We start from the raw sequence: 65,190 nt of genomic DNA, 5'->3' as shown, positions 1-65,190 counted from the left end.
GCAAAGCTGAAACAAAGATCCATAGTGAATGTTTTCAGAGTTTTAACGGGTACAAATGTGCTCATCTTCCTGTTTTAATTTTTTCATCTGATTGGTTTAGCGCCTATGCAATCAGTAAATGATATATTCTGATAGCTTAAAACACGGCTTTCAAACTCTGTTCATCGTGGGCTTGTGTACTGGTCCAGTGCACCTCAATAAAAGACTAAATTACTTCCTCAGCACCCTGTCTAGTCCTGATGAAGTCATAATTATTGGATTCAGGTTTATTGAAGCAGAAACAAATTGAAACATTACAGGCAAGAGGGCCTAAAAGACCGGAGTCTGAGATACTGCAGTTAAGCAAGTTTCTGTGATATTATCAACAAAAGTTCACTTATCTGCTGTGATAAGATTTGATTACGTTGTTAGTTTGTAGAAAAGTGAACACATATTTGGAGGAGTGAAAAGAAACTTTTCAGTCTAAGATTCAATTTATAAAACCTTTGAAAGTGCAGGTACATACCTTCTTTAAAGCAAAACTTACGCCAAATCAAAAACTGCACGTCCTTGTTTGCCTAACTGGAACGCACTGATGGATCAATGGTTCAGACAAAGAAGAAATCCAGTGCTATATCCAGTGTTAATCCAGTGTTATATATATATATATATATATATATATATATATATATATATATACACACTCACCGGCCACTTTATTAGGTACAGCTGTCCAACTGCTCGTTAACACTTAATTTTTAAGCAGCCAATCACATGGCGGCAACTCAGTGCCACTCCTTTCAGCTAAGAACAGGAAACTGAGGCTACAATTTGCACAAGCTCATCGAAATTGGACAATAGAAGATTGGAAAAACGTTGCCTGGTCTGATGAGTCTCGATTTCTGCTGCGACATTCGGATGGTAGGGTCAGAATTTGGCGTCTACAACATGAAAGCATGGCTCCATCCTGCCTTGTATCAACGGTTCAGGCTGGTGGTGGTGGTGTCATGGTGTGGGGAATATTTTCTTGGCACTCTTTGGGCCCCTTGGTACCAATTGAGCATCGTTGCAACGCCACAGCCTACCTGAGTATTGTTGCTGACCATGTCCATCCCTTTATGACCACAATGTACCCAACTTCTGATGGCTACTTTCAGCAGGATAATGCGCCATGTCATAAAGCTGGAATCATCTCAGACTGCTTTCTTGAACATGAAATTGAGTTCACTGTACTCAAATGGCCTCCACAGTCACCAGATCTCAATCCAATAGAGCATCTTTGGGATGTGGGTGAACGGGAGATTCGCATCATGGATGTGCAGCCGACAAATCTGCGGCAACTGTGTGATGCCATCATGTCAATATGGACCAAACTCCCTGAGGAATGCTTCCAGCACCTTGTTGAATCTATGCCACCAAGAATTGAGGCATTTAACCCATCCCTTTGGGAGCAGTGGGCAGCCATTGTACAGCACCCGGCGAGCAGTGTGGGGTAAGGGGTCTTACTCAGGGACCCAGAGTGTCAGTCTGTGGGAGTGGGGCTCAAACTCAGAACCTCAGGATTCCCAGCTCTTTGCCCTAACCACTAGGCCACCACTCCCCAACTGGTGTCAACCAGATTTCACTCAGATTTTTCTATGGAACTTTTAGCATCTATCTAGAAAGTGTTTGTCAGTTATGTCAACTCAAACCAGAGTAGCCTGTAGTTGGAGCACTGATGTGGTTATGCATCTAGTGGCCAATCCTCCAAAGAACATTCAAAATCAGGTGAAAATCAAAGACAGATCTATCATTTTGTGTTCTATTTTAATTATGATTTGACTGTTTGTGTAACTTCTTTGAAAAGAGATCCAGGACAGCATTAGTATGCCTATACATGGACAAGCTCACAGCGATGGTGTCTTTCTGCTACAGGTACAGTAGGTACAGTTCTGTAAAAATCAGAACTTACCCTTTAAATAGTCCCATGATTTCATGGTTTAGGGGCGCTGCATCCTGTCTCCCTCTCTTACTGCTGAGCAAAGAGATTCTCCTTCTCTCTGGTGCCGACTAAAATGATGGTTTAATTAGTCTTCTCATGATTTCACGTAGCTCAGTAGGAAAAGTTGTATTTAAAAATCACCTGGGGGGAATTTATTGAGCAGACAGTGTGGTTTGTATAATTTTACTTTATTACTGAAGATTATGGAATCTACTTCTTCACTGTTCTCTTCTTTTATGTGTTTTTTTCTCATATTCTCCTGAGACTCATGTAATGATCAGAAAAAATATGAAAAATACAATTTAAGTCCAGAAAAGTATACTTTTGTTTGGGTTTAATAACATGGTTAGTAGAAAACCCTAAAACAAAAAAGAGGGAAAAAACAAATCATGCCATTATTAAAAATTTTTCTTATGTTGATTTAAAGCAATATCTTATTATTTAATGTCTTTAGCTTACAGGTAAAAACTGAGGATCAAACTTCACCATCGATTCCTTTGAGCTCTCAACTAAAATTTAATTTGAATGAACAACAAGGCAAAACGAGTCTCAACAAACATCAAAGTGGCCTAAACCGTTCTCCTCTTTTGCATTAAATATTTTCCACATTTAGGATGTGATTTGTTATATTAGAACAAAAGGTGGGGTGCAGTGATGGACACTAAAAACGGGCCAAAAGGTTGGATACAACCTCATTGGGTAAGTTGTTGGTTCCATCCTAGCTTGCTCCTTTACCACATTGCTCTGATCAAGGCACCAAACTGTGTATGTATTAGTGAGTGTGATTTTAGCACACCTACTGTTTTCATTAACTAGTAAAATGTTCCCAAACCTTTGACTGGTACCTGGCCCAGCTGACACCTGCGTGTTTCTTCTTATTTACAGATATTCATGACACACAAACACATTTAATTGTCACCCACATGCCTTTCAAAAAGGGACATTAAAGTTCCTAAAAACACTTTCAAAGTAATTTTTTGCACAAATACTTTTTCTCTTACAGCCGAAAACGAATAAAATTGCACCCACTAATGGCTGGCATCATTGGAGACTAGAGGCTCCGACCTTTCCAACAAGGGGATGGAGGTCATTGTCTGGTCATATCTGGAGAAGCAGTCTGCTTGCATAGCACATGTTTCCGGGATGCAGTGTTATTTCTCTTCTTTGATGATAGTAAAATATCACAACAGTACAGAAGAAGAAATTTTGAGAATGTGAGGCTTAGGAGGACATTTTTGGACCAATATCTTCAGAAAACTGCTGGTTCTTTGATGCGGAAGATGAGGAAATTAAGCTTAAAGCTGCAGTCTGTAACATTGAGAAGAGAGCAGACTTCGACTGAAAATTTGAAGAAAAACAGGTTTCACGCCACTCCCCCACCCTCTCTGCTTTACTCATGCCCCACCTCCAAGCTCCACCCCTCTCACAGCATCTGCGCGGCTACCGCATGCGACCAGAAGCGTCCAAGCAGCGTACGCGGCATGGAGTGTGAACCGGTAAGAGCGATAACACTCACCTCCAAGCAGCTAGATATAAGATGCTGGTTATACCGAAGTTTGCCGTGTAAGCAGTTGTCGGCAGGGGCAGTAAGGGCAGTTTTGCTGGAGGCTGTCGCTCCGCCATGACTTCCATGCGCGTCCTCCTGACTGCGGCAGCCGGGCGGCAGCGGCAGGTTAAGCGGTGTTGGGGGGGGATTCAGCGTGTGTGAGCTGTGATTGACACTCCATCAGACGCTCCTCTGGCTGTGATTGGTTGTTTTGTCTCGTCCCGAAATATTCTTTCCAGATTGAAATACAGGCAGTATGCGGGACCAATTGAAGCAGTTTTTTTCACAGGTTACATATCACATGTACTGCTGTCTGGGCATAGGGACAGTTTTAGCCAATATGACAAAAAAGTGATTTTTAAAAACTTTCCCTTTCTCTTTAAAAAGGGAGTTTTCCTCTCCACTGTCGCAACATGCATGCTCAATGTAAGAGATTGCAGAGAGTCAACGACTCCTCACAATCAGCTGGTTTTCCTTGTATAGAGAAATTTTGAAGAATATGATTGCGTTACCTTTATAATAAATTTAATATTTTCTAATTACAACTTTTCTTTGTGTGAGTCTCTCCAGGTTGAAATTATACATAGAGAGCAGCTCTGTGAGTATGTTTCTCTATTTACAATAGCTTACAGTATATGTCTGTTATTTCAAAAATAGGTCACATAAATAGGGTAGGAAATAATTGTGGTGAGATAATGCAAAATGTAATTAATCCTTTTTCCTCTCCAAGCCTCTTTAGAGGCTGATGATTTAGAGATTTGATTCTGATGTGGGAGATGGGAAAATGATCCATGGACCTGTTGCATCAATACATTCTGCTGTATCTTGCTGTTAGAGCAGAAAAACACATATTTCATTTCTTTGTGTTCTTTTCTGGCTATTTAGAGTACTGAAAAGAAAAGCCAGCTTGCATTTTGACGCTAAAGATGAGGAAGCGCACCTGATGCATATAAAATCTGCTGGAAAGTTTAATTTTCAGCTCATCTACAGTAGATGTCTGCTATTTCAAAAAGTTTGAAAATAATACTAACCGGGCAATAAAAACGTTGCAACTAATCACGTTTCCCCCATCCTCATTGCAACAGTTAATATTCTAAAACTGAGATGATGAAGTGACTCGCAGATATCTGCTTTACTGATTGATTGAAAGACTTAATTGATTTCACAGTGGAGAAATGTACTCGTTACATCAGCTCAAATAGTCAAACAAGAAGAAGGTGCCAAAGGAAGAAAAAGGTACATGGGATATATACAGTCTATACTGTATATAAACTGTATTGATACAGTGAAATGACTTTTTGAATATGTCCCACTCTGCAGAATCTGTTAGTTCAATCTCTAAAGTTATCCTGTCTCTGCTTTTTCTCATAGTAGCTTTGCCTTGTCTGTTCGTGTTTGGCTGTGACTCCATCCTGGAGAGAAATATCAGCTGTGCTGCTGCCATCAACACCTTTGTTTATAGGTGTTTGAGCTCAGCCTGTTTTTCAGTGTAGTCCTGTTTCTCTGACTGTGACTAATTGGATATGCTCTCTTCATCCTTTGACATGGGAGCTGGCTCGGAGCTCGTCTGCCTGGCTGTGTGTTTCGCCTTTTATACAGGTAGTTGCCTTTTATAGTTGCCTTTTGTATCTCTGCTTCTGTCTCCTTGAACCCCAGTCGGCCTCGGCAGATGGCCACTCACACTGAGCCTGGTTCTGCTTGAGGTTTGTTCTTGTTAAAAGGGAGTTTTTCCTCTCCACTGTCGCTACAAGCATGCTTAGTGTGAGGGATTGCCTTCAAGTAAATGAGTGCAATCATCTGGTTTTCCTTTGATAGAAACTTTGAATAGATCTGACTGTATGATCTAGTAAACTGTAAAGTGCCTTGAGATGACGTGTTGTGAATTGGCACTATATAAATAAACTGAATTGAACTGAAGTTTTACTTATATTTTCTGCTTGTTTACTTAAGTGTCTGTCATTTCAAAAAGTGAACACACAAATAGAGTAGGAAATAATGCTGAACCAGTAATAAAGACACGTTTCTATGCAGTGGCAGCTGGCCAATAAGGCAAAATAAATAAATAAATAAAATTATAAAATTAAAATATTTCAAAATATACTATTATATTTTTCAGATGTGTAAGATAAATATTCAAGCTTTAATGACAAACTGTTGTTGTCTGATTGGTGACGTATTTCCACCCTGGAAGCAGGAAGCAAAAAGCAAAAACCACATGCCACTCTTCCTGTAAATGAACTACATACTAGTTTATTTTACTGTAACCTGATCTGCAATTTATAACACATGTGAATGATCTGATCACTGACTGTTGATTATAGCAATCAATGCCACTGGCAACAAATAAAACGACTGAAAATCAAATTTTGTTTAGTGCCCAATGGAGGCTTAGGCTGACCTTGTCATAACCAATCATCTTTTTCACATTTCATCACATGACAACCACAATACTCTGAAAAGGGAGGCATGTAGTGATATATAGCCCCTATTGCTTCAATATCTCTAAATGTCACAGGTGGACTCTTGTAACCTAATAGCTTACAAGAGTTCACCCGTGTTAAATTTAATCATGGATAAAATAAGCTACTCTATGACGGCCTCAGATGTCAGGGTCAAAAAGAAAGCCAATAATGACAGAAAGACAAGTCCTATGGGCCAGTTGCTTTAGGCCATGTTCAATATGTGACAGAGGTCCCCCCACTAAAAGGCCACCACCCTGCAGAAAGTGGATTAAGAAAACAGGTGCTCCGCTCAGATGTGAGAAACTTTTTGGAGGCCAAAAGGATGAGGATGCTTGTTGATGGGAATATACATAGAGCTACATACAGGATCATATTGATACTGAAAGAAGCCCTGCTGGAGGGTTTTTATTTCTTAAAGGAGCATAGTCTCGTAATAAGACACTTTTAAAGTGTATATCAGTGTCTCAAAGTTTCTATGAAAGATTATTGTGTCCTACTGCTGTATTTTCTGTATTTTATGTTTTGTTTTTGCTTAATTTGATGGTAAATTAAGTCCTTTGTGTTTATTTACGATAACAACAGGGTTATGATACTGGCATGTGCACGGTGGGTAAATAAGGAAATAATGAGGCTGAACCAGTTAGCACTTCCAAGCAGAGTTGTTAAAATACACAAAAAAACATTAGATTCAAAAAGCATTGGGAATACAACATGAATGGTGGTGTTCATTGAAACTGCATGAGCTGCAGATATATGTAGATTTGGCTGCTTAGTCATGGATGTGTGAGTAAATGTAATAATCAATACTGCTAGTGATAGCAATGCTATTCTTGGTGTCTAAGTGTAAGTTTAATGATATTATAAAAAATATAGATGGATTAATGGCCTATTACCTTGATGCTTTGTCCCTGTTTACATTTGCTGGGAAACCAAATTTTCTTTTACATTATTATTTGTTCGGAGAACTCATGAGAACTTAAAGTTGTTTAGTTGTTTTTTTAGTTTCAGTTTTTTAGAGATACGTTTATTGGATTACTAGAGGTTTGTCCTTCAACATGCTGACCTGCCGCCTTACTGAGAGGCATCACAGGACAGTCGGGCTCTATTAAAGCTACAGTGTATAATTTATAGCAATATCTAATAGCCAGACTGTAGAATGCAGGCAGCATAAACTGCTCCCCCCACTTTTTCTCATCTCCAACAATACGGAGGCCATCATGGTGCAAAATGGCTTCTGTAACGTGTATATCAGCTGTCTTGTAGAGTCATGACAATGTTTTTTTACATAGGTAATGTTATGCTACGTTCAGACCGGACGCTGCAAAAGCAGCAAAATCGCGTCTGCTGCTTCATTTTTGCTGCTTGTACCAGTTAGTTCTGACGCGCGGCTGAAGCAGCTTTGCTGCTCTGGCTGCACGGTGCAAAGGTGGCTCTGACGCGCGTTGGGCGGAGCTTCACTATCCTTTCTCTGCCTTGCAGCTATATTTGCTGTGATCAGTGGGAATAAAGTAGTTTTAATATGTTTTTAAGTTAGAAAATACACCTGAAAACTTAATCAGTGCAGTCAGTTCATCCAGATTACAATCCTGTCTCCCAATGTTATTTCTGTTGGAGCCGCTCAGACCCCCACATACCGGCGGTGCGCCGACAGAAAGAATCCCTTCAACAGTAGCCTCTGGACGGGTCGCCTCCTCGCAGTTTACCGCGGCGGCTGGTAGGTGTTTTTCATCTAAATAATCCGATCTGCAGGCACCAGAATAATAAAAGCCAACATATTCTGCCGGCAGATGTATATATTTTAAGTTAATTATGCGTTAATAAACTGTTTAAGAGGAGTAATCAGAGCGGCCTGTGTCATCAGCGCTGTGTCTCTCTCCCAGCCAGCTCCCAGATCAGCTTCTCTATGCCTTGTCCTTTCTGCTCTTGTCTCTATATTCACAACTTGATTGATCATAAATTACTGGATGAGAGCAAACAGCAATGATCAATTTTTCTTCCATTTTCGCAAATTCCCGGGTTTTCTCCGTCTTTCCCTCCAGTCTGAAAACACAGCCACGTCATTTGGCGGAGCTTCTCTCTGATTGGTTGACGCGGCGCGTCGAGCAGCAAAAATTCAATTTTTCCATCTCGAGCAGCAGCGCGTTTGCGGCGCGTCACGCGCGTCAGATGCCAAAACGCGCCCGTCGCGCTGCTTCAGCTGCTCAGACGCGCTGCGCTTGCTGCTCGAAACGCGCCGCGGGATCTTTTGCTGCGCCTTGACGCGCGTCAACCATTGACTTTGCATGTAAACTCGCTGCTTCTGTCGCGCCAGCTGCCCCCGGTGTGAACGCAGCATTATAGCTGCTTAGCATAGTGATACAAACAGACTAAGTAATTTTATTTGTTTAGTTTGATAGCGAGATTACGTTGGTTGGAAGCGTATACGTTCGGCATTTACAGAGAACTACCAACTTTCTGGTAGTTCTGTGGTACTGCCAGCAGTACCACTGGAATTCTATTTAGACTAAAAGGAAATAAATGAAAATACTACAGAATGGACACTTGGTGAGTAAAACATTATTTTATTATTACAAATGTTTTTTGGTCTTTTTGAGTCAGCATATAATGTGACTATGGGGAAGGCTGGGGAGGAAGCTCACCTCTCAGCATAGCAACCCTTGAGATCCAGCCAGAGCTACAATAGAGTGATCAGGATCAGAAGACATGTATATGGTACCATGATCCAGTCTACACCCAAGTCCAGTTGAGAGTCTTGGGAAAAATGTTCACATATACTCTGACTGAGGAGTTACTGCAGACAAAAAAGGCCTGAAATGACAGTCTACAGATGCTGAAAGTTTATAGAGACATATCTGAGAAGTTATGTGGCAGTGACTGCAGTAAAAGATTGATTTACAAGGTGCTGACTTGTTAAAGAAAACATAGAGCATGCATCATTATGCACTGCTTTCTGTTTCTCTGCCACATAAAATGGAAATACCATAAATTCAAGTCGGTGGTTATATCGTGACAAAATGTCTCAAAGTTTAAGAAATATGATATCATTGCAAGGCAATGTTCCCAGAAAAGTTATTAAAAAAACATGCAGAACCTAACATCTGAAACCAGATTAACAGAAATATTTACTCGGTAAATTGAAAACAAGCATCTCCTTAAGCTCATAAGATCCCCATTTTAATGATTAATGAAGCTGATTGTTTTCATATTCAGGGTACATTTTTATAAGGCAACTGCATATCAAACAGAAACATTTAATTTATTTTTAAATCTCATCACAAATTAGAAAGAAATGCTTTGATGAAGAACAGACATAAAAATGAAAGAGAGGTTTTTGTGCTTGGTCTGCTAGTAATAAAAGTATGTACTTTGCAGATAATTTCAAACAATAAAAATAAAAGCATGAAAATCAGTTCTACAGTAAAGTTAAGATTTTGCACATTAATAAAGGCATACAGCTTTAAAAAAGAGCAGTCTAATATTATACTTCCCATCTCATTTGCTTACATGGAAGACTCATATTGCAGATTTTTTACATCCGTGTGTTTGGTTCATCTTCTGAGAACGAAGTGTTATAAACACCATCACATCCATTTTCCACAGTTTTAACCCTTGTCTCTTCATCGTCGTCCTGGTCATCTCCCTTCTGCTTCCTCTTACTAGAATAAAATCCAAAAAAGTCAGTCTTAGCTATCACACATATTAATGAAGCTCAGGATTATGTATCCACAGCAGCTCACCGTTTGTTTTGGACCACTGTTGACACGAGCACAAAGACGATGCCGGCACTGACCAGACTCATCATCACCCCAAACACAATTAGCCATGGAGGGGTGGCAGGTTCCACAGGGGAGGCCAGGGTGGGCAGGACTCCAACAAACTCCAGCGTTTCATCAGAGAGCAGGAAAGCATTGTTGATTCTGTTCCTGAACTTTCTTTTGGACAAATAAAAACATTCAGATTTCAAAGATTTTTTCTCCAAAGAAAGTAATAATTTAATTTTTTTTCCCCATTCTGATACAATGATATCCATTCAGTCAAAGAAAAACAAAGCATATTTTAGACATTAGCAGCCTTTACATCTGAAAAAAGGACTACTATACTGGTACTCTCCTACTACTGAGTAGAAGAGGACCGGTAGTTTGGCTGGTTTAGGTCCTTTTTTATGGATAATGTGGCATAGGGCCGTGTCCTTAGAAGTATCCTGTGAAGGATAACATGACTATGGGTAATTAGGTTGCTTTTAAGGACTGTCCAATTGTGAGTCCCAGGACTAAAGATGTACCCACATTCTCAAATTTAATTAATAATTAATATATTAATATTATGTTTTAAGGGCATCCTTGAGCCATAACCTTCAAGTTGGACTCAAGCAAATGACAGGTAGGGTTAACGTAGCCAGAATGAGTGTCAGTTCTAGTTGTTGTAGTTTGTTTTTTGTTTAGTTTCTTAGCAATGGAAGGATGGTGTCACGCAGCCTGCCTGTTTAGATGTTTTATGGCTGGTTGGCTAATTGCCACTCCTATGCTCCACTCCAAATGTAACAGATCACCTGTCTCCCTCTTAATCATCTTCATTCTTCCCCATGTTATTATACCTATCTAGCTCCAGCCTGCTCTGCATACCTAGAACCAGAACTAAACATGGAGAAGCAGCATTTAGTTCCTATGCTCCATTTTCTGGAACAAACTTCCAGAAAACTGCAGAATTGCAGAAAGCCTGAGTTCCTTTAAATCAAGACTAAAAACACATTTCTTTAGGATTGCCTTCAACTGTTCTAGTTAAACAGTTCAACTGAAACATCATTGGTTCAACATTTTTATTTTCTTTAGTCCAACTGTTTTTGCCAGAAAGTCTACTTACATGCTTGAGGTCAGTTCCAGTGGTTGTTTGCACCGCCTGCATTCCTGTGCTCCCCCTATCTTTACTGGATACTCATTGGCTTCAGACTGACTCACATCCTGGACTGCCTATGCTTGTGACCAGTCTATTCTACCTGCCTCCAGCCTCATCAGCTACTCAGCCTGTTCAACCGTCAGCCAACTGCTCAAAGCTAGTCATCAGCCTTTTCAGCCATCATTTCCCTTCTTAAGTTAGCCCCCAGCCTGTTCAGCCTGAATGTGGAGAAGACGAAGGAGATTATTGTTGACTTCAGGAAGAACAAGCCTAACCACACTCCTCTGCTCATCAACAGCTCAGCTGTAGAGGTGGTCAGCAGCACCAAATTCCAGTGGGTGTACATCACAGACAACCTCACCTGAACTGTAAACACCACCTCACTGTTCAAAAGGGCACAGAAGCACTTGTACTTCCCAGGGAGGATGAGGAGAGCGCACCTGCCCTCACCCATCTGCACAACCTTCTACAGAAGCACCATAGAGAGCGTTCTGACCAGCTGTCTCACTGTATGAGACAGCTGGTCGAGTTATCAGCAACTCCTCACATCCCCACCGTGGACGGTTCTCCCTGCTGACCACTGTAAAGATGGCCTCGCAGAATTCAATTCAGGTCCAGCAGATTTTGTAACAGCCATCAGACTGCTGAATGGTTGAACAAACTCTAAATCAAGTCACAAATCAAGACTCTGCATCACTATGATAACATAATACCTAATAGAACTAAACTCAAATGTTCTACTGCATTCTTTGCACCATATATATCTGTTTTTGCACTGCTCTGAACTTCCACATCAATACCTTTTGGCACCATGTCTCTCCCACACTGTTAACATTTGATCACTGCTGCACTTTATCAATAAAAATTTTCAATTTCACTGCTAAGCTGCTGCTCATTCACTGTCTGAAAGCTGTTTTAACTAAATTTCGTTTGTATACACTCTGTGTATACAAAATTACAATAAAGTTGTAAAATAAAGTCTAAGTCAAGTCAAGTTAAGTCATCAGCCAACTTTTCAAAGCCAGTCATCAGCCTGTTCAGCCGTCCTTAACCTTATTAAGCTGGCTACCAGCCTGTTCAGCTGTCAGCCAATGGCTCCAAGCCAGTCATCAACTTGTTCAGCCACCTTCATGCTTCTAAAGCCTACTACCAGCCTGTTCATCCATCTTCCACCTGCCTAAAGCCAGTCATCAGCCTGTTCAGCCACCTTCGGGCTTCTAAAGCCTACTACCAGCCTGTTCATCCATCTTCCACCTGCTTAAAGCTAGTCATGAGCCTGTTCAGCCATCATCTGCCTGCCCAATGCCAGTCAATCAGTTGATTTGGCCATGATCTGCCCTCTTAAGCTGGATAATAGTCGCCTTACCTACATCTCCAGTTAAACGTCAAAAACTGTAACTAAAACTCTTAGGCCAAACACCATGTCTGGCATATTATCCTGTTTCCCGAAGCTTTTTTTTCTTTTGACAGAGTAAAGCTGAAATATAGCTACAGTATTGGGTCCCTATCTGTGCTTATGCCAGTAGTGATTCAGTCCTTTCTAGTGAAAAAAAAAACAGTTAGCCTTGAAAATACCTAAGCTTAATTTGTCTGCATTTCAAACAAAATGAATCTATGGTCATAAGATGTGGAATTATACCTAAGAGAACAACACCTTGCAAGCAAGCAGCGGGTATTACAACTAGCTTATTGTATTACTTGTTCTGTTGTCGAAAGAGTAGAGAAGTTGCTCTTCTGCATTAAAGGCGTTTCGGAACATTTCCATCACTGAGTGAGACCATGAACCTGCTAGAGGGTGTTGTGTGATCCGCAGGAGAACGGGATGTCGAACACTGGACAGATGGCCAGATGGAGAATTTGTGAAAAGAACTAAAAAGGCGTGTGAGACCACCAGGACTGGTACTGGAACCTCAATGCCACCAAACCTGTGCTGGAAATCTGTCACATTCGTGACAGATCTGGTTAATCATGTGATAACTAAATAAAGGTCAGGTGTTTTCCTATGTCTTCTGTAAATATATAAAGGTTAAAACAGCTACTGCCTTGACTCGTGTGGTTGTGTAAATACCTGACAGCCAGCTCCACAACTCCTTTACTCATAAGCTGTGATAGATTGGCAGGTGACGTGACCACAAACCAAAAGGACACCCTGGGAGTCTCATCACACACTAGGATGTTTGACACTCTAGATAAAAGTTCAAAACAAACAAAATGTCACCCTTACAAACCATGACTCACAGATTATGAAGATTAAATAAAACCCAAAAGCAATCTTACTTGAATTCTTGTCCCGTGTATTGACTCATGGCGAAAGCAATGGTTGCTTGGAAAAGGAACTTTTCATTTCTATTCCACTCATACTGTAATATAAAAAAAAAAACAAAAAAAAATAAACGTCTTTTTATTACAGACACAAAGGTTTATGGGTAACAGCATGAATGATTATTTTAAATGACTTTTGCATTTTTTTTTATTAAAGTTAGTCAAAAGAATAACTTGATATTCAAATGAACTGTAATTCAAGAAAGGCACAAAGACATTTTTTTTTCTGAGCTAGGAAACCTAGAGATTTAGGAAGTCCTTTAAAAAATATCCTTATGTTGACTTTTATACCAGCAAAAACAGGTGAAGCTGTTCTACATCATTTGCTCTCCCAATAAAACTCGGAACACTGGGGTCTTTAAAGAAGATATCTATCTTTTACTGAGAAGTGTACTTTCACTACAGAAGATTGCAGTTTTTTAACAGCTCAGTATTTCCTGTGACATTCTCGTTCTCACTTTCTTCTGCTTCAGTGCTCCCATTAGTCCTAACACATGTTCCTATAACGTTATTATGTTCATGTTGTGTTTATAGCTTCATATTGCTCAGCTTTAATGATGCGTACACAAGTGTGCAAATTAACCACGCCATGCACACATTACATTTACTTGTTGTTTTCCTTGCTTACTTTTACAAATTACTCCAAAGAGTGAGAAACTCAAAACAAGCATAAGGTATAATTTATTAGAAACATATTCAGTATTCCTCCAACTCTTGGGCTGCCTTCACCGAGTGATTTTTCTCACTTATGTAATCGGATCCTAGCTCTGATGCTGGATTTTGAACTCTATGCAAATAACTGGACAGATGGTTCCTTTCCAGATGAATGCACCTGCTGTGATTAGCTAAAAGATTTTTGATTCACTGACCTCACTACAGTTTTTATTAGGTAAGCATTCTCAGCCCAAACAACCCTCTCTGTGTATGGCTAAAACATGAAATGACCATCTATGCAGACCGTGAAAAACAAAGACTGTTTTCCTCTGATTCAACAAGAGGGAAATACTCCAACAGAAACAACAATGTCTTCTTAAAAACATTCTTTAAGATTGCCACTTCTATCAATACACTGGGGTTTAAAAGTATACTGCTCAAAAAATTATGGGAACATGTAAACAACACAATTTGACTTCAATCAAATCAAACTTCTGTGAAATCAAACCATCCATTTTGGAAGCAACATGTATTGAGAATCAATTTGACATGTTGTTGTGCAAATGGAATAGACAACAGTGGAAATTATTGGCAATTAGTAAGACACACTCAATAAAGGAGTGGTTCTGCAGGTGGGGACCACAGACCACTTCTCAGTACTTATCAGCCTTTCTGGCTGATGTTTTGGTCACTTCTGAATGTTGGTGGTCCTTTCAAACTCGTGGTAGCTTGAGATGGACTCTACAACACACATACGTGGCTCAGCTGGTCCAGGATGGTACATCAATGTGAGCTGTGGCAAGAAGGTGTGCTGTGAGGAACACTGCCAGAGCTCACCAAAAGGACCTCCAGCAGGCCACAAATTTGCATGTGTCTGCACAAATGCTTAGAAACTGACTCCATGAGAATGGTATGAGGGCCGGATGTCCACAGATGGGGATTGTACACACAGCCCAACACCATGCAGGACGCTTGGCATTTGCTAGGGAACTCTAAATTTTGGCAAATATGCCACTGGCCATCTGTGCTCTTCACAGATGAAAGAAGGTTCACACTGAGCAGATGTGACAGAGTACATCTGCGTTTTTTCCAAGATCTCCTACAGCACCTTTAACAATAGCCACTTTGGTTCAGTGAACTTGTTTTGACAAACCTGCAAATATCTGAGGCTGATATTGGCAAACTATTAAACACCCATCAGTGGAGACTTTGTGCTGCTCTTGCTACCAGATATTGATTCTTAGAGGTTCCTGAAGGTCTCATTACTCCAATCTGACTCCCTATGAAAAATTCCGTCTTCCAAAATGACCACATTATTTGCAACGCTTTTATTTTTAGAAATTTTGCACCAAAATAAGCATTGATAAAATATATTGGCAAAAAAAAATATATAAAAGAAACAACAATAATGCACTGCAAAATAAAAAATACTAATTCTGAGACTGAAAAGCTATAAACAGTACAATCAGCTCCTAAAGTGAAATAAGAAACAAGCTTTCACTTGACAACATTAATGGAAGTTTAGATGCAGGGGGGCAATCATATGGAACTACCTGTCCTGACTTTATTTCAAATTATTCTAAATCTGAAATTAGAGTTTATGTGGACACAACTATTTGGCAAAAGTTTTAGAGTTAAATAAAAACAATCACTGACCAACCTGAAATACCTAAAATAAATAGGAAAAAAAGGGGTCCATGAACACAGTGATGTGAGGAGAGTGGTTAAGGTATGCACCATCCTGCTGCCTGCATCAGAATAGTGGGTATTCTCCTGATGAAATCATGCAAATGCCTCAAGATTCTTCTTTTATATCAGGATGTAAGATAGAAGAACTAAACTTCATGGAATCACTTTGTTTATGACTGAATTTATATATTTTTGATGGAATCAGTAAAGTAGGAGTTTCTGATGATGGTAAAATGAAGATATGTACGTACAGCTTCACTGTCCAGAGCAGTTTTGATGCTGAGTCGCACTTTTAGGCCATCTGGAGCATCTAGAATAAAAAAATAAAAGGAAAAATATTTTTTATTGGATGTTTTAACGTGTTGCTGTTGTTTGGTATTAACTTCTCAGCCTCAGTGAATCACACTTACCATTATTCACCATAATTTCACAAACCTGCTCAGTCTTAATTTGTCCCACAATGCCACTATGAACTAATGCAGGGTTTGCTATCATTGTATATATGTAATGTAAATGTTGACTATGAGGAAAAACATCTGAGTTATGTCGCTAATCTAACATTGTTCCAGTAAAGAGAGATTAGAAGCTGAATTCCCTGCTGACTGGAGGGAAAAACAGGGTGATAAAGTGGTTTATTTCATAAAGTATGCTTGTCTTATTTTAGTTATGAGTAGATTTAAATATAGATTAGTTAACCAAGAGTTAGCATTAACTAATCACTTACTTGGTTTACAGAGCTGTTCAGCCAAAACAGATGGCAAGCAGAGGAAGAGGACAATCTTGTAGAACATTTTCCAAACCTCGAGGGATCGGTGACTCAGAGAGGACCGCAGGATAACGTTTGTGTTTATTTGTTAATCCAGAATCCACCTGATCTGATCTGTAATGCTCAGAGGAAAAGGCAGCCTCTGCACTGTCCTACCTGCCTGCAGTGGAGTGGATTCCTGTTTTCTCAGACTTCCTGAGGGAGCAACAGAGAGCCTGCTAATAATGTGAGGGAGGGAGAAAACACCACACTGTGTCAGTTTACTTAGCACAGCTCAGTGTGTGACCCAGAGTCCCAGAACTTTTCATACAAAGTAACTATATCCATTGTGGAAAATCAGGTCCTTCTCAGATAAAGGAAAAACTACTGAAGCATCAAAGAAAAACTGCTGCCAATGTATCATTAAAACAAAACCTGCCTGCGTTTGTTCAGACCTAAAATATTGGTTTGGATACAACTCCCTGCAGCACATCAATGGTTTTTGTGAGTTAAACTCAGCTCTTTAATTTTTTTCCAGAAACAAGTTGTACTGTTCAGGTTGCTCTGATCTTGATTTATTGTTCCATTCAAAGCTCTCGTCTCAAAGATTCCTGCGGGCTCTGCAGGTTCAAACAAAATAACTAAAACTAGAGACAGCAGGAAATCTGAGTGAATCATTGAAATCTCCTAGACTAGATGTAATGTATTTAAAGTTAATCATCTATCTCACCCTGACAGCTTTTTGGTTAATTTTCTAACTATTTTACAGTAAGTCCTGTTTATAGGCCATTAAAAAGACACTGTGCTGACAAAGGGATCCAAGTTTTGCCTTACAGGTTACATTCCAGTGATATCAAACTGTATCCTTGGTGTAAAATCCAAACCACAGTTAAACAACTAACTGTGAAGCTACAAAATATGATCTTTGCTCTTATGAAATGTTTTACAGAAAACACCCAGAATGACGACTCAGCGTGATCCATATTCATACATCTGAAATATTTTTCATTCTTTGTCACATTCTTTCAACCCTCATTTCCTGTAATTATATATGATCAATCACTTAAAGGTTGCACTGCAAAAACAATCTAGAAATGAGCAAAAATGTCTTAAATTAAGTGTATTTACCATTCAACTGAGTAGGTTAATGAGATGATCTGCCAATGGAAGGAGCATTTTTATTCTTAAAATAAGATATTTAGATAAAATGCACTTGAAATAAGACAATGCTATTGTGTTTTCTTATTTTAAATGTAAATCGTCTTGTTCTATTGGCAAAGAGTCTCTTTTACCTCCTCAAATCAAGAACAAATGCATTTATTTTAAGAAAAAATGACTTATCTAGATTTAGATTTTTTTCAAGTGTAAGAGGAAAATTCAGTCGGATTTGATGAACAGAGCAGTTTTCTTCTTAGATCTTCTCATAAATCTGGTCTTTGACTAGACCATTCTAAGCTATAATTATTTTCTGAACTAAACTATGGTACTTCTGGCTTTGTGTTGTCTGACTGTAAACCTCTATCCAGTCAGGAGTTAATTCATTTAAATTCTCTACATCAGAGGAGCCCAAACTTTCTTACAGGGGTCAAACGTGCCCTAAAAGGGAATTATTGCAGTATTGGAAATATATTTATAAAAATATACTCTTCTTATATATTTTTTTATTTTTAACCTGTCAAAGTACGCAGTCAATATGCAATATTTTAATAAAAAAAAAAAAAGTACTTAAATTTCTTTTTAAAAAAACGGGGCTCGAAACCTTAAAAAATATCTTTCAAAGGAGGCCTGTTTAAAATAAAAGACAAATAATTCATCTGAAAGTTGTTTTTTCTTCATCAAGATTACTTTTAAGTATAATATCAGCAGTAGGATAGGGGTTATTCTTTCTTTTTTTAAAGTATTTATTTTTCTAGCCTACTTTAAGAAGTTAAGGAAAAAATCTAATTATTGGGTAAAAATTGCCAATTTTGGGTCTTATTAACATTCAGGTTAAACTGAAAGCAGAAAATGTGGTTTGAAAAGATAAAACGTTTGTTTTTTTCCTTTTTAAAAGAATTTTAACTGGTGTGCATCTCTTATAAGTCATGTTTTTCCTTTAAAGTTTATCAGTACTAACCGCCACATCCGATATGTGTCACACTGGAGACTCAAACAGGTTTTCTTCCCTGATTGTTCTGATTAGCTTCCAGGTCAGTGGTAAAGATGATCCCCATAGCATGATCATGCCATTACCATGTTTCATGATTGAGATGGATTTAGTTTATTTTTTTCCTGAGATTACATACAAATACACACTATTTACCAGTTAAACCTCTGTGGATAGTTTTGAACATGAGATACTATTAAGATGTATCAAAGGAGAGGAGGATATTTCAAAAGCACATCACATGTTTTAACTTTCTATTTGTCAAGAAGCTGTTGGAAATCATTGAGTTCTTAGTTTTGTAATTCAAAGTATCTAAAAAGTCCAAGAATTTCTGTGCCAGTAATGAACCGTTTCTCTACATATTGATGATTAAAACATTAAATTACAGGAACTAGATTTTTCTTTCCTCCCAAATTTAATCTGTAGCTATTTCTCCCTAAGAAAAAGAAATGTTTTATCTGTCTCATTTGTAATTTCCTTGAGGAATTACTTTTTTTAGCTACATTAGGGTCAACATTTTACTTTTTTTCTTGTCTTATCTTGGCTTCTATCGGTCCCAAAGGATAAAATGATAAACAGGACAAAGGGGAAGAAGAAAACAGGCTGATGACAAAAAGAGAGGATATGACTGAGTGAGGTGAGTTAATGAGGAGAGGAGACGGATGAGGAAGAGCAGGGAGCTAAGACACTGAAGGGAACAGAATTGTAAATCAGTAACAAATATTACACAATACAGAAATATAAGCACAAATTCACAGAGACTCTAAACCAGGGGTCACCAACCTTTTTAAGGCTGTTGGCTACTTCATGGCTACCGAGTCATAGGAAGGGCTACCAATGCTGACCTATGAACTGGAGGGATCAGTGTTCACCTACAGTAAATCTCATCCATAAAAACTCATTTTTATACTTATTTTATTCTTTTATTCATTTCTAATTTTCTTTTTAATTTTGAAACCACTGAAATATGATGAAAAAGTTAACATGATGAAATAATACATAAATGATTAAAAAGAAGAGCAACAGAATTAAAAAAAATTAAACTTAACCCACTGAGTGAGTTCTTCTGTTTTCAGAAGATGAAGAGGGCCCCCCCATGTGGTCCTTGAGGGCCCCTTGGTGCCCGCGGGCACCGCGTTGGTGACCCCTGCTCTAAACCCTACAGACTGTCATTGCAAAGGTTATTAGATTGCTTCTCTAGGGTCCTGTTCCAGGTCCATCAAAGTAACTAGAGCTGTCATGATAATTTCATTTTTTTTATTATTTTATTCATGGATAGTCTAAGCTTGTTTTCTGTACATTTTACACTCGGGTGTTTACAGAAAAAAATTTTTCTTTCTTTTTTAAATGTATTGACCACTTAGATATTGTTTACACAACAGTACACAATCAACCATCACTACATGTGCAGCTGATGCAGCATGCTACTGCCAGCATCCTCACTAAAACTAAAAAAGTTGGGCACATCAGCCCAATATATATATATATATATATATATATATATATATATATATATATATATATATATATATATATATATATATATATATATATATATATATATATATATATATATATGTATATATATATATATATATATATATATGTATATCAAACAACTTATATGGGAAATTGATAAATAAAACAAATGGGTTCGAGCAGGAATATGACTTTTTAATCCAGGGTCTATGATGAAACAAGGCCAGTGTCAGGTATTGTATACCTGTGTATGTTCCTGGCATTTGGTAGCCTGACGTAGTCCGACTCAATTCTAGTCAGAATATGAGTCTGATACTGCTCCATAGAGCTGTGATTATGGGGCGTGTTTTGAACGAACCAGGAAAAAAAAATGCCTCTGCACTCAATTGGATAGACCTACAACCAATAAGAGCAACGGAGTGCGTGACGTATGTTAAGCCAGGCATAGTTGTTGTCCACAAAAATCAAAGCGTGCAGTTTCACGCCTAGAATAAGAAGATGAGACTTGATCTGGTTTCTCTGTTCCTCTTTTAAAATTAATTTGCTGTCGATATCTTCTAGAACAGACCTAATAGCAGAATCTACACACCTCAACTCTCCAGCGGCAGCCATTATTGTTGTCACCCAAGCGCGCTTTGGTCACGTGGTTGATAACGTTACTCTTGATCATCTGTCCATCATCGTATAAAGCCCGCCCTGACAATTTGATTGGATCGCCTGACAGTGGGCTTTAATACTCGCGCTACTATGGAGCAGAGCCAGACCGAACTTCCCCGAACTCAAACCTTGTGGGCGGGACTAAGTTCGGACTGGCACCCAGGCTAGACATTTGGCACTCTGAGCGGCAATGAAAACTGACAAAATAAACGTGGATCTTTGATGATGAAAACATGACTAGTCATGGGTTTGAGTTTTCGTCAATGAGACCAAATAAAAATGTTTAAAATGCATCATTGTCTAATCTGTTACACAAGCTAAGCAGTATCAGCCATGCTGCTGCTGTGCATGACCAAAGATGGATTATGGCAGCAGCAGCAGGGGAGAAAACAACCCGGAATGGTCCAGTACTGCACGCTCAACTCCGAAAAACTCTGCTCTTCCAGCTGTGCTTGTGCAGAAGTGCGTATTTGCGCACACTTAGCTCAGAGTCTGCTCTTCACGCTCCACTCTGATGGTTCACTCTCAGCAGCATGGCTGTTCCTGCTCTCCCTTCCTAATAAACTATGTGACTGATCATCCTCTACCAAGCGTAAAAAAATCCCTTTGTCTAATGCTGCGTTCACACCGGACGCAGCAGGAGTTTACATGCAAAGTCAATGGTTGACACGCGTCAAGGCGCAGCAAAAGGTCCTGCAGTGCGTTTTGAGCAGGCGCGTTTAAGCATCTGACGCGCGTGACGCGCTGCTGCTCGAGATGGAAAAATTTTACTTTTGCTGCTTGACGCGCCGCGTCAACCAATCAGAGAAGCTGATCTGGGAGCTGGCAGAGAGACAGACACATCACTGATGATCAGAGCGCTGTGATCACTCCTCTGAAACAGTTTATTGACACTTAAAATGCAGAAATCTACCGACAGAATATGTTGGCTTTTATTATCCTGGTGCCTGCAGTTTAGATTATTTAGATGAAAAACACCTACCAGCCGCCGAGGTGAACCGCGAGGAGGCGACCCGGCCAGAGGCTGCTGTTGAATGGGATCCTACTGACAGCCCACCGCTGGTATGTGGGGGTCTGAGCAGCTCCGACAGAAATAATATTGGAAGGCAGGATTATAATCTAGATGAACTGACTGCACTGATTAAGTTTTCAGGTGGATTTTCTCACTTTAAAACATATTAAAACTACTTTATTCCCACTGTTCACAGCAAATATAGCTGCAAGGCAAAGAAAGGATAGAGTAGCTCCGCCCAACACGCGTCAGACACACTTTTGCACCGCGCAGCCAGAGCAGCAAAGCTGCTTCAGCCGCGCATCAGAACTAACTGGTACAAGCAGCAAAAAGGAAGCAGCAGACGAGATTTTGCTGCTTTGGCTGCGTCCGGTGTTAACGTAGCATAACTATCAAGATTTAATTTCTTCCAGTTCACAAGAGGTTATACTAAACATTCTTTCATTTCTATCAAAAGGAATCCTTAAGTTATATCCAAGGAAAATATTTCATTGCATACTTTTTATTTTTGGATAAAGAAACAGGTGAAAAGGTACATAGATTACTGAATATTTATCTCTAATTTTTCTCATTTCTATCTATTTAAATATGATGTAAATGTTTCCTTATATTGTCATTAACAATTTTTTTATGTTTCCTTTGAATATGTCAACATTTTAGTTAGCATATTCATTCTGTTTAGGTCTGAATTGCCATGGTATTACAAGGATATTATGTAGGTTCTCTCTGTATTTTTTTTTTATATCAAAATCCTGTCAAATTTAAATCTATTTAGACCCCTGAGCAGAGGTAACAAAAAGAGAAATTCTCAGAAATCCAGCCAAAACTGCCAAAGCGGAAAGAAGAATGTTTTTGTTCTTTGCTTTTTTTAGAGCAATGAAGATTTTATGGATCTGTGTGTAATGCATGATTCATGGTAGATCAGGAAGTGTTTGCTTTATGATGGAAACCTTGTATTTCTAAAACCATTCCTTTATTGTACACTTCTTTAACTTATCTGTCTGCTATATTAACCAGCATGATGTGCTGAACTATCTGCTATTTTCACAGCTTTTGTGAGACACTTTTCTATAAGTTGGGCATTTATTCACAAAAAAGTTTATTTGAATTCTATAAATCAAAGTTTTATGCTCAACAGCAATGATGAACTGCACTGCAGCAACTTTTTTTTGCTAAATAAAACTAGACTAAAACCTTTTTAAATTTTAGTCGACTTAAACCGAATAAAACTATCACATATTGTAATGACTAATATGTGACTAAGACTAATCATAGTTTTCGTCCTGAAGACTTAAGAGTAACTCTATATTTATAAGATTAATTATAATCATAAGACTAAATCTAAGATGGCTGTCAAAAACAACGCTGAGGAAACAGGCAAAGATGGATTTCTGTCATCAGCAGACATACTCTGATTACGCTGCTGTCCATTTTATGAGAGATGGGGAAAAAGCTGAGTAGAGGGTTCCATGTTGTGGAAAAAATCTCCTCCTGAATGTGAATAAAACAACAGAGATGATTGTAAGTTTGCAAAGAAACAGGAACTGGTTAAACACTATATTACCATCATGAAGAGGATGTTGCTGTGGTGGATAACTGTAAATAACTTGGTTAGATGCTACTAAACTGGGATCTAAGTGATATTATTGTGGAAAGTGATCTCTTCTGCCATCATCAGGAGTGGTAAAACCATCAGAACAAATGGTTCTGTTCTGGGAAACCCCTGTAGAACTAGAGATGATTTAACAAATAAGATTTTTCACAAAGTAAAGAACATGGTGGACATCCCTCAGTGTCTCATTAAGAAGCTTCTTTAGATCCGCTGTAAAACAGACCAAAATAGGATCATCTTCCTACCTACTCCCATTAATTTCTGCAACAACTCTTTGATAAAACTTATATAATATAAATAACACTAATATTTATTTTCCTTTTGGGATTAAGAAAGTACTTCTGAATTAAACTGATGTGAAATAATACTGTTCTCCAGCAGAGGGGGCTGCAGGACAACATGTGGCAGCAGATTCCTCTTGTTCCTCCAGCAGTTCTTTCATTACTACGCATTAAACACAGCAGCAGTCTGGTCTGAACAGCAGTACAGATGTTAACTTTTTCCCTGCTGCCTTTATTTCTCAGAGGTAATATTCCACGACCTGATAACTCATTTGTTTTTATAGATCTGTTCATTAGTCATCTATAGTAAAATATATTTATATTTTTACTTTACACAGCAGTCAGACTATATTCTTTATGTTAAAGTTAACGTCCTATTTTTTGTATATATAATGTAATTGCAGTGAAGGTGGTAAACTCAGCTTGTTCACTTCTGTGCTAAATCTTGCAAACAAGACAAACAGAAAGCAGCAGCTCAGCTCACCAGTCAGAAACACTGCATCTTGAAAAAGAAAAAAAAGTTGAAAGCATGCAAAGATATTTACCTGGTTATATTTCAATTTTACATGTTTTTTCTTAGGTGGGGTCTTTTTAAAATACAAATATTCAACATGCCTCACAGAAATTTTGGTCTTTTCCAAACTGAGGTAGCAGTAAACACCAATTTTAAGGTTTTCATGTTTGTTTAGCGCTGAGGAATTTCTGCCCTACATCACACATAAAGCAGAGAACCCAGTGAATGAAATAAATACTACACAAGGAAGACTACTTTAGGAAGATTGTTCTCTGTGATGTTTGCAAACCAGATCAAATCCAGACATTTAAATCCAGTGCTGTAAATCCACCAGCAATGAAAACACTCAGGGACATTTATAAAGACCTTATTCTTTTTTAATTTTAGCAGCAATAATTTGTTTCAGTGACCTTTTACAGGAAAGGTTTGTTATAAATGTAAGACATGTAGAAAAAAAGGCAAGAAAGTAATTTCAGGTAACTACTCAATAGCAACATCCTTTACTATCCTTGTTGGTATTTATATGTATGGTGCACTGCATGTCACTGATTGTTACTTTGGGATCACTCTGCCTCTTTAATTTATCTTAAGTTTAAGGATTTAACATTATTTTACCTAAAATGTATATTTTCAGGATCGGAATAGATAAAAAAAAAAAAAAAGAAATTAAATAAATAAAATGCTTTATGATCTAGTACAGAAAAAAAATGCAGGTAGATAAACCTAGCCAATACAAGCATGTTCTAGAAAAAATTTACCAGTTGGGCCAGGGTTGGGTCGGCATTTTTTTTTTTTTTTTTTTTTTTTTTAATGGAGGCACGGAAAAAGAATAATAAACACGAAAAAACATAAAACCGAGGTTGCAGAGCATGTGAAAATAGTGACCCTATTTAAATATGGCAGCTTGAAGCTGACTGTGATTTCTTAAAAAATGTTGAAATAATAAACTGGTTATAGGGATGAATCAGTTACATTCTCTTCTGTTGGTTTATATGACATTGATTTGGAATTACACAGCAAAGACTGATCTAAATATGTAAAAATTGTATCAAAAAATTGTATTGTGCACTTGCCTTTAATTCAAGATAACATGATCCATCAAATGAATAAATACTTTTGCTCATAAAATGATTTAGTAATGATGCACTTGATAAGAATATTGGAGTTCTTATTTTGAACATGGATCATTTTATTCAATTGGTAAAACAAATCAAGGGAAAATACATTTATTTCAAGAAAATTAATTTAGATGAACATTTTTGTTCTATTTGTTTTAATAGAACAAAAATAGCAGGACTATGGAGGACTGAAACACAGCCCTTCCTCATTTGCATAATGAGGCAGAAATGCAGACAGAAATGTAAACACGACAGGCAGAAATAAATAGCATTGAAAAAATGAATAGGGTAAAAAAAAAAATACAAAGGAAGAGTAAAACAGACAAAAATATAACAAAAACATAACAGATAAAAGCACATAAATAAACACTTAAAAATAGGTAATTAATCATTAAAGTTGAAGATTATAACCATCAATAAATAAATACGGTACTTATTAGAAAGGCAAATAATTAAAGAAGCTAATTAAAAGGGATGTGTTCTGTATAATTTCATTTCTACCTACATTTATCTGTTTATTGTATGGGGGGGCAATTAATTGTATGCTGATTTATTTTTGGAGCATTTATTTATTTCTGTATTTATTTTTAAATATGGCAGAGTTGGTCCTCCATACAGGACCTGAAGGGACGTTGGCCCCTGATTGCTCCTATTGCGCTATTGGTAAATAATAAAGAAAAAAAAGCACAAGAGCAGCAGCATTTAAACAAAACAAAAAAAAAGAGGGGATTGTTATTTCATGTGATCTGTCGCCCCCATCAGGCGGAAAGCGGTAGTGCTACAATCGGCCACAATAGGCGGTGGGAGTGGACAAACCTGAGCCGGTGTGACTTCACCGCGATCAGTCTGCTTTGGGCTGATACCGTCCTCTGTCCGCCACACCGAGCTGAACCCGGAGCCGCTCTCCGGAGGAAGGATGTATTGATCCGTCCGGCTGCAGAGAGCTTCTCCAGCTGATCCCTCCATGCGTCAGCTGTGGGAATGGATCAGGAATCCGCTGCGGCCAGTTTGATCTCTCTGACTGAACATGAGCAGAGGTTTTTCTCAGGTCTCCTCGCTCTGTGCCAGGCTGACGCTCCGGGAAAACTGTCGCCCAGCAAAGTGGCGGAGCTGTTCAAGGCGTCTCAGCTGCCTGCAGAATCCCTGCATAAAGTGAGTGATCACATGTTTCTGATGAGGTGAGAGAGGCTGCGGCTGCAGCCTGCGCCCCAAAGCTGACCTCCTCTATTATAAGACAACAAACATCAATGTTTTATAGGTAACGCTCCTGCTAACATGCATCATGTTATCATATCTATCTGGTTGGACGCCTCCTTACAATCATCAGCATCTCCTCTGAGTAGCAGTCAGGTGTTCAGGCCCTTTTATTTGCTTTTATCTGTGATGATTAGAGGATTTCCAGCTCGTGTGAAGCTCTGGAGTAAAGATGCTTTTGTCATCAGCTGTTGATAAAAGACCAAATGTTGGAGGATCCATCACTTCCTGCTGTTTGCTGACCTGCAGTTGTGTTAACATCTACTTCTGTTAAGGTGAAGTGAACCATCACGATGATCATCAGGCATGATTATCATTTTTTCAGTCGTGTTGTTATTTATGATTGACAGGAATCACTAGACTGATGTTCACAGTGATAAATTAAACCAAAATAAAGATTTAAACATGTTACATAGGGGTTAGATTCATTTTCAAAGCTTGTGTCTCCTTCCAAGCACCAACCTTAGTGTATTTTAGAGCAATCGTTAGGTCAGTTATAGCTAAAAGCTTGACGCCTTTGACTATTTTATCCTTAAATGTAGTAGAAAGGTTGGATCTGAGTTACTTTCTTTATTCTTGCCACAGATTCTTTATTTGATATTGGTCTGGGCTTTGACTAGGCCATTCTGACATATGAATACGATCATATATGAACCACTGTCCAACTGGAAAGGGAAAGTATGCCCAAGTCTATTCTGCCTCTAACGGTTGTTTTCCTATCAACTCTGACCAGCTGGTCCCTACTTGAAAGATGATCCCCACAGCATGACGCTGCCAAGCTGTGTTTAGACAGATAGTGTTTTCACTTGTTTTGTTCTCATCTGAGACCAGCATGTTTACTGTGTCCTATATGAGATGGAGCGGTCAGGTCTTCTTATGGCTTTATCTAAAACGATGAGACCGTAGGAATGCTGCTGCAACCTACTGTCTCATCAGTTCTAGGCTTTATTTTTATTTCTTTAAAAAAAAAAAAAGAGAGAAAAACTTGCTCTGAGAAGTACGGAAGAGGATTAGGGCCACTGGAAAAAAAAAAAAAAAGTAAACTGATTTTTAAATTTTATTTCAGTTTAACATGGGAAAAAAGTCAGAATTCTGACATTAAAGTCAGAATTCTGAGAAAAAAGTCAGAATTCTAAGAAAAAAGTCAGAATTCTGACTTTAATCTCAGAATTCTTAGAAAAAAGTCAGAATTCTGACTTTAATCTCAGAATTCTTAGAAAAAAGTCAGAATTATGAGAAAAAAGTCAGAATTCTGAGAATAAAGTCAGAATTCTGAGAAAAAAGTCAGAATTCTGAATTTTTTCTCAGAATTCTGACTTTTTTCTCAGAATTCTGAGATTAAAGTCAGAATTCTGACTTTTTTCTAAGAATTCTGAGATTAAAGTCAGAATTCTGACTTTTTTCTTAGAATTCTGACTTCTTTCTCAGAATTCTGAGATTAAAGTCAGAATTCTGACTTTTTTCTCAGAATTCTGAGATTAAAGTCAGAATTCTGAGAAAAAAGTCAGAATTCTGTCTTTCTGACATTCTGACAATTCTGACATTAAAGTCAGAATTCTGAATTTTTTCTCAGAATTCTGACTTTTTTCTCAGAATTCTGACTTTTTTCTCAGAATTCTGAGATTAAAGTCAGAATTCTGACTTTTTTCTCAGAATTCTGAGATTAAAGTCAGAATTCTGAGAAAAAAGTCAGAATTCTGACTTTAATCTCAGAATTCTTAGAAAAAAGTCAGAATTCTGACTTTAATCTCAGAATTCTTAGAAAAAAGTCAGAATTCTGACTTTAATCTCAGAATTCTTAGAAAAAAGTCAGAATTCTGACTTTAATCTCAGAATTCTGAGAATAAAGTCAGAATTCTGAGATTAAAGTCAGAATTCTGAGAAAAAAGTCTGAATTCTGACATTAAAGTCAGAATTCTGACTTTTTTTCCCATACTATACTGAAATAAAATAAAAAAAAAATCAGTTAACTTTTTTTTTTTTTTTTCCAGTGGCCCTAATCCTCTTCCGTAGAGAAGAGATTCTAACCACCTGAGCTGTGGATTTCTGTACCATGAGCCACCTGGCTGCTTCTGTCACTCTTTTCAGCCTGAGGTGTTGATTGGATAATCATATATTGGGAGGTTTATAGTTTTTCCAACTCTTGGTCCAAGATCTGTTAAAAAAGTTTGGATATTATTTTGAAACCAAATCTTTTTCAGGTTTTCCCCTCCAGTTTTTGCCTGACCTGCCTGCTGTGTTTTATGGAAGCTGTTCATTCTGTAATGTTCTCTAACAAACATTTGAGGCCTTTACAGAGCAGCTGGACTTTTATCGGTGCTAAATTGCAAATTGGTTTTATTTACTTATTAGTTGTCTTTTAAAGTAGGGCTGCAACTAGCGATTATTTTGCAAATCGATTAATCTGTTTTTATTTTCGATTAATAATCGGATAACCAAATGTTCCTTAAAGAAGACTTTTTGCTAAATTAAACCAGGTGAAAACAAAACGTTTCAACTTGAGGAATTCTGAATAGAGCATTTTGACTGACAAAATGTTTAAAAAAATTTTTTTCTTTCACAATTTTGGTTAAATCACTGCCCTAATGCAGAGGTCTTCGACAGGAGGTCCGCAACCCCTAGGCGGTCCACGGAGGTACTACATGGGGGTCGTGAAAGTTTTGGTTAAGTCTTTATTTTTTTTTTTTTCATATTTCCCCCCTGCAATTTTTTCCACTAATTAAAATGTTTTTAAATCCACATTAACATGAATTCAACACACTGAAGTAAACAGATAAATGGAGGCAGAAGATGTCTTTCAGTCATCAATGCACACATTCAGAGACACACAGGAGCTCTTTCAAGCTGGACACCGTTTCATTCACAACACCTGTCCCATCAACCAGGAATCACAATCAGAAATACTTTAAAGGAGAATTCCGGTTTTTAACACTTTTAGCCCATTTTCTGTAGTGTCCAGGATCAAATCGAATGATCGACACCAAAATTTTGACAATTGGTCCTGTCTCTGCTTTTTGGCTCATGCAGAATCCCCCCCTGGCTGCTTCAGAATGGCTTCCATAGTGCATGTCCGATAATGTCCTTAAAACAACCTTAAACGTTCTTTTTTTAAAATATGCTACTCAGAAGAAGAAAAACCGTTCCTGTCTTGTTTTATTTAGCATTTTGTAAATCCCAGAACTATTTTTTCCGATACATCACAACCGCTTATAAACTTCCGCTTCCTGTTCAAATCTGAAGCGTTGCACACTCCAGACCACTAGTTGGCAAACGTCTCTATACACTCCTCCTCAGTATATTCCGGTTCAAAACGGTATCCTCTACCGTCAAACTCAAAGTCCAATATGTCCTCCTCAAGAATCCACCTTTCGTATTCCATTTTCAGAGTTTTTTAAAGTGTTTAACAGAGACGTTAGCACCTCGACGTCGGAGTACACAGAGTGAAGCGAAAAGACTACAACTATGCGTAAACAGGCCCCATTTCCGTTTCCGGTGGCGGAGGGATATTGACTATTCCAACAGAACTCAATGGGATTTACAAAATGCTAAATAAAACACTACAGGAACGTTTTTTCTTTACGAAACTTTTTTTGGAACGTCATTGAACAGCGCTGACGACCCGGTGAGTAGCATATTTTAAAAAAAGAACGTTTAAGGTTGTTTTAAGGACATTATCGGACATGCACTATGGAAGCCATTCTGAAGCAGCCAGGGGGGGATTCTGCATGAGCCAAAAAGCAGAGACAGGACCAATTGTCAAAATTTTGGTGTTGATCATTCGATTTCATCCTGGACACTACAGAAAATGGGCTAAAAGTGTTAAAAACCGGAATTCTCCTTTAATAATCCCAGGGAGGAATTACTTCGTTACATTACTCCATATGTAATAGAGTGACTAAAGGACCAGTTTGATAGAACACAATTTCATACAATATATATAATTAGGGGGTTCCTGCTCCATCTCACCATCAGTTTGGGGGTCCTTGGTCTGGAAAACCTTGAAGACCCCTGCTGTAATGGATTGCTCTGTCAGCTATAGACAAGTTTTACAGTCTCTATTATTCCAATAATCAGTTAATCACGATTAATTAGATTAATGTTTCAGCCCTAGTTTGGAAGCAGTTGGTTGCCCTGAAGTTTATTTTTGTGGTATTGGAGTATAGGGGGTATAATATGAATGCATGCAACACTCAACACATTTATAAATAACCTTTTTCTGTCATGTGAAATCCCCAAAAATACTTTCAAGTTGAGAGTTGTAGCATTTTGCGTTAAAAGTCACCACCCATTAAAGAGCTGAAAATGCCTATGATTATACAGTATTTAAATAAATGGCTATCGTCTCAGTAGCGAGTATATTAGAGAAGGATCTCATAGTTAACCTTCTGATTTTCGCTGACACATTACAGAAAGAGAAAAACATTTCCCTCAGCCCTGATGATCCGCGCAGCACGTTGCTGCCGTTTCATGACACACTCTGTCCCAAAAGAGCCGGCACTCCTATTGTGCGTCTGTGTGGGTGTCAGGAAGTTTGGCACCGAGCTGCTTTCGCTTCCTTCCTGTCCGGCCTGGAAAGCCGCCACCTCTTGGGGGTGATTGACACAGAGGCCTGTGAGCCGCTGCTCAGCGCTGCTCCAGGATGCCTGCAGGATCAGGATCATCGCTGCTTTCTCAATTCTCATCAAACATCATCAGAGGAATAGTTTTTTTGTTGTTTTTTTTTTCCTGCCTTTAGCAGATTATTATGCATTACTGTTAATATACTCTAATGTCATAAAAGAATATCTAATTTGCTTGCTTACAAGGATACAAGGATCCTTCTGTCTAACTTCTGTTTACTGCTGATAAGTAGAAAGGTCTGACACTTCCTCCTGCTGCAGAGGAACAAGGCGGAACATGATGATGCAGATGGACTTTGGGTCAGGCTTCTGTTCACTGAGATAACTTCATTATTTTCACCTCCGATCCAACAGAGGCTCCCCGAAACCTTTTATCAGGGGACCATGATAACATTCCCAGCAGGCAGTGTTTGTGCTCAGAGGTATGCTCAGCTACCAAGGGCTGCCAAACCGGTCCGGCCGAAGAATATCTGAGCTCCATTCTTGTGGTGTTGTCATTTCCAGCTCCGGCATTGCATGTGTTAGCTCAAGAACTCAGATCCTTTACTTTTTGTTTAATGAATGTGTGACAGTTTCCAGCCAAACTTGGGCCTCAGCAAACGGTCTAAAGATAAAACTGAGGGTGGATTCTGTTTTAGGTGCTATGTGAGTAGAGAAATACATGAAACTGAAAATGTTTTTGGATTTTTCTTATAGGTTAAGGATAGTGTGTTGCCATTTAGTTAATCCCAGAACTATCACACTACTGTTAGATTTAGGATTATTCTCATTCAACAAAGATACCATTCCATATCCGTTCCAATGGAAATTAGAAAATTATATTCAGCGGCATTAAAACAACATCAAACCCTTCTTATAATTTGAGATTATAACCAGATTGTTGTTTTCTCCCACTTTTATTTATTCTATTTTTTTTTCTCCTCGTGATGAGCTCAACCTCTTTGCCATCACCCCAATCTGTCGCTCAGATTCTCCATCTCCCAAATCTGTCGCAGTTATTTATCTGACACACCTGAGCCAATAAAGGCTTATAATATCATAAATGAGAAGCAGAGTATGTTTTAAAGTGAACGATTTGGCTAAAACGATGGATTAAATGGAAGTAATTATACCCGAGCAGCGGGCTAATGATGAAAAGATGAATTCATACAGCTGCAGATGAACACTTGATGATACCAAAGTGGTATCACAGTCTGCATGCTGGTGAACACCTGCTCTATCTGCTTCAAATCAGAACTCTCTGGGCCGCCTTAATCAAATAATTTCATTGAACAAGCTAGGAGATTTTTCAACCTGCAGAAGTGACAATAATGCATTACCTACACAGGAGATGCCAGCTGAAGTTGAGATGTTTAGTTTTATATTCTGCACTGTATGCTGTTTTATACGCTCTTTATGGTTACCCATGCTTAATATGAAAGGTACGGTGGCTGGGAGGTGCAAATCAACTAATTTAAAATCGAAAAAACTTTTACAAGTTCCAAAACAAATTATCAGAAAACAAATTTACATAAACCCTTTTACAAGTTCCAAATGATAATTTGTTTTGGAAACTGTAAAAGTGTTTTTTAAAATTAAATTTTTTTTCTGAAATTATCATTTCTTTTGGAACTTGTAAAAGTGTTTTTTTTTTAAATGGAAATTTGTTTTCTGAAATGATAATTTGTTTTGGAACTTGTAAAAGTTTTTTAGATTTTGTAATGTTGGTTTGCACCTCCCAGCCACCATGAAAAGGTGATTTAGGAATACAAATGCATCCTTCTGGGATTTTGTGGAAAAAAGAGGCAATACAGCATATCTCTGGCAACTAACAACTAGGGATGCACGATATAATCGGCTCCCTATCGGTATCGGCCTTAAAACTGAATATCGGACATCGGCCACCCCACCGATATTTAACCCTATATTTGATCAGCTTCTGAGTTTCTAAAGTCTAAAGTCTTCCTCAAAAACGTCTTTTTTACAGACTTAAAAACTTCTAAAGACGAGGGAAAAAATATTGATACATTAAAATATCCCAATATCTTCATATGCTGATATATTGCCATTTAAAAACACCATATCAATCTCTTTTACTAATGAAATATTGCTATATGTCATCGTTATGCTACGAAATCCCCCGAAAATTCACGAAATTTTGCCATATTTTTATGTTGATATATTGACGCGGTATCGATCTATTTTACTAACAAAATCTCACAAGAATTTGCAAAATATCACGAGAGTTTGTAACAGAACGATGAAATTTAACGAGATTTTGAAACTTAAATAGATTGTTTTTAAAAATCAATTTGATATCAGCATATGAAAATATATTTGAGTATATTATTTTTCAAAGTGTCAGAAATGGATAACAAAGCTGCTATTTTCAATGACTACTTATTTTTGTCCAGCTTTAACATCGGCATCGATATCGGTTATCGGCTACATGAGTTTTAAAATATCGCAATATCGGATATCGGGCAAAGTCCCAATACTATGGGGACATCCCTACTAACAACATTTCCTCAACAAAATCTAATAAAAAAATAAAATAAAAATATACTTTTGTTTCTACTCATGGGGTGAGAATTCAGGCTGTGGTTTAGGTTTAGGTCTCCTAACCAAAGCAAAGTAAGCAGCCCTTTGTTGTTAGATTTCCTATATTGATGGACCTTGCAGTAGACCATAAGTCAACTTCAATTAATTTACCATTAATATAGTAGTCATAGCATGTGTGAGACGTCTCTTTGGCATGTATCAATAAACAAATTTATTGTACGAATCATTTTGTGGCAGACAGCTCTAGTTTATAACCAAAACGGTCATGTGCACAGCTTCGACAACTGCTATGTTGGGAAATGCGAAAGGTTAGTAAATGGCAAGCACAAGTCTAAGGAACAGTAAGTTTGTTCAGGTCTCTAAAGTATGTTTTGGAATTTATCAGAATAAAAGGTGAGGGATCTTCTGGACAGGGCAGATTTAGTTTACTGTTTAAATTCTATATTTTTCTAAATATTCCCTGATGTTGTAGGGGTCAGGGTTTAGTGCTCTATGAAAGTAGGTCGAGCTGCCTTCGGTTGGAGCCGCTCAGAGCTTTCATCTTGTGTTAATCTTCATCTGTGCAGACAGAGGTTTTGCATAGTGAAGTATGAGATTAGGTAAAGCTATTACTGCCTCATTGTTGGATCATGTTATAACCGTTGTCCGATGAACTGCCCAAAAATGGATTTGGATCAGGCAATATTCAGCCTGATCGGCTCTCTCCAGGGGCTAGCTGGTTGGAAACTCAAAAATAAGTTTGTCAGATCAGGCTCCTCTCATGTGGCACCAACTACCAGTTTTAGTCCATGAGGCAGACACACTGTCTACTTTAAGGGTCGGCTTAAAACTTTCCTTTTTGATAAAGCTTATAGTTAGAGTGGCTCAGGTTATTCTATCTCTATAGTTATGCTGCTATAGGCTAAGACTTCCGGAGGACATAGGGACCCCCATTTCATCATTCTGCTTAATTCCATCTCTATTCTCCCACTCTGCAGAATCTGTTAGTTCAATCTCTAACATTATGCTCTCTCTCCATCCTGGAGAGAAATATCAGCTGTTCTGCTGCCATCAACACCTTTGTTTATAGATGTTGGAGATCGGCCTGTTTTCCAGTGTAGTCCTGTTTCTCTGACCGTGACTGGCTGGATGTGCTCTCTTCGTCCTCTGGCATGGGAGTTGGCTCAGAGCTCGTCTGCCTGGCTGTGTTTCCTGGATGGGGCCGCCTTTTAGAGTTGCTTTTTGTATCTCTGCTTCTGTCTCCTGTAACCCAAGTCAGCTTCAGCAGATGGCCGATTCTGCTGGAGGTTTCTTCCTGTTAAAAGGGAGTTTTTCCTCTCCACTGTCGCTACAAGCATGCTTAGTGTGAGGGATTGCATTCAAGTCAATGGGTCGATGCAATCAACTGGTTTTCCTTAGATAGAAAAATTTAAATCAATTTACTGGATGATCTGGTGAACTGTAAAGCACATTGAGATGGCTCTTGTTGTGAATTGGCGCTATAGAAATAAATTGAATTGAAATTCAACGCTGATCAGTTTGGACTGGATGAAACATTCTCTGATACAGAAGTTGTTACTACAAAAGGTTACTTTTCCTCTGTTTTACTGAGGTGTTTGAAAGCAAAGCCAGAGGACCTGCTCCTAGAGATATCCAGGCATGTCTGAGGTCATTGAGCCAGCAGGAGATAGCAGGGCTTTCTGCTGAGGAAAAGTACAGCAAAGTTGTTCTGATTAAATGTTTGGGGCTTTTAACGTCTTGGCGGTCAAGGAACATTCTGGGTTTTAAAATGTTTGTAGACTTGTAGGAATCTCTGAATTAAAGTAAAGGATTTTCCTTCTTAATGAAATTCAGTGACTGTTTTAGCATTTCTAACCCTGTTCATTTCTAATTTAAGGTACCGAAGAAAAGCTTAGAATATGTGTTATCTAACCTCTTACACCCTAAGGGGGTATAAATAAATTTCTGCCTGACAAAAACACACAAAAGTAAATAACTTATAGCCTCAAAGCTATTAGATTTAAGAAGAAACTTTTGGTACGTCTGTAAAGGTAAGATGTCATAGAATGGTTTTCTGGTGTCAGCACCATTGTAGCTTTGACCCTGCCTGAAATATTAGGGACAAAATACAAAATATTATGCATTTTTTTAACCTCGCCAAAATTTTCTTTGAAATAAACATTGCAAAACACTACCAAAATATTATTTATAGCACAAAAAAGTAGTACAGACTTTCAAATCTAAATGTTGTGTAAAAATATACCAAATTTGGACTCAATCAGATGAATCATATTTATTTTAGAATGGTATTAGTGAGAAATTTCTTAGGCGGAGAGGGCATTTTGGCACATTTATCCAAAAATTTCACCAAACTGTGCCAAATGTGTTTTTTACATCAATACTGGGGGTTTGGTAAAATTACGAGGTCACGTAGCAGCTGGACCCGCCGGTGGGTCCGTAGGGTTCAAGGGGCTAATCTTTATGTCTTTGTTTTAAAATAGCATAAATCATCACTGTTGCTCACTAAAATATGTTTTAAATGTTCATAATCATCCAAATTAAGTGGGTCAAACACAAGCAGATGCAGGATAGTGTTATGAGGATGTAAGCAACTCTTTCTATGTAACTCCCAACAATACAGAAAGTAACTGCTGTGGTGGAGATACTTTATCTACGCTAACATGTTGGCATTTTTCCATCGGTAATGAACACATCTACCTCCTCAGGACAGATAGTCAACTTGTCAGGCCGGTTTGTCAAGGTCTTTGTCGTTGTGCCAGGAATAATTTCCTCCTCATCAGTCACAAACACCGCAGACCTGACCTCCACTGTGCACTCTTATCTCTGGCTTGTTTTGGATGTCCTCTCATAATTAAAGCTGCTGTATGACTACAATGCAGGTCAGACAGTGAATCTCTTTTAAGGCAGTCGGAGATTCATGATCCCGGACAGCCACATTCAACTTCACTAGATGGGGACATAAACAGTCGCTGGGAAATAAATTTTGTGAAGGGCTTGTGTTCTAGAAAGAATTTTGGCAAAGTTAGTCATCTTTAATGTCAAAGGTTGCATGACAGGAGATAATCTGTTGTTGCCAAAAGAAAAGAGAAGCTCTGGAATTTGCCTCTTTGTTTTGGTGTTAAAAGTCAGTTTTATTTTGCAAAGCTGATAGGGATGATTGAAACATTTTTAATACAGAATTCATTTACTTGTTATTTTTTGAACAACCATTTGATTACGGATGATATTTTTATTAGATCAGACACTCACACCAGTGTGTGAGAATACTCTGCCTTGAAACAGCAAGACACCCAGCTTCTTTCTCATTAACTTACCTGCCTAAAAGTGGCTGATCTACTAAAATTATTTCTAGAAAACCCAACAACTAACCCACAAAAGAATCCAAAAAAATCTAAACCTCAGAGATAAAAGGACTCTTTACCAGCCAATACAACTTGGTGGCAGCTTTTCTACTATGCAGGGCTTAAACAATCGTATTAATCAATTATTGAAATAATTGTCAACTAATTTAGTTATCGATTAAACGAGCCCCAGCTGCTTGGCTACACTGGCGCCACGGGGCCGTCTGACCATCATCAGTAGACAATGCGAGTGAAGTGTCTTTCCCAAGGACACAAAGACAATGTAAACTGGAGCCTCAGACAATGAGTAATCATTACCTGGAGTATAGAGACTGTAAAATATGCCTTTAGCTGACAGAGTGACTCATTTAGAGCAATAATTATATCAAAATACTAAAAAAAATATATAAATTTGTTGCATATATTTAAAAAAACAAAAACTTTTCTATCTGTCAATATGCTCTATCCAGAGCTCCTCAAGTGGAAAAGTTTTAGTTTAACCTGGTTAAATTTTGTTTAAAAAAAATCTCCTTTTGCCATCCGATTATTAGTTGAAAAAAGAATCAACAGATGAATATATTAGCAAAATAATTAGTTAGTTGCTGTCGTACTTCGTAGTAGTACAGCCGAACCAGCAATATTTACAAAGCCTTTAAATGATCTGATAGGATCTGATCTGCAGAGCTAAGCACCATGCCCAAAAACTGTACCCAAGTAAGAGCGGCACCAATTCAATGGTTTTTTTTTTTTACTCAAATAAATGTAAAAGGTAGCTATCCACGAAATGACTTAAGAATAAAATAGTATTTGGTTAATAAGGCTACTCAGGTGGTGAGTAACCAGTCTACTTACTACTGAAGCTCAAAGCATTTTAAATCTGATTTATGGAGGAGGCGACGAAAAAGGAAATCTTTCTGTACAGCTTCAAATATTTAAGAGACAAAAACATTTTGTGCTTGAATCTAAAATGTCACACAAGCAGAAATCTCTAAATAGAATCAAATGCGACTGGAGCAGATATGGGAAGCCAAAACTGCCATATATTCAATAAATTAAAAAGTGGCAGGATTGTTATCTGCAAATGTACAAATTTCAATGTTACTTGTGATGCATGCATTAAACTAATATTTCATTATACTAAATCAATAAATAATTAAATTATCTTATTTAGTTAATGAACTAGTAATTTTATGTTTTCTTGCTTCCAGAAAAAGAAATTCTGAACTGTTCCAGGTGCAGCCAAGGCTGTCAGCTAACCTGCTCTATATAAGTAGAATGCCAAGAAATTGTACTCATTTTTTCTTAAGTAAAAGTATAATACAGTGAAATAAGTCTTTAAAAGTATTTTATTCCCTTCAAAAAGATACTCAGTTAAATATTACTAGTTACGACCCACCTCTGCTGTTTGCTTTGTGTCTTTTTCCTTTACTGAATCACATCATATTTCTCCAGTTTGAATTTTTATCCAGGTTATCTTTTTCTGAGATTAACAGAAAAAAGCCAAACCTAAAGAAATCAGCAGTTTTATTGTGTTTGTAAATCAGTTTTCTTCAATGGCCTACATAAACCCTAATCTTCTTTGCTCCCCTCAAAGCAGCCATTGTCCCTGGAATCATGAGTGCAGCATAAATTAATCCCCCTGTCCCTAAAAAACAATATTTGCTCTACAGTACTCCCCCGGTTTTTAACTGCATCTTAACCTGATTGGGAAATAAAATAACCTCTTGTCTTAGCAAACTCTGGTCCTGCTGAGTCATTATTTCAGCATCTCCTTCAGATCATCTTTGCCAAAGTTTTTAACCTTCATGTAGATCCATTTGACTTTAGTTTTGAAATGTCTCGTATTTGTCTTTTCCAGGTGACCGAGGTGTGTGGAGCGAAGCACCTGGGTTACTTTGGTACAACCCAGTTCTACATTGCTCTGAAGCTGCTAGCAGCTGCCCAGTCTGGTCTGCCCATCCGCCTGGAGAGTGTAACCGGCAGTAAGTCTTTTCCTCAGAGCGAAGGCGTCTTATGAGAGCAAAAGGGGATCAGGAGATTATCTTAACATGGCGGGATTTGGTCTAATCTGGATGAAAGGGGAGTTGCGTGGTAAGAGCTAAGTGGGTTTGCCCTCATTAAAGTAGTGCATAATCAGTCGCACCCCGACCAGAGAGGAAATCTGTTTTACCCCACAATGGATTAAAAGGGGAAGCGAATTCAGAAGCTCCTATATATGGTGGTCTGTAGCAGAGCTGTTAAGATGCTCACCCTGATTATTCCCCTCATTTAATGACTAATGCATGTATTATATAACATATCTTTATTTAAAAAGTGGGAACGAAACACTTATTTATAATTTTTTACACTTTTTGTCCACAGATCTACCTCTGCCCCGATTCGCTGGGCTTAAGAATGATCCGGAGATGCGACACACAGCTATTGCCCCCGGCTCTGACCCTCAAGGGGCCACAGCTGGTTCCGTCACCTGGAACCCTGCAGACAGGAGCACTTTCAGACACCTGGAGGCCAACGCTGAGGGGAAAGGAAGACCTGTAAGGAAATACTGCTGATAGCCTTTCCTCTATTGTGTTTTCACTCTGAGAAAACATTTTTCCAAGCAGAGATAAAGTTACAATCAACCAACAGCATTAATATCTTTATTGCATCTCATGAATTAATTAGTTTTTTACGATCCTGGTGAGAAATTAGTCATTTAATCCTGCAGATGTTCTTTAGGTGACAGAAGAAGAAGTCCGGTCAGCAAGGAATAATCCATTGATCATTATCTATACCTGAAACTAATACGTTTGCGGTAATTTAATGGATTTAGCCTTAATCAGTAAAAAGATAAAATAATTATTTTTCGCCGTGATCACTGAGACTTGCAGCGGCCATTTTCGCCCAAATATAGTAACACCTCACTCCTAACGTCTTCCGGCAGTGACATCACGGTGCGGTGAGCCTAGCGCCATTCTCCCCGCTTTACAGGCTAAATCAATGGGAACTACTAGACACATCTGCAATCAACAACAATTATTAAAAATTTCCAGAGGACTTCACCATTGAAATTCACCAGAGCTATAGTGAAACTGACAATGCCCACGTGCATGGCAGCTGGATGTTTTAATACATCAGGTAAAAGTGAAACCTTTCTGATTCACGATCCACCACGGACGGGTTACTGCGGTCCTGGTTGTTGGATTGCCAACTTGAAGAGGGAGGATTTAACATCGAACTTCTGGCTGGAGAAAAAAAACACGTCATATATAGCCAACATTTGGAAGAAGAATGTTTTCAAGATAATAGTGTGTTGTGACAAACACCAGATACAGCACTGGGACTTGCTCAACAGCCGATACCGCACTGTGACGTCACAAACCAGTAGGTGGCAGTAGTGTTCTTTGACAAACATGGATGTATACGGCAAAACGCAGTGTTTTTAATTAAAAACATTTCTCATTTATTGAACAGTACATAATAATTTTGTATTTAAAGTACTTTCAGAAGTTTGAATTCTGAATATGACTGGAATTTTTCCATTAACGTCTTAATGAGCATCTGAAGGTTTAGGTCTGAGTTCATCACTATATCCAGATTTAGAGCCTGATTGGTGGTTTGTACCTAAGTTTACTGAAGCTACATTCTAATTTCTAAACACTTTTTTTTTGTTTAGGCCCAAAACCTTTCACTTCAGCTGTTAGCACGTCAATGCATCGATTTTATAATTTATATTCTATGCGTTTACACATAGCTGGGTTAATGTGTTCACAATCACCTGGTGACATGCTAATGTACAGCTGTGTGTCGTCTGCATAGTTATTTTAACTTGCCTTGTTTACTAAGAGCTAGGGTTAGGGAGAGCGGATTGATATTGAATTAAAGGGGCCCTAAGATGAGCCTTGGGAAACACCACACGTGATTTTATTTTCTGTTTTCTGATTTAAAGTTCCCTATCTCTGTCCTTTAAGTAGGATTTAAACTAGTCCAGTCTGTTCCAGAAAGGCCCAAAAAATGAGTTGCATGGTGCACAATGCTACAATAATACCAGCACTGTGGTCCTTCCACAGTCTGCATGCCGTTGAACACCTTGATTAGGGCAATCTCTGTGCTGTGTTGAGCCAGAAGCAGGTGGTCATCATTCAGAAGGTGTTTAACTCTTGAAACAGCTTTTTAATGAACCGCTTCTGGTAAACAAGAGGTTTGAGACGGGCTTGTAGTTCCTCAGTAACAGCTTCTTCAAGTTGCTTTTATCTAAACATTAAACAGCTGATTATTTGATGGAGAAGAAGACCCTAAAGTTGTATAGTTAACACCATCTGGTGTTAATTTAGGGCTGCATTGATTCATCTGAACTGTTCTTTTTTATGTCTTGATTGATCATCCAGGAAAGTTTCTTAAAGCAAAGTTTAGATGTTCTTTAATCCACACAAGGTCAGAATTATTACATATAATCACTAAAATGTGCAAACACGTTTCAAAATTAAAAAAAGAAAATCACAAAGCTTTTCTGTGAAATTCTATTTACAATTTTAATGAAATTGGAACATTGTGTAAAACGTAGAAATTATTTTGACATAATACAATTATTTGCTCATTGTTTTCCATCTATATGCAAAAGGAGTGAATATTTGCAAAATACCATCAAAGTTTATTCGTTTAAACATGAATTATCTTGACTTTTTTGTGTGGTACATTTAACGTGAGTTATACAGTAATTGTAAGTCACTGTATTCTGCATTTCTTTGCTTTTTAAATGGCAAATGCTCTATACTTATTATTCTAATGAGCCTAAAACACTTTGCACTACATTCAGTCATTCAACCATCCATGCTTTCATTTACATGCTGAAGCAGGAAACTACATTTTACTCAAATTCTCGACAGTTTTCCATTCAGATGAAACAAACATTATAGCGTTCCAAGAGTCGAGGTGAGGCTTCCAGACCAGTGAGCACTAAACCAGCTGTTAAACACAGCAGTGATAGCATCATACTGAGGGTTATTTAGGGTTACTTGAAAAAAGATGGAACTTCAAATTTCCCCCAGCTTTAACTTCTGGACGGTTGATGACACCAACTTCTTCTTCTGGTTCTAAAGGAGCCGTGGTCTCCTCCTCGGTCTCCATCCAGCTCACCGCCTCGCTCTCCTCTGACTTATCGCGGCTACTCGTATGCAAAGCAGAGAAACGGTATGGACACGCAGATCAGTAAGACAGCTTTTCATTTTTTTCTCTTTCCCTCTGACACATTAACTGAATTTTAGCTCGTTGGTAAACGTTTCTCCTCCACCAGCTCTGTCTTTCTCCTCTCTGCTGCAGCCTATGAGAAGCACTCCTCTGGATCCATGGTTCAGCCGGAGCAGCACTCCTCACCCAGCCATTACGTGAACAAACCCACTGTGGAGCATCCAGCCATGGCTCAGGTACACTCAGCGTTTTAGTTTAGCCTTTTTCCTAAAAAGCAGCATTATAATATACACTTCTGCTTATAGGCTTCCTCTATAGAGAGACTCAATCAGCAGTCTGCAGTGACCTATACAGATGATGACCCCTGGAGGATCACAGTGGAACAGCTGGAGTATTACACCAACCAGTTTAAAACCCTCCAGCCTGACCTAGGGGCTCTAATCCTGGGTAAGGAACCTCCAACTATTGCTTGTGGGTAAAAAAAAGAACCTGTTTAATGTCTAACATCTCTGTTTGCTGCTTCCAGGAGCTATAGCAAAGAACTTCTTCACTAAATCCAAGCTGCCCATACCAGAGCTCTCCCACATTTGGTGAGTGCTGACTCAGTGTGAGTTTGTCCTCGTTCTGCTCGGAGGTCACGTTGCTGTTTTTCAGCTGCATGCTGCCTCTGAGGCCCACAGAGTCCTTACTTTAAAGGGAAAGGACCTGGACTGCACCTATCCTCCTCAAACTAGCAATAGTATCTTGCAAATCTCCCTGCAGCGCTTGAAGGTTCTCACATTTTGTTACAATAATGCTTCAGTGAATTCACTGAGATTTTATGTTTTGATAGATTTTAACCTTGGCTTTTTAGATTTTTTTAACATTGGAGAATAATCTGTGTCATAAAGACCATGGAAGATAGCAAAGATAACATCGGAAAGCACTTAAAGCAATGCTTGAGCAATTATTCAGAAATGATCTGTGAAAAGAAATCTGTTTCCTAAAGATAAATCTTTATTATATTCCTCTACCTGGAAATCCCATTTTGATTGACATATATTAATGACATAAGATAATCAGAAGTGTTCTTTATCTTTTCAATTCTGTTCTGTGTTTCCTTAAGGGAGCTGAGTGATGTGGACCGGGACGGAGCGCTGACCTTCTCCGAGTTTTGCATAGCCTTTCACCTGATTGTGGCTCGGAAGAACGGATTCCCCCTCCCAGAGAGCCTTCCTCCGACGCTGCAGCCAGGGTTCGCGCAGCGTGGTGAGGAGCATGTGTCTCAGGTAGAGAGGGTTCCTGTAACTTTTGGTTTTCATGCTGCATTTAATTCTTCATCCTGAATGAAGCTTTTTAATTTTCCCTTTGTTTGCAGAGACTGGAGCCTTTAATTTTCTTTGAGGACGCAAAATCGAGGCCCTGTCAGGTGGTAAGCTCGATCCCCAGATGCTCTTTAATCATGCTAGTTTTCAATATGGCCTGTAGGGGGCAGCAGCAAGCTAAAGATAAGAGACTCGGAATTCAGGCTGCAGAAAGTTGGTCCTAAAGAGAAACCATTAGTTCCTCAAATGGACTGCAGAAGAAAATGAATGCATCAGTGTTACCAGTCAGTTCTGCTGGCATGTCTGCCCTGTTCTCTGTTTAGGACCCAAGCAGCTCTGGGAGGCTGGAGCCAAGCTTGGCTGCAAGGAAACAAGATTTACCAGAGGAATCCCTCCAACAAGGTAAATCAGATAATGAAATGGTCCACTTTACTCAATGAATCAAGCGCTCTTTAAAAGCAGAAACACAGTTTTACTTTTCCTTCATTAGATTTTTCTTTAATGGTAAAGATTTCTAAGAGAAATTTTAAAAAAGCAGAAGCAATAAACAACATTCTTATAGGTCTGTGGGGCTCTATGCAGAATCTGAGCGCTCACTTATTACAACCAGGTTTAAATGCTGACATGGATGTCATATTAAGTTTGCAATTAAATGAAGCATTAACTTTTCTTTTTCCAGGTTTGATTGATATTTTCTGCACCAAGTTAGATTTTTTTCTGTGTCATATAGTCAGAATTATTCATACAAGCTAAATTCCTCACAGCCTGCCTTCTGATATTTAGTTCCAGATGTTTGGGTCTTCTTCTTTAACCTAAAACCTACTTTTACCCAAACTCAGATAACAAAACATGAATGATTCCATAAATGTCACTCAGCAAGTTGTAGAGAGGAACAAAGACTAAATGAAGCATTCAGCAATTGGAAGTTTAGGTCAGTAGTGTTCAACTTATCGCATTCAAAGAGCCATTTTGTTCTGAGTCCGGCCAACTCATTGGGTATTTTTAGCTTTTAAAATTAGAGAAAACAGAATAAAACATATTGCTGGTGCTTTTAATGTAATTCTGTGATGAAAACTCAAGTTAAAATTTCCTTTATAAAACCACTAAAGGACCTTAGACTGCTGTTTGTTATTATATTGCATTAGTTAGTTCTGTGTATAATTTGACAGGGTTTCCGCGGGTCATTACAAATCATTAAAAGTCATGAAATTATAATTTTTTTAATTAAGGCCTTAATTGGCATTAAAATTCATTAAATTTATTTATTGTGGTATTTAAAATGCTTTATCAAAAAAAAAAGAAATGTTTATAAAAAAAAATTTTGAGACATATTATATCACGATATATTTGCGTGGAACTGCTTCCGGTTAAATTTCAATAAAAGTGGTTGAAAAACGAGGAATTCGGGACATGGCTCCAGCCTGTCCACGGGTACCTGTTGGTGGCATTAAAATTATTTATAAGAGCATTAAAAAGCATTAAATTTGTGGAAGAAATTCATTCTATGTTAAAGAAAAGTGGGAACAAGAATTCAACATTACATTAACTGGGAGTGACTGGTCCTCCATGTGTAAAACACAACAATCTTCAACCAGCTCAAGAAGATGGCAAGAATTTGGATGGAAAAATCTAATTCGTTTTTTTATCACCCCATATATAAAATCAAAACAACTTAGTCAACAACAGAAATGCTGGAGAGGGTGTGGACATGTAGATCCCAATCACTCCCATATCTTTTGGTCATGCATTAAACTGCAGTTATTCTGGAACAGTGTCATTCAGACAGTAGAGGAAATTTTATGCTTATCTATACCCCGAGATCCGAGCTTTGTATATCTAGGACTTATGCCATATAAAGTCATTGGAAAAAAAGACATTTACCTCTGCAAAATATTACTGATTGCTGCCAAAAAGGTATTGACAAGGAATTGGTTGAAACGTGACCCACCTGGGCATGGACAATGGCTGAATATTGTAGATGAACTATACACCATGGAAAATTTGACTTTTCGTCTGAGCCTTAAAGAAGGTGACTTTGAGAAAAAATGGCAGAAGTGGTCAATGTTCAAGGCCAAAACCCAACCATAAGAGGGAAAAAAAAAAAAAAAACTTTGGTAAATATGGTAATGGATGCTCCCCCCAGCTTGTTTTTTGTTTTTTCTTCTTGTTTTTTCTTTTGTTTTTGTATTATGAAAAAGACTAAATAAAGAGTTGAAAAAAAAAAGCATTAAATTTGAGTTATTCATTTCTGTATAAACCCTGTTTTAGCCACTGAAGCCAATGTAGAGGGTCCGAAGAGCCACATGTGGCTTTGGAGCTACAGGTTGTAGACCCCTGGTTTAGGTGAATAACTGACTGAAATAATTATCCTAAACAGTTATTTTTTTAAGATTAGGGACACTATGAGCAACATCATGCTTGGACGCTGCATGTGGTGTCAATCAATTTTCTTGCTTGTCAATTTTCTTGTTTAAACGTTGTCCTTCTCTAACATGCGAGAGGAGTCCAGGTTAAAAAAGGGCATTGGTTAAAATGTGCAGAAACAATCCAGGAACCATAAAAACTAGAGAGATGCTTGAATATTCATCACGAGAAAGAAGAGTAGCAAGAACAGGAATCATCATGGAAGAACCAGCCCCTGCACTGCATGGACCATCAGCTGAGTTGAAACGGACCTGCCAGTGGCTGGTTCATTCAACTATGCAATCCAGTTATATTAGGGAGATAAAAGCAATGAGTGAAAACTTTTCCAAAGTAGGTAAATGCTAAATCGGCACCCATAAATCAATATATATGTAAAGGGGAATTGAAAGGAAATTGAATTTTCTGACAACACTGGACTAGGGGTGTGGGGAATAATCGTTTTGGCGATATATCGTGATATTCGGCTGCCCAATATAATATCGATCTTTCACTTCTTAGTATTGATTTTCAAAAAAAAAAAAATGGTTACATAAAACATTGATGGGAAAACGGGCTACCTCTGCACCACCACTCTGGCAGAAAGCGCTGTGGAGCCCTTTAACTGTGCGTGCAGCACCAGATCTGTATTTGAGGCAGTCACAGTGGAAGAAAATCCCAAACAACATGGATAATAATACCTAATCAATATTTTCTGATGAAAATATACAGCACTTGCTGTTTTATCTCATCATTTGACTTTGATAGCTGGGAAAAAAAATATGGCAATATATAGTGATACTGCAATATCGTGATAATATCGTATCGTGACCCATGTATCGCGACACTCATGCCAATACTCACCTCTACACTGGACAAAGACAACACAACAAAACGAGATCTTTGAAAAACTGTTTACATTTTTTTTTTTTATCTGTTCCAATGAGTGAAAATTATTCCACAGTGTTGATGATAAAAGGTCGTAGAACGTACCGCTGCGTCCTGTTAGGACTGATTAAGGTTGGTTTGTCTCTCTGTTGCCTGCAGATACCAGTGGGAAACGTTTGGTTTCATCTCGACAGAAACCCAATCTCCAGCTGGGAGCTTTTCCTGACAGAGCAGGTAATAATGACAGGCCTTTAACACGAGGGTAGAGCTCTTTCTCCTCCTGGTCTCCACATGTTGGATGTTTAAGCATGCAGACCGACTCACTGTGTAACAAAAAGAATCAACCGCTCTCACAGCTTCGACTTGACCCTGATTTAACCATTTTTTTCTCTGATTTTTGTCGATTCATCTTCTTTTGGTGGTGATTTTTAGAGGTGATTTTGTTAACGGATCGACCTGAACTCAGTAAAAACTTGTAGCCAAAAGGAAATAACTGCTTCTCATTAACAGCCACCTAAACATGAGACTGAACGTCTTTTTTTGTTCCTTGTCACCTTTCCTCCCAGAGCCACATCAGGATTTAGACCCGCAGATGAGGACAAAAACAAGACAAAGGTAAAAATGCGTCCAACTACGCTTTGACTCGCTAAATCATTCACACTCCTTCAACATTTTCACAATTTTATTCATTTTACAACCACAAATTCAATATTTACTCAAAGTAATAAATGATGTTGAGCTAGAATGGAAATGATAGGTGGATTCAAAAACATAGTTCAACTGACTGGAAGCAGAAGTCGAGGCAAGTCTGAGGAAAACATTTTTGTATTGTCGTATTTTTCTCTAATGTTGGCTTTTATAAACACGACACATCAGTCTTCACTTCATTAAATCATCGTAAATGATCATCATAAACTGTTCATTCATAGAAATGGCATCGAAGAAAAAGGAGAAAAACTTTAAAGGTTTGCAGACTGAGATTCTGCTGACTGATAACTGAGCAGCAGAATTAAAGGACAATAAAAAAAAAAAATCATAAATAAAAAAAAGAATTCAAGGTCCAGCAAAAAGCCAAGAAGTGAGAAATAAATAACAAGTGTTGTAAATTATGTGTTACAGAAGTAAAAATAAAATAAAAGAATAGATATAATATTAAAAGAAAAATCATTTGATCCAAAAACAAACAATAAAAACTTCTGGTGGAGGCAAGAGTTGCGAAACGCTTAATGAGTTAAACATCAACCAACACGACACAACGTTATGCTAAATCTCCATTTACTTTTAATAAAAAGATGCATGTTTACCGTACATCTCCAGCTTATCTCTGCCTTCCATTCATCTACGCTCCATCTCTCTCACAACGCATAAACATGTATAAAATCTTAAGGCAAAACTCTAATTTAACAAAGTCAGAAAGACCCAGACCCAAATATTCCACATTTAGTGTTAGAAGAGCTTTTGCTGAACTTTCCATCCATTTCTGTTGATGTTATTTCAATAAGAGATTGATCTCTGACTGTTCTTTCTTCTGATGAAATAACAAATAAACCAGTTTCCCCTGGATACTGACATGCCAGCTGCAAGTGCTGACTGATAAACTAATATTTTAATGTATAATATATAATAATGTAGCCTAATAGAATAGACAATCACAAGTTAAACAAATGTAGCTAGACTTGGATAACAGTTGGCTGATGGAATGAGCAACAATCGTTGGTGCGGAAATCAAGACTGTTTAGTTGTTTAATTCTACAGCTGCGTTTTTAGTTCTTATCCAAGCCTGAATTTGTTGACCTGTGACCTCCCCTTCAGGTCATACTCCAGCACTTCCATTGACGATGCTGTAAAGAAGGCGGAGGAACCGCCCACCCCCCCGCCTCGCCCTCAGAAAACCCACTCCAGGGCCTCCTCCCTGGACCTCAACAGGCTCTTCCAGCAAGGCGCTCCAGGTACGATCAGCTGCCGCTCCTCCCACAGCATTCTGACTGATCAGGTTTTGTTCATAGTTCTCTTTTCAAGGAGGGAAAAGCAGAAATAAGGCGTTATTGCTCACAAAAGTGGAAGTCAGGTTCTGAATATGAAACACAGATTTGACTTTAGCCTTTTTAAAGAGCAACACCTCACTACTGAGAGCAAACGCTTTGATTGAAAACCTGCTTTTCTTGGGTTTTAGCGGTGAAAAGTGGATGGTTGCTTCCTCCTCCTGCTCTCCCTCCCAGACCCTTAACCTCACAGGTGAGTCCCTCAATGCTAAGCCTCTTTATGCAATGAAAAAAAGAAATAAGGGAGGATCATTTTAAACCAGAACATTACATCTTTCTTTTCAGGTTCCTCATTTTGTCAACGTTTCGGAGCAAACTTCCCAGAGTAAAGTGCAGCAGCCAAACTTTGCTGACTTCAGTCACTTCAGAGAAGAGGTGAGTTTTCACCTCATTTTCAACACACTGCATTTCCTAGCAGCTTTTTCCCTAAATGCTGCAACCAGAACCTGATCCTGCAGAAGAAACTAGCAATAAAAAAAATTAGTAAGCAAAGTTATTGTCGAAGGGCAACATTTTCCAGCAGAGGATTACCAAACTGCTTTATTGAAACCTATTAAAGGAAAGTTGAGTGGAAGGAAATATGCTGGAGATAAAGGTGCCCTAGCAATAGGGATGTATGCTCTTACGAGTTTGGTGGAAACCATAATCTATGTGTAACGAAGCAGCAAAATTAATTTTACCTTTTCAATTTGATCAAAGAAATCAACGCTCTGAAGGGCTTATATCATGCAAAATGGGCTTTTTTGATTAATAATTTTATAATGGTATTCCTTTGTCAAACATAAAAAAAATTGTGCAAAAAGTAATATTTCGCCTGATTTACGTGTCTCTCCATCCTGAAAGCACCGACTTTGACCTTGCAAATGCCCGTTTTCCTCGATCCAGGAGGGGTGATTAGGGAGATTGCGATGATTTCAGCTCAAAGTTGAGCAGAAGCAGCTTATCTGCACAGAGAAGCACATGTGCCTTTTTTAGCTAATGTCTTTTGTCGTGAAAATCAGTATTTTAGCTTCCAGGATCTCTGACTCAGACAGGTCGCCTCCATCTGATCGCCTAAATATTCACTATTCTATCTGCTCCTCAAAACTATATTGAAACCCCTACGTTTCTAGACTAAACTCACATTTCTATACAGGTGCGCGTCTAAAATCTGACATGGAAATAGACGGTTGATGAAATTAGCTTCTTTTTCTTTATTTGTCTTATTTAAAGAGAAATGCAAAGTCAAATGAAATCAGATTTCCACTCTGTCCTCCATCACACAAATCAGCAGGAGAAAGCCAAACAGTGCAATGGCTGAGTTATACTTCAGTCACCTGAGATGCATGCCTCCTGACATCATCAGCACCGAATTCATACATTTCTTCAGTGTGTAGAAATGAATAAAACAGATTTCCCCTCAGGTCAAACATTGAGCATAGCCTCATCTATTTATCTCATAGACTCTGTTTCCCATCATACTACAGATCTTTCCCATTATAAATCATACAGTCTGCGGTTTTGTGGATCCCCCCCCTCCCCAGTTTGTTTAATTTAATGCTGACTTTCTGTAGTTCCCCTAGAGAGGACTTCATCTGATGTTTGACTTCATAAAAACCATCCACAGCAGATTATCCCTCAGATATCTATATGCTGTGTTTATACGTATATTTCACTCTGTAAGATAACCTGCCCTGGAAACCTCAGAGGGATGTTCAGTACATGAGCGACATATAGGTGCTGGAAGGAAGGAATGTCCTCCTGAATGTAAGAAATATGCAAACAGGCAGTTAAATCAGTTTATCCATCATAAACTCAATGATATTGTGCAATATATAAATATTTCTCTTTTTCTATCGTCCTCCCCCTGACTTTTTTTAAACTCCAGTTTAATATTCAGAGTCTTAATTGTTCATTATTTCTTTAAAGCCTTTTTTTGTAGTGGATCCTGTGATTTATCCTCACAGTCTGTAGTTTCCTCTCGTCTGCAAAAGGACATTCTCTCTAATGGGTAAATGATGTGAGTTTTTGAACCCCATATTCTCACTGCTGTATAATATGCCTCTGAATATTTTCCCAAACATTTTAAGTTGGTTTAAATCTGATAGACCAACACAAAGTTATTTTAAAGTGGAAAAGAAATGATGCATGTTTTCAACATTTTGCACAAAACAAAATCCTAAAATAATAGCATTCAGTTGAATTCATCCAACCCAGAACATATAATGTCTGATTCCCATGTAGGTTTGAACTTTGACTAGACCAATATATTACATTATGTCTTCCACTCCAGCAGTTGAGAGCTATTTCCTGCAACTGTGTCCACTTAAAAACACCTGACTCAAATGGTTTGGTATCATCATGTTGAACAGAAACCTTTAAATAGGCGCTTTTGATAACTTTGCAGCCTTTTTTTAAGCTGAAACTTTTCTTGCTGTTTACAATTACCGGTATGTCCTTCTTTTTGTATCGTAATCCATCAATTTTCCATCACGCTTATCCAAAGCGGGGTTGCAAGGGGTGCTGGCGCCTATCTCCAGCTGTCTACAGGCGACAGGTCGCCAGTCCATCACAGTTTTATATTGCTATATGAAACAATATCCCTATAAACCAGTTTTAGGTTGTAATGTGATAAAATGAGGAAATGGTTGAAGATGTGTGAAGCACCTCTGTGTCATCCTGAAGGGGGAGGAGTTTGCTTTGGGTCAACCTGAAAGCTAAATTCAATCTTTGTTCCTTGTTTTGATGATCTCCTTACTGCTTTTTGCACCTGATTAGTCCAGTTAACCTTGGATGCGTTTAAAAAGCTGCTCCTCAGAAAGTGACAGCAATGGCGCATCAAGGGGCCACGACCTTCAGCTGATGTGACCACACACGCTGCCCCTGGGGCCAATAAGGCTTCATTACAACTACACAAACTACTCCCCGGCATTGAAAGGTTTCCATGCTGCGGTTTTGCCCCACATGCAGTCAGTAGAAGGAACGTTTGTCTAAAAGACAAATGCATTCTCGGCTAAATGTTTCTTGAGGTTTCTTGGGTACAATTAGGAGCAGAGTCTGTTTAAGCTTTTAGGATCAGTGAGTACATTTCACTGCATCGCCGTTTTAATAAAGCTTCCTGAGTCGTTATAAATCCTTCCAGTTTCAGCAAAACTAATCCTTGAAAAATAAAGAAATTAAGAAGTACGATGCATGAGGATTTTCCTCACACTTTTGCACTATTAACCTCTGCTGAGCAAAAGCAGGTGGCCATAAATCAAACGTTGCGACTGCAAGAGAGCGGCTGAAATGCCATGAAAAGTAGGTGTAGTAAAAGTAAGTTAATCCATCATGGCTGCCCCTAGAACAGGCTAGAAGCTGCTCCTGGGGAGCACTACATCACAGGCCCTGCAGGAAAGGTTCTGATTTATCATAGGTTGGAGCAGATGCATTTCATCCTGCCTCTTTATAGCTGCTCTCTGCTGTTATTTCACCCCATCATGACATCAACACTCCACTCCTGCAGAAAGAGCTCCTCCATCATTGCTTTTCGCTTCTTTGTTTGGGTTACAGGAGGAGAGCAACGTTAAACTGGAAGAGCAGGGTCCCAGCTCCAGGTTTGGGCTGAGTTCTGAAGACCTGACAAGTTCTTCCAAACAGGTCGGAGCTTCTCACAAGTAAACACTTGGAAAAAGGAGCACCAGTCTCTGCATTTAGTCTACGTCTGTGTTTCATTTAAATGGAGAAGATTTCTGTTTCTGGTGACTTTTCAGGACGCCTCTGGCACTCCTCAAAGTCAAGCGCCGCAGAAGCCAATTCGAAGGAAATACCACCCAGAGAGCCAGAACCTGGAGACTGGAACGACTCCTCCTGCCATGCCGTTTCCTCCGCCTGCCAAACCGAACCAAAAGTCAGTGAATTATTCAAACTCTGACACTTTTACCCTTTAATCATGCTGATGTTGGCTCTGAGATGCAGCAGCTAAAGCTTTGCCCTGGAAACGCATTCATTACCTTTGGACTTTTCTACACTGTCAGATGTTTGAAGCATAGATTCAATGAAAGTTATTATAGTTTCAAAAGGCTGGACCAATGCTGAGCTGCGGATGAAAAAGGAATTGACACCAGTTTTTAACTCTTTAAATCAAAATAAATTAGAAGTCTAGGAGTATTTCCTCCTTCTGGGTCTCCATTGTTTACATCTGAACTTTGACTACAAAATAGTTTCACGGGAGCCTGGTTGGGTCATGTTTGTGGTTTTGGTTTCTGGCTGTCAGATGGCAGGATCTCTGCACCCTGAAACAAAACAGGCCCCCACCATGGGCAGCTGTCTACAGCAATGGTTCACTCCGAATTATCAGCGATTGATTTGTTTTCCTTCTCTTATTACATTTTGAATGTAGGCAAACATTTAAAATGTTGGTTCTACGCTGGTATTTCCCCACAGTGCATCTCACACACTGTAGTCATTGGCCCTTTGCTCAGCACTCCTCCATGAAGATTGATCCACGGTGTTGGGTCTCTGTTAAGGATTTAAATGCAGTCAGATGAAATCTTTTCAGCCTTTTATTGGTACATTTTGTGTTGTATGTCACTCGAAATTCTTCTACTACAATCAAGTTTTAGTTTCTATTAGACAAATTTTCCCAAAGGTTTAGTTTTTAGGGTATCTCATTATAGCAAATTGAAAAATTTGTGCAAAATTAACGTGACGTAATTTTGGGTAGGAAGGGAGGAACATGATCAGGGACGGGGGGGACATGTCCCCTGCACATCCATTTTGGTCCACTGCATGTTTCACTGTCCAAAAACAATGTTACACTACAGTATAGAGACTGACGCACTTCTGTCCCGTCCCACTCCCATCCCGCTCCCATTCAGAATGACTCCCGCTCCTGCTTCACTCCCATTCTTGTTTAGTTTTTTTTTTTTTTTTTACTCAGAGCGGGAGCACTGTTGGATTTTGGGTCGTGTAGTTTTTTTGACTCGCATTATAGTGTAGGCTTCAAGGAAAAAAACTACAAAATGGCGGCGCCAGTACTGGATTTTTTTTCTTTCTGTTTTATTTTATTTTTTGGCATCGAATCCTAGTTTTTTTAGTTACTATCGGTTTGCTCCCGCTCCTGTCTGCTCCCGTTAATGTTTAAAGGAAAATTCCGGTTTTTAACACTTTTAGCCCATTTTCTGTAGTGTCCAGGATGAAATCGAATGATCGACACCAAAATTTTGACAATTGGTCCTGTCTCTGCTTTTTGGCTCATTTAGAATCCCCCCCTGGCTGCTTCAGAATGGCTTCCATAGTGCATGTCCGATAATGTCCTTAAAACAACCTTAAACGTTCTTTTTTTTAAATATGCTACTTACCGGGTCGTCAGCGCTGTTCAATGACGTTCCAAAAAAAGTTTCGTAAAGAAAAAACGTTCCTGTAGTGTTTTATTTAGCATTTTGTAAATCCCATTGAGTTCTGTTGGAATAGTCAATATCCCTCCGCCACCGGAAACGGAAATGGGGCCTGTTTACGCATAGTTGTAGTCTTTTCGCTTCACTCTTTTTACTCCGATGTCGAGGTGCTAACGTCTCTGTTAAACACTTTAAAAAACTCTGAAAATGGAATACGAAAGGTGGATTCTTGAAGAGGACATATTGGACTTTGAGTTTGACGGTAGAGGATACCGTTTTGAACCGGAATATACTGAGGAGGAGTATATAGAGACATTGTCGCCAACTAGTGGTCTGGAGTGTGCAACGCTTCAGATTCGAACGGGAAGCGGAAGTTTATAAGCAGTTGTGATGTATCGGAAAAAATAGTTCTGGGATTTACAAAATGCTAAATAAAACAAGACAGGAACGGTTTTTCTTTACGAAACTTTTTTTGGAACGTCATTGAACAGCGCTGACGACCCGGTGAGTAGCATATTTTAAAAAAAGAACGTTTAAGGTTGTTTTAAGGACATTATCGGACATGCTCTATGGAAGCCATTCTGAAGCAGCCAGGGGGGGATTCTGCATGAGCCAAATAGCAGAGACAGGACCAATCGTCAAAATTTTGGTGTCGATCATTCGAATGCATCCTGGACACTACAGAAAATGGGCTAAAAGTGTTAAAAACCGGAATTTTCCTTTAATCCTGTACCGTCCCAATCACGTGATCGTTACTTATACTGACTCCCATCCCACGGGAATCCCGTGACCCATGGGATTCCCGAAAAAATGTCAGTCTCTACTACAGTACACAGACAATCGAGCACTAGGACCACGCGAAAAACCGCAGCTCAAGCTTGAGCTCCTGATTGGCCCAAAATTGGTCTTTTCTTGTGTGATTGGCTGTCACTTCTTAGAAGCTCTCTTTAAAAGCATCTGATGTCTCACTGAATCCCGTCTGTGATTGGACGGTCAAACACGCTGAAAAAAGTTAGATTAAAAAATATTTGTGTCCCCCCCCACTTTCGTCCATGCATTATTTGATAGGAGATCTGAAAAATATCAGGCCGTTATACAATTATTTGGTTCACTTGGTAGTACCTTGCTTTTATTCATACTTGCACCTGATGTGTATTTTAGTGGCTGAGATGTTGAAGTTATTGTTTACTGGTTAGAAACAGAAAATGTAACCAAAAAATTAGGCTTGTTTTATTCTATATTGTCATGCCACTATTTAATAATATGACAATACAATATTTTTCTGACATCTCACAGCTCAAGGGGATATAAATGGTTTTGCAAGGCACTGTATTTAATCCTGTGGGTATCATTGCTAAGAAAATGTTCTATCAAAGGCAAAATTACATTTAAGGCCTCTTGTACCTGAGCAGGTTTTCCTTTTTATACCAATACAGACAATTCAATGCCTGAGAAATGGCTCCAATTCTGCAGTAGCTGTGTGATGCCCTTATCTAAATGCCCTTTTTACACCTTTTCCAAAACCTACAGAAACAAATCAACCATTTCCAGAAGACTGAACCAAACTCAGCTTTAGAGTGTAAGATTTAAAAGAAACAGACAGAAAAAATATCCCTAGTATCTAATGTGACAAAAAAGAATTATTTTAAACGCTTTTTAAAGTTTCCAAGTTCAATAAATATATCAATAAAGGTATGTCCTGTCTATGTGCTGACATGTTGGTGAGCAAGTTTGCAACACTGCCATCTAGTGGTGAAAAACAGCAAATACCAAATGTGAGAAACCTCATTTGGCCTAAATTGTTAAAAATGTAAATTCACTTGAGAGTTTTTGTAAAAGTAAAGCCTTAAAACAATTACTTTGATATCATAACTTACTCTTTCAACACATAAAATATGAATTGATGCTTATTGGCATCCCTAATGATGACTTTGACTTCCTCGGATGTAAATATTACATAACAGGGAGACCTTTTCCTCTTAGTCGCTCATAAACAGACAGATCTTGGCTTCAAGTGAACAGCTACTCCTCTAATGTATCCATGTCTACAGTCAGGGTGAGAGTTGGAGTTTTTAAACCAACTTTTAACAAACCTGAATGAGGATCTTTGTTTATTGGAGGATTTTCACTAAAATCCTTTAATGGAAATCCTTTCTTTTTCTTTTTCTTTCCCCGTCATCAAAAAAGTAGATATGTAAAGTTCCCTTAAATACTTCTGAGATGGAACTGTGTAGATCTGGTTTAAAACAATGTGAAAATGGCACTTTATGGTGACTGCTTTCATTTAAAAAATACAAATCCAGGATCCTGTAAATCAAACCCTGAGTTAAACAGAAAAACAGCTCATTATTGGCACTTTTAGCAGACTAATGATACATAGCATACCAAATCAAAACAGAAAAGGATAAACCTTCTGCAGACCTAAACCCTGCAGGAAATTTCCAAATTCTTCATGCAGAGATAATTCTGCTGCAGTGAAAGTTACCAGACGCAGCATGAATGTTGCTCCAATTATGACCACAGATCTTTGGTTTTAATAACCCGCAGGTTATGAACGCTGGTTAAAATGAATCTGTTGGTATTAGACGTCACACCAGAGACGGTTTCTGATTTAGATTTTGATCAGCCGCTCTTTGTCACTGAAGGGAATCAAGGATTTCTGGCAGACATTGAGGTAGAAACAATTTTGCTGTCTAGGAATAACAAAATGGTCATATTTTATTTTACTTCTTCCTATGTTTTACTTCATTAACTGATGAGAAGTTTTTTCAGGGATTTGAAAAATCCAAACTCTGTTCTGTTTATGGGATAATCCAGAAATCCAGCCAGAGTTTATCTGACAGAAAAGGCCCTGTTCCACCATAATGACTTTAGCATGTGGGTCCCTGTCTCCTCGCTGGCCAGACGGCTCACTGAGGCAGTCGCTGAGTAGAAGGTGACCATCAATAACAGCTCTGACTCCTTGCAGACAGATGCGGAGCTGTTAGTCTGCAATGTTTTAAACAGTTTGTTGCATTTCCACACAGCTGAAACTGTCCTCACAATTCTGTTTTTACTTACTGCGTTTTTTTTCTTACCTGGAATTGGGAGTAAAATGCTAATAAATTTAAATAATCCTCTGTCAGGCTGCTGTCCCGACAGAAGAAAGAAATCCAGATGGCGATCCGTAAGAATCGGGAAACCAACGCGGTTTTAAGGCGCCTCAACAGCGAGCTCCAGCAGCAGCTCAAGGTGAGCCCATTTATTCAAAGCTCAGCCTATGGTTCCCCGGTCCTACACATCCTAAATAAAGACTGAACACTATTTAGGTTTTTTTTCCCCAAGTCTGAATAAATATGAAAAAAGAAGAAGTTATTTTTACTTTGAGATTTTTCCCGATTCATTGTTTTATTTTTGAGTCCCAACTTCCTGTCCTTCCTTTCCTTCAGTTTTTTATCTCTTTTCAGTTGTTTTTTTCCCCTTCCTTCCTTCCTTCCTTCCTTCCTTCCTTCCTTCCTTCCTTCCTTCCTTCCTTCCTTCCTTCCTTCCTTCCTTCCTTCCTTCCTTCCTTCCTTCCTTCCTTTCCTTCAGTTTTTTTTATTTCTTTTCTGTTATATATATATATATTTTTTTTTTCTTCTTCCTTCCTTCCTTCCTTCCTTCCTTCCTTCCTTCCTTCCTTCCTTCCTTCCTTCCTTCCTTCCTTCCTTCCTTCCTTCCTTCCTTCCTCACACCACTCCCACATACTGAGGCTGGAATGGATTTTTTGGCCTCGTCAGAATAATGTTTTTAAGCTTGGAACTCTGGAAAGTGGCGTCTGTGATTTTCCCATGAGGAATGCTTTAGGACTGTAGTTACCCACAGAGTGCTTTGCTTAGGGACAGAGCCCTCCGCCTCCCCCGGGAACCTGGAATTGGAAAACCATCCCTTGAGAGCTTAAAGTTCACATCTGAAGGTCAAACATTTCACCCAGAGTTACGCCGATATCTGACAGTTCAATCAAACAGCAGGACCAAAGGTTTACGCCCTGGTTTTACCACGGACATCAGAGTGTCGTATTGTCTGTGAATTCCCCTCATTTTCTGCAGACAGCAAACCGTCCCACTGCTCCAAGTTGATGAAAAGCCCCCTGAGCCCGACCTCTCTGCTCCCTCTCTGCCCATCACTCAAAGCAGAACTAATGGCAAAGACTGGGCTGTTTGCATTGGGAATCTGCCTGTGGCACACACAGTCGCACCGCGAACACATGCTGCATGCCTGTCATTCTCCCTGTAAGTTATCCAAGAGTGAAACCTTGCAGCGCTTTTATGGCTTCGGTACAACAGAGGCTAAATAATACAAAGGCGGAGAGGCTCAGCAACAAGTGCTCTCTTTTGTACCATTCTTCTTTTTTTGGATGTCTTCTAGTGGGATTTTCTAAAAGTTTAAACTCACATAATCAGGTCCACCTAGGATGATTTATGCTCATTCTAATTCTGCTATATCCCTAAAGCATCCAAGGAATTCTGCAGAGAAAGGCATACGTGTCTTTATATAGACCCAAGCCTTGTTGGAATACCAAACAGGCACTGGCCCAACTGTCCTCTTCAAAATAGAGCCCAGGCTGGTCAGGCATCTGCCTGCAGCAGGGTGTGGGAGGGCAGAGAGAAGGCATGATGGCGAGGAACTGTTCACCTCATTCAGTAAGAATGGATCGGTATGCTTTAAGCTTTGCCTGGTCTCTACAGGGAGCATAAATTCCACCTTCACACAGTAATCTACACCAGGTGTAGAGATTCAAGAGAACCAACCCTGTGCTCCTACTGCAGGACAAATCCTGCCATGTTTGAACTCAGAACAGATCTGATCTTATCTCGCTGTTCTCAACAACTTCATATTCCTCATATTATGGGTAAGCCGGGGTTTGCAATAAACGCGGGTGCTGTTTACACCCTTTGACCCCTTTTTCCACATTTTGCTACACTTAAGACGCAATCCTTTAAGCACTGCAAAAATTTGAGACAAAATGAATAAATCTCAGGGAAAGGCTACTCGAACTGATTTAAATGATCTTTCTATGCAGCAAAATAATTTTACTTGACATCATTTCTGTGTAAGAACCAAATAATTTGCAGTGATTTCATGCAGTCGACCAGCAGCATCATCCATATTTTTTCTGAAAGAAATCTCTCATATGATTGTGAAACAGCACCAGTGCTCCATTACATCCCATTAGATTCAATTGAGTTTTTTATTATTTAGAATTTTTTATTTTTCCCATGTTATTCAGCCCTCTGAGTGTATAAGGGAACAAAGACAGCAGCATTTTGAGGCTGCAGGCAGGATTGTGTTCCCGACTGTCATCACCAACGTAAACAGAGCAAACTAGGGTATATATATGTGTGCCTGGGGTGGAACAGCTTGAACTTATCAGAGGTCATGCTTCCTTGTGTTTGGCTGCAGGTAGTTCACCAGGAGAGAGTCACCTTGGAGTCCCAGCTGGATCTCCTGCGCCCTCTGGCCTCGACATGACCTGATGTCCGGTTCGGGTCCTGGTCGCACTCCAACGCATCAGCTTGGATCCTGTTAGGGCCAAAAAAATGGAAAGTGAAGGTTCTTCTTATTTAAATCTTAAAGGGCTCAGACGTTTTAGAAGCAAAAATGAATCATTGACTTGATTAAAAGGGATCATTCTTTAATCAGGGACCTCTGTCCCATCACCGTATGTTAGCTCTAATGATGATGTGAGGAATTAATTGTTTTGTTTGTGTTTGTTTTAATTGTTAGCACATGTAAAATACCACGATTCTGACTTATGTTCTCCTCTCTGATATGCTGTTAGTTTCTACATGTGAAGGTTTACAGCGCATGTAGTAGTTTGCACACATTCCAAGGAGTCTGATTGTCCATTTTCTTCTGATTTCTAAATTTAAGGGGTGTAGCAAAAGTCCCCTCATACATGACCTAAAGCAGATAAAGGTGCTACACATTCTTTTTCCTTTAAAAAAGTTATGAACGCACACTAGTAACAGCGTTAGGCAAAAACCTTGAGTATGGAGGATAAAAGTACAGAATGACACGGCTAAGAATGTTACCTCTAATGATTTGTATGATGTGCACATTTCACTAGAAAAGTTGCTGTCTTTCTGTTTTTTTTTTTACTCAAACTCTGGTGCCAGTTTTACTGTTACACTAGTTTAAAGAAGTTTTTTTTTTTAAACAATGTGACAGTATTCCGTATTTGTTCGAAGCATTTGAACCCACGTCTTAAAAAAAAAACACTGAAGTGGTATTAGGATTCGGTGTCGCTACAAGCTTGCTTCATTATTGTCCCAATTGGTTCATGGGATTAATGGTTGAAATATGTGTCAGCATGTCTGAAACTGCATGTGTGCTAAGGTGTCGTGAGCTGGACTGTAAAAACAACTTGAAATCATGCACTAATGAGCTCCTGGCTTCGGATGCAAATCAGAACAGTCAATAAAGTTGTCTATTTTTATTGCTTGGATTGTCTTTTTTTATTTCAACTATTGCAAAACTTGTGAATAAATCTCAGTTGTTGCTCTAAATATATAAAGGTTTGAAAAACCTGCAGAACTTTCCATTAAATTGTAAAGATTATTTGCTTTTCTGACAGAAATCTGATGATAGTCCTCACTGTAGTGTGTATTAGCAGAAGCAGCAGAGTCTTCCTGTTAGGAGTTTTCAATAAGACATTTATTATCTGTATTTTTTAAATATTAATTGACACTGATTTATTTTTAGAGTCAATTTTATAATTTGGTGTTTGCTAACCCTTAAACTTATAAAACAGGGTTTTTGTGTTACTTTAATTATTTCTCAAAATAGTTTCCATGACAGCAGATTTACTTATTGCATGCTTTTTTTTGTTATTAAGCTGTTTCTTACAGCTGGTTTTTTGAAATAGCCTCATTAATAATTAGTAAATAGTTTTTACCTTTTTTGTTGTCACCATGGCTTTTATACTTTTATCGTTGTCATAATAAATTCCACAAAATATCCCTTTAAGTTACCATTGGATCAAATTTAGTCAATTTTTCAATCATACCACTATCTTCATAAAAAAATAATTTCATGAATAATAATTATTATTTCAAGATAATTGTGTTTAAATCATTTGTAAACATTACAATTAAACCCAAATTTGCTTCTGATTTTAGTAAATCATAAATTATCTTGTCTTGTATGTATGAATAAAGCTGCTGTCACACTTTCCTACACTGCTGCTAATGATGGAAAGATGAAAACATAAAATGTTTAGTTCATTTTTATAGCCCCAATAACAACATGTTTTCTGAAGGAACTTTACAGAGATAATTCAATCAAGTCAAACAAAGAGATTAAAAGTTTCCTATCTAAGGAAAGGAAACACCAAGCTCTGTTATCTTAAAGAAGCCAATTTAGAGATGAAAGCTCGGTGCTTTCCAGTCAATGCAGGCCTCAAAGAGGCAGATGTTTACTTGCTGGTTATTCAAGAAAAAAGTTGGAACTCTACTGTTGGAGCCACTTCAAGCATAGTGTGAGGAGTGGATTGTTAGATGCAGACAGAGCATCAGCATAATGTAGAATGGCATGAATTATTATGCAGCATTTGAGTAGCACCTAAACAGAGAATTACTGCTGCATTTATCATACCAAAGTTTTATCTTTTATGACAAAAGGCTAAAGTTTGATTTATCTGAAGACAGATTTCTTTTTTTCTTTTCTTTTTTAAGTAAATCTTTACATATGTGTATGATGTAGGACATGCAGCTATATGAGGGGATGTATTAAAAAAAAAAGCAGATTGAGTTTCTTTAACTTTTTTAACTTTATTGTTAGGTCAGGACATTCTGAGCTTCCTTAAATGTGAACTTTAATGAGACTGGAAGGTTTTAAGCGTGTTAAAAGAAGACAAGACGTCTCCCTCATGGAGAGGATAAATGGGATTTGGGCTCCATAACTGATAACTAGAAGACCTGCTTTTTGGTCTGTTTTTAGCAGCTGCAGCACACCTAAGTAAAGTCTGCTTATACTATTGCTCCTCAGTCTAGTTTTTATTATTCATTTAAGGGAATGTGGATGCACATTTTTTAGCTTCAGGAAAGTTAATTTTTCAGTATAAGTGTGCACTTGCAACTATAATATCTTATTAGTTATATATAGGAACATACCACTGCCTGTAAAGGATAAGGCATTTTAAACATCAATGACACGTGCATTATAACAGATTGCACAGTGAATATTTTGCCAATATATTCCTGTTTTTGTTGTGTGTGTGTTTTTTACTTTAATTTACAAGATGCCTGGGATTGTGAAATGGTGTGTGGTCTTCATAAAGGTTTCTCTTGCAGAAGCTGCAAATTACATATTTTACATGCAGCACATGTAAAATACCACGATTCTGACTTATGTTCTCCTCTCTGATATGCTGTTAGTTTCAACATGTGAAGGTTTACAGCGCATGTAGTAGTTTGCACACATTCCAAGGAGTCTGAATGTCCATTTCCTTCTGATTTCTAAATTTTTGGGGTGTAGCATAAGTCCCCTCATACATGACCTAAAGCAGATAAAGGTGCTACAGATTCTTTTTCCTTTAAAAAAGTTAAGAACGCACACTAGTAACAGCGTTAGGCAAAAACCTTGAGTATGGAGGATAAAAGTACAGAACGACACGGCTAAGAATGTTACCTCTAATGATTTGTATAAGATGTGCAAATTTCACTAGAAAAGTTGCTGTCTTTCTGTTTTTTTTTTTTTATTCAAACTCTGGTGCCAGTTTTACTGTTACACTAGTTTAAAGAAGTTTTTTTTTTAAACAATGTGACGGTATTCCGTATTTCTTTGATGCATTATAACAGATTGCACAGTGAATATTTTGCCAATATATTCCTGTTTTTGTTGTGTGTGTGTGTGTTTTTTACTTTAATTTACAAGATGCCTGGGATTGTGAAATGGTGTGTGGTCTTCATAAAGGTTTCTCTTGCAGAAGCTGCAAATTACATATTTTGAGGCTGTGAAGTATTCTGCAAATCTAGCTAAGAGCCCAACACAAGCAGAACCCTGTGAGTGTCTTTACAGACCTAAAATCACCTCAACAGAAAGCAATGTTAAAGTGATCCCTAATCCAAGAGTGGCCACTTAAGAGTGCTGGCGTTTGTCTAAAGGGGGACTAATGCACAGCTCACCCTTATAAGAAACTGAAGGAGTTGGCCAGACAACAGCACAGCTCTTGCAGGCCCTGCAGTATAACCAATATTTACCTGCTGCATTATCCAGGGTCTCCACCCATGCTGTAGGTTTTGTTTCTAAGGCACATTGAGAGAGAGGTGCAAGCATTCATGAAATCAGACGGCTTAGCTCTGGGCCTTTCTCACTCAACTATAAATACCACTTAAATGTGTTGGCTTTGCATTGCCAGATGACAGCTGCACAGCACAAGGAAACTACTACATGTCAGTTGTGTGTTGACTCTAAGTATATGCCTTCTTAATATAATTGCAGCCCCTGCTGACTTCCACTTAGTCTACTGCTAGGTTAATACCATAGTTATTACAATTAATGAAGCAAATACTTGGAGACAATGAGATGTGATGCTCTCAAGCATAGATCCAAGTCAACAGAAATGTCACAAAAATGTGTTGAAGTGACTCAAACATAAAGTAAGTGGAAACTGTTGCAGTAACTTGACACTAAGTGTATTAGAGTCCACACGATGAAGCCGATTCCTCTCACAATATAGATCCCCAGCTTTTATTTGTCCAAGTTCGCTCTTTTGTTTTGGCAACATTACTCTAAGGTGACGCCATGCGCCACGTCTCTGGACCCTCCTTTGTCCCCCAGCCAGGCTTTGCAAAGGCTGCATTTCTGGTGTGGACATTAGCTAGGCCACAGGATGAGCTTTCAGACCAGCACCTCTTTCCATTCTGGCTCCGTCAGCTGGTGGGATTTAGCTAAATACTCATTCAGCAAAAGTGAATGTGGTTCAGTCCGCCTATCAGGCCTTTACACTGAGGTGAAAGCAGCCATCATCCCTCAACCAATACAGAGATGCATCAGTTCGGGAAAGGAAATCCTGTTAAATTTGCGGACAACCCTAACTGCAAATATGCTTTTAAACTCCTTTAAGCTCAAGGATTTGTGTCTATCAGGATTAGTAACGAAATTTGACTTCAATTTTTGTGGAAATACCTGCTGTGCTGCAGGTTTGATGAGCATTTAAACAGCATTATTGTCTCTTTTGTGTAAAATGAATGGAGGATGACACCAATTCAGACATGGCATGGTTTCTTTTTCATAAACAGGTTAGAGGTAAAGCATCTATGCCCTGTCTAATTAGGGTCTCATGGGTTCTCACTGTATTATAGGGGTCTGATGAACTAAACTGAGACTAATATTTATGTCAAGACCTGGAAAAACTTTAATAATGAGGTACTTGGTGAGCTACATGAGTAACCTCATCTATTTTTTTTATCATTATTATTCATTATCATTTTCCTACTTTCACTCTTTTTTGGGGGGTGGGTCCTCAAAATAAGAACATTAACTGCTCTATAGACAAAAAGTAATGGAGGAAAAATATTAAGGACGGATGCTTTAAACTTCATACTGGGTACTGCACGGCTGCTCAGTGGCTGCCTTGCAGCAAGAAGGTTCCGGGTTCGGGCTGGGGTCTTTCTGCATGGAGTTTGCATGTTCTCCCTTAACATGCGTGGGTTCTCTCTGGGTACTCCGGCTTCCTCCCACAGTCCACATGACTGTTAGGTTAATTGGCTTCTCTAAAATTGTCCTTAGGTGTGTGTGAATGGTTGTTTATCCTGTTTGTCTCTGTGTTGCCCTGCGATGGACTGGTGACCTGTCCACAGTGTACCCTGCCTCTCGCCCGTGGACAGCTGGAGATAGGCACCAGCACCCCTCGTGACCCCACTTGGGATTAAGCGTGCCAGAAAATGGATGGATGGATGGAAACAAAACCATGAGCCTATTTTCAGCCTATTTTCTAAATGGAAGGAATATAAAGTAGATATAATTGCATGAAAAGGAGTTGAAGTAAACAGTTGTATAAAAAAATTACTCCAGTAAATGGCTGCTCAGTGGAACGGTGGGTTAGCACTGACGCTTGTAGCAAGAAGGTTCTGCGTTCAATTCCTGGCCTGGGGGTTTTTCTGCATTGAGTTAACATGTTCTCCCTGAGCCTACATGGGTTATCTCCGGGTACTCCAGTTTCCTC

The 65,190-nt window shown here is 38.6% G+C and overlaps 2 protein-coding genes across 3 annotated transcripts; one reads left to right on the top strand and one right to left on the bottom strand.

Annotated features, from left to right (window-relative positions):
- Window positions 1-8,513: 8,513 nt before the first annotated feature.
- On the bottom strand, window positions 8,514-16,356 carry cltrn (collectrin, amino acid transport regulator). Its single transcript, XM_038275799.1, has 6 exons — window positions 16,251-16,356; window positions 15,778-15,836; window positions 13,139-13,221; window positions 12,930-13,046; window positions 9,706-9,900; window positions 8,514-9,624 (listed from the first exon to the last, which is right to left on the bottom strand). Exons 1-6 carry the CDS (start codon window positions 16,315-16,317, stop codon window positions 9,498-9,500), a joined length of 648 nt encoding a protein of 215 aa, XP_038131727.1. The 5' UTR covers window positions 16,318-16,356; the 3' UTR covers window positions 8,514-9,497.
- A 9,558-nt stretch (window positions 16,357-25,914) lies between these two features.
- Window positions 25,915-60,463, top strand: reps2 (RALBP1 associated Eps domain containing 2). 2 transcript variants are annotated; one of them, XM_038275919.1, is made up of 19 exons: window positions 25,915-26,242; window positions 38,704-38,827; window positions 39,207-39,379; window positions 41,924-42,014; window positions 42,144-42,247; window positions 42,317-42,458; window positions 42,538-42,601; window positions 43,117-43,279; window positions 43,369-43,422; window positions 43,639-43,717; window positions 46,763-46,837; window positions 47,170-47,218; window positions 48,416-48,552; window positions 48,777-48,838; window positions 48,931-49,020; window positions 52,177-52,263; window positions 52,377-52,513; window positions 57,128-57,233; window positions 59,424-60,463. In XM_038275919.1, the coding sequence occupies exons 1-19, from the start codon at window positions 26,072-26,074 to the stop codon at window positions 59,490-59,492; spliced, it is 1,977 nt and encodes a 658-aa protein (XP_038131847.1). In that variant the 5' UTR covers window positions 25,915-26,071; the 3' UTR covers window positions 59,493-60,463. The 2 variants fall into 2 exon arrangements, with proteins under 2 accessions (XP_038131847.1, XP_038131846.1); XM_038275918.1 differs by having other exon boundaries at window positions 41,924-42,032.
- The last annotated feature ends 4,727 nt before the right edge of the window (window positions 60,464-65,190 follow it).

Source organism: Cyprinodon tularosa, unplaced genomic scaffold, assembly GCF_016077235.1.
Source record: "Cyprinodon tularosa strain WSP-4 unplaced genomic scaffold, ASM1607723v1 ctg98, whole genome shotgun sequence".
Lineage (NCBI taxonomy): Eukaryota > Metazoa > Chordata > Actinopteri > Cyprinodontiformes > Cyprinodontidae > Cyprinodon > Cyprinodon tularosa.
The sequence above is the reverse complement of the archived record's forward strand: the minus strand, read 5'-3'. Positions and strand labels throughout refer to the sequence as shown.

Coding starts and splice junctions, on each gene's coding strand:
- reps2 (XM_038275918.1), top strand. CDS start 26,072: ATGGATCAGGAATCCGCTGCGGCCAGTTTGATCTCTCTGACTGAACAT. Junction 26,243..38,703: donor CTGCAGAATCCCTGCATAAA/GTGAGTGATCAC, acceptor TGTCTTTTCCAG/GTGACCGAGGTGTGTGGAGC. Junction 42,459..42,537: donor CCTAGGGGCTCTAATCCTGG/GTAAGGAACCTC, acceptor TGCTGCTTCCAG/GAGCTATAGCAAAGAACTTC.
- cltrn (XM_038275799.1), bottom strand. CDS start 16,317: ATGTTCTACAAGATTGTCCTCTTCCTCTGCTTGCCATCTGTTTTGGCT. Junction 13,222..15,777: donor CTGCTCTGGACAGTGAAGCT/GTACGTACATAT, acceptor TTTATATTACAG/TATGAGTGGAATAGAAATGA. Junction 9,901..12,929: donor GTTGTGGAGCTGGCTGTCAG/GTATTTACACAA, acceptor TTTGTCCAAAAG/AAAGTTCAGGAACAGAATCA.